Source organism: Anolis sagrei, chromosome 3 (genome assembly GCF_037176765.1).
Source record: "Anolis sagrei isolate rAnoSag1 chromosome 3, rAnoSag1.mat, whole genome shotgun sequence".
Taxonomy (NCBI): Eukaryota; Metazoa; Chordata; class Lepidosauria; order Squamata; family Dactyloidae; genus Anolis; species Anolis sagrei.
In genome coordinates, this window is record NC_090023.1 from 10,108,088 (window position 1) to 10,165,249 (window position 57,162).

Here is a 57,162-nt window from a genome sequence, read left to right on the forward strand (position 1 = left end):
TGCTGGTCTTGACCTATAAAACCCTATACGGCGCCGGCCCAGCGTACCTGTCCGAACGTATCTCCTTCTACGTCCCACCTCGGAGTTTAAGATCTGCTGTGGTGGCCCTGCTCTCAGCCCCTCCTTTATCTCAAGCGAGACTGGTGGGGACGAGGGACAGGGCCTTCTCGGTGGTGGCCCCTCGCCTGTGGAATGCACTCCCCGGGGATATTAGGACATCAACATCCCTCCTCTCCTTCAGGAAGAAGCTAAAAACTTGGATGTGGGACCAGGCCTTCGGGTAGGCTGGCAGATGGATAAAGACCACCAATAATGACCAAAGTAGGAATGGACAACGACAATGCTAAATGGTTTACGGACTTGGCTTGGTGACCACTGACCATAAGATGCATTTTAATTGCTGCTAGTCTATTGTCTGATTGTTTTAATCAGTTATAACTATGATATTATGTGTTAAATTTGTGTATTGTATATCGCATTGTATGTTGTAATTGTTAGGCATCAAATTTGTGCCTTTTGTAAGCCGCCCTGAGTCCCCCCTAGTGGGTTGAGAAGGGCGGGGTAGAAGCACCCCAAATAAATAAATAAATAAATAAATAAAATTAGGGAGTATCTGGTATCCGCCAAGCAGCTGCAGAATCGTTTACACTTCTACTTCCTTTGTCCTGCGTACTGTGTACTTCATGTCTGGTCGCTTACTGTAATGGATGTGTTTTGGAACTGCTCTAAGTAAATTGAACCTGCTTTGTAACCAGACGTCTCCAGAGTCCATGTTTTCTTCTAAGCCTGTGCAAAACTTCCGCTAATGCTAACAATTAGATCGTCCCCCTCCCTCCTGACTTTCTGAAAAAAAGTAAAGACCTGGCTCTTTGAGCAAGCTTTTGAGAATGCAGAGGAATAGATAACATGAAACTATGAATGATGAACATGGAATGGCCAGAAGATGTTACTGGATAACATTTTAAACAAGATTACACCAATGATTATATGCTTTAACGTTTTTTATTTATGTTTTATATTGTAATGTTGATAGTTTTTAATGGCACTTTTATGAATGCCTGACATCAATATAAATAAATAAAATAATTTGGATTTTATATGGCAGTGTAGAAGGGACCCAAGCTTCCAAGCTCAGGCAAGATCTGGTGATATTTATACCTGGTGGCGATAAGATAGCCCTATTTATATATACAAAGAGATGTAATAATGATGATAGAGTAAAATGATAAATGTAATAATAATAAATAGAGCAAAATAATAAATGTAAAACAAATAATAATAACAAAGTAAAATAATAAATAACCTTGACTCGAGTATAAGCCGAGGGGGACTTTTTCAACCTAAAAAAGGGCTGAAAAACTAGGCTTATACTTGAGTATTTACACTTCAACTCCTATCTGTAACTGGATTGATATGCAAAGTACCTGTATGCTGACTACATGAAGTTTGTGTGTAAACCAACCATGTTACTTTTAAAGAAGTCGGCTTATTTTTTGTCTCTTAAGATCATGATTTAAACCAAGATGTTTTAAGGGAGAGTAGATGTTTTTTGGGCAACTGAAAAGAACACTTCTGGAACTGATATATATGCTTTTGTGCATTGGCATATCTTTGTTCCTAACAGGGAGGAGGGAGCAAGCTTGTTTTCTGCTTCCTTAGAGACTAGGACGCAGAGCAATGGCTTCAAACTACAAGAGAGGAGATTCCATCTGAACATGAGGAAGAACTTCCTGACTGTGAGAGCCGTTCAGCAGTGGAACTCTCTGCTCCGGAGTGTGGTGGAGGCTCCTTCTTTGGAAGCTTTTAAACAGGGGCTGGATGGCCATCTGTCAGGGGTGATTTGAATGCAATGTTCCTGCTTCTTGGCAGGGGGTTGGACTGGATGGCCCATGAGGTCTCTTCCAACTCTTTGATTCTATGATTCTATAATAGTTCAAAGGGATATCTAGGTATATCAGTCTAACAGCTGAGAAACCTAATTGCCTTGCATAAATACTAGTGGATATTTACCACTAAGGAGAAGGTTGACTCAAGCGAGTTTTTAACTCTTCTCAGGAAGATCATACTTTACAAAAGGTTATGATACCTAACAAGGTCATGCCTTTCCAAAGATTCCCAGTTTTCCCAAATGGTTATACATGCCATTTTCCAAAAGGTTATGGAAATTTCCGTTTTCCCTAAAGTTTGGCCTAACATAAAGAATTTAACTAATAATAACCAGAACACGGTTTGTGTCCTTTTTAAGGTCATATGCCGCGGCAATAAGAGCCGCAAAGAAAACTTTCTTTGCGGCCACTATTGCGTCTGCAAAGAACCGTCCGGCTGAACTGTTCCGAGTTGTCAGAGGCCTATTAAAACCCACCATTCAGGATGGGTGCCCTGATGACTTGGCAGCTCGCTGTGAAGCTTTTGCTCAGTTCTTTGCAGACAAAGTCGCTTTGATCCGCTCTGGACTGGACACCACATTAGCGGCAGTCTCTGAGGATGTAACACGAGCATCTGCTTGTCCAATTTTGATGGATTCTTTTCAATTGGTTCAAACCGAGGATGTGGACAAGGTGCTTGGAGGAATGAGAGCTACCACATGCATCCTAGACCCCTGCCCATCCTGGCTTCTAAAGGAGGCCAGAGGGGGATTGGCCGAGTGGGTTAAGGTGGTGGTTAATGCCTCCCTTCGGGAAGGCATTTTTCCAGCCAGCTTAAAGCAAGCTGTGATAAAACCGCTGTTGAAGAAACCATCACTGGACCCCACTCAATTGGTAAACTATCAGCCTGTTTCCAATCTTCCCTTTTTGGGCAAAGTCATGGAACGTGTGGTGGCCTCACAACTCCAGGCATTCTTGGTAGACACGGATTATCTAGATCCGGCACAGTCTGGCTTTAGGCCGGGACATGGTCCCGAGACAGCCTTGGTCGCCTTAGTGGATGATCTCCGTCGGGAGCTCGACAGGGGGAGTGTGTCCCTGTTGGTGCTACTCGACCTCTCAGCGGCCTTCGATACCGTCGACCACGGTATCCTTCTGGGACGCCTCGCAGGAATGGGTCTCGGAGGTACTGCTCTGCAATGGCTCCGGTCATTCCTCGAGGGTCGGTCTCAGAAGGTGTTACTGGGGGACTCCTGTTCTACCTCACAACCTTTGTTTTGTGGGGTTCCTCAGGGTTCAATACTGTCCCCCATGTTGTTCAACATCTACATGAAGCCGCTGGGCGAGATCATCCGGAGTTTCGGGGTGCGGTGTCATCTGTACGCAGATGATGTCCAGCTCTGTCACTCCTTTCCACCTGCTACTAAGGAGGCTGTCGAGGTCCTGAACCGGTGCTTGGCTGCTGTGACGGTCTGGATGGGGGCGAACAAATTGAAATTGAATCCAGACAAGACAGAGGTACTCCTGGTCAGTCGCAGGGCCGAACAGGGTATAGGGTTACAGCCTGTGTTAGACGGGGTCGCACTCCCCCTGAAGACACAGGTTCGCAGTTTGGGTGTGATCCTGGACTCATCGCTGAGCCTGGATCCCCAGGTTTCGGCGGTGACCAGGGGAGCATTCGCACAGTTAAGACTCGTGCGCCAACTGCGACCGTACCTTGGGAAGTCTGACTTGGCCACAGTAGTCCACGCTCTGGTTACATCCCGCCTTGACTACTGCAACGCTCTCTATGTGGGGTTGCCTTTGAAGATGGCCCGGAAGCTCCAACTAGTCCAACGGGCGGCAGCCATGGTATTAACAGGAGCAGGGCGCAGGGAGCATACAACTCCCCTGCTGTACCAGCTCCACTGGCTACCGATTAGCTACCGAGCCCAATTCAAAGTGCTGGCTTTGACCTTTAAAACCCTAAACGGTTCTGGCCCTACATACCTATCCGAACGCATCTCGGCCTATCAGCCCACCAGGACCCTAAGATCTTCGGGAGAGGCCCTTCTCTCCATCCCGCCTGCTTCACAGGTGCGGCTCGCGGGTACGAGAGATAGGGCCTTTTCTGTGGTGGCCCCGCGGCTTTGGAATGCCCTCCCTACTGAAATAAGATCAGCCACCTCGCTAATGGCATTTCGGAAAAAACTGAAAACTTGGATGTTCCAGCAAGTTTTCGGCTAACCCGACGTGATGATGTTTTGATCATGGATTAGCAATCTCGGACAACGAATTGGATTGTGACTTTAATTATGAGATGTTCTGGTCTGTATTGGTGGCCCAATACTATGTATGTATATGTATGTATTTTATATTTTAATTTTATATTTTAAATTGGAATATTGTAGTTTTAAATATGCTGTAAACCGCAATGAGTCGCCGTATAGGCTGAGATATTAGCGGTATACAAGTGTACCAAATAAATAAATAAATAAATAAGAATTAAACCATTTCAATTGATTTTCCGATTTCTAACCATTAACATTGCTAAGTTAATTTTGAAATCTAGGATTCCAAACTTGGTCCAAAACCACCCCTCATTGAAAAGTGACCAACACTGAAAAAATGTGGCCTATGAGAATGTTACTCAAAGTGTTGCTCCACAAGACATTGGCTGCTGGCTGGAAAAAACCCAGGAAAATAGTTGCTGCTAATGGGCATTGTGCAGGTACAACTGCAACAGGAGCTCCAATTTTGTTTGCTTTGCATTTAATGTTTGTTATAGTCCTAAGTTTCAGGGACTCTGCAGATAGGTGGCTTCTTTTGGCTGCAATCATAGGGCAAGCCACATGTCAATTATAGTTAGGTTCCCTGGTCCCGCCCCCTTTTGGGTCTTTGGAGTGAAAAGGAGCCAGTTTGGGTTCAGTCCACACAGAGAAGCTTTCCATGCAGGACATAATACTAAGAGCTCCTGTAGAAAGCTTCGTCTTCTACAGCTTGGCCGGCGTTATACAGCCCACAGCTTGGCCGAGGATCATACAGCCTTACAGCTCCTTTGCTGAGGGACTTCAGCCAGCCATCACTGAAACCTGAACTCCTTTTCCCTTGGAAGTCTACAAAGCTCTGCTTGGTAAGGGTTACTTGTGGAAGCCAGACGCAGTTGGTCCCGGGTGTAGGGACTCCATGCCAACAGAGGTAAAGACAAACTGCCCAGATTAGAAGTTAAGGATTTCCCCATTAGTTAAGTTACAGTTAAGAAGATAGTGCCTGTTCCCTGTGGACAAGATTGAAAGAGCCAATAGACTGTTAAGAAAGCCTTAAAGTACCTGTTTGTTTTCATTAATAAAGAACTTTGTTGAACCTTTAAGCAATCTAAAGACTTTGTTTTAAGGAAATCCAAAGGCCTTTAATCTGAGGCAGCCCCGGCATCCCGTTGGGCACACAGAATTTATGTCCTGTCTACAGTCTGATGCACAGGCCCAGCGTGCAACAGCACAGGCATAAACATATCCTTGATATATGAGTGGGAAAATGTCGATTGTAGATAGCATAAGAAGTACTGGTCTGCACAGAGAAAATAACACAACCCATTTGCATTTGCAGTCCACACTGCAAGGGAAATCCAAGAGCAAGACTGGCCAAAACTTTAATTTCTGGCAAATTATCACAGAACATGTGAAAATCCCACAACTGAAAGGCAATAATGTATCACACAAAAAAGATGACAAAATTGTGTCCCACAGATAACCCAAGGAAAAAGAAATTTGTTCCATGACAACATGCAACATTTTGCAACTTTTGAAGGATGTGCTCCAAATTTACATAACATTCAAGGAAATAGAAGACACAAAAGAATCAAACTGGTCTAAGCATTCGTAGAGAAATAAAATGCATCTGTATGAAAGATTCTGTTGCTTATGCACTATTCTATTGACAGCAACACAACAGAACTTGCATTTTATGGATTTTGTAGACCATATTAGCCTTTACCAATAGAAGAACCCCACTAAGTGTATTGCTCCAGTGGAAACAGTTATGATGGCTGTATGGCCATCTGTTGGGAGTGCTTTGATGGTGTCTTCCTGCATGGCAGGATAAGGTTGAACTGGATGGCTCTTGTGAACCAACTCGCTGATTCAGTATGAAAGACTGGTAATAAACCCCGGTGTTGTAATCCTACATTGTATGTGCTTACTTAGACATAAATCCCACTATGTTCCATTCATCTTACTCTTAGGGAAGTGCATACAGGATTGCAGCCTAAGATAAACAAATAAACATGTGAAGCTGGTGAGTTAGATGCTGTCTGCAATGTGATGACTTATGCTGGCCTTATTACAACTACCATTATTCAATTTATATCCTACCCTGTCAGATGGCTACCTATGCTCACTGCTGCCAAAATACTTTGTTCCCAAACTCTGATCTTCCAGATGATTGACTTCAACTCCCAGAAGCCCAAACCAGCTTGGCCAGCTGTCAAGAATTCTGGGAGCTGAAGTCCAACATACCTGGACTGGGAACAACTGCTCTAGATATATACCCCATCTAGGTGCCTAGGATCTAGCTACAAATAATCTTTTATGTGTTGTTGAAGGCTTTCATGGCTGGAATCACTGGGTTACTGTGAGTTTGCCGGGCTGTATGGCCGTGTTCCAGAAGCACTCTCTCCTAACATTTTGCCTACATCTATGACAGGTATCCTAAGAAGCTGTGAGGTCTGTAGACAAGTGGGGTTTATATATCTGTGTTCACACTTGTCTGTTTGAGGCAAGTAAGAATGTTGCAATTGACCACCTTGATTAACATTGAATAGCTTTGCAGCTTCAAAGCTTGGCTGCTTCCTGGCTGGGGGAATCTTTTGTTAGGTGGGTGTTATCTGGCTCTGATGGTTTCTTGTCTAGATTTCCCCTGTTTTCAGAGTGTTGTTTTTTATTTACTGTTCTGATTTTAGAGTTTTTAAATACTGGCAGCCACAATTTGTTCATTTTCATGGTTTCCTCTTTTCTGTTGAAATTGTCCCCATGTTTGTGGATTTCGATGGCTTCTCTGTGTAGTCTGACATGGTGGTTGCCAGAGTGGTTCAGCATTTCTGTATTCTCAAATAATATTCTGCGTCTCTGGTTGAATTACTCTGCAGTGCTTTTCATGTTCCTTGATTCGTATTTTCGCAATGCTGCGTGTGGTGGTCCCTATGTAGTCTTGTCCACAGCTGCATAGTATACAACAGATTCCTGCAGAGGTGAGAGGATCTCTCTTGTCCTTTGCTGAACGTAGCATGTGTTGGATTTTCTTAATGGGTCTAGATAATTTGTATGTTGTGTTTCCTCATCAGCTTCCCTATGCGGTCAGTGGTTCCCTTGATGTATGGCAAGAACACTTTTCCTCTGGTGGATCTTTGTCTTTATTCTTGTAGCCACAAAATGTCCTTCTCCCACCATGGACATTCCACAAATATATAAAGCCCACTTGCCTAGTTTCCAATAAACCTCACAACCTCTGAGGATGCCTGCCATAGATGTGGGTGAAACGTCAGGAGAGAATGCTTCTGGAACATGGCCATACAGCCCGGAAAGCTCACAGCAACCCAATCATCTTTGACCGTATGAATTCTGAAAGGGCTCAGAGAATGTCTAACTTTTGTGGGCACGGCTTGTGGACAACATCATGTTGCTTCCTTTCCCTTCTGGCAACCAGACAGCAGAACAGTTTGTGCAAATATCCAGCACTACTAGCTTCCTACCATTTTGCCTTGCTCCATTTTCTCCTGTTGTTGTCATTCCAAATATCTAGAGCTTGCATCTTTATTTCTTCTAAATCTGATAAACTGGGCGTTCACATTTAAAAATAGAGGCAAAACTGTTACTCTGAGGGATTTGAACATATTTATATTTATGTGCCTGAGCTCATATGATGTAGGTGAGGGAATGTGTTTCAACAATTATCATGCTATGCTCAACTCAGAGGTTTCCTTCACTCAGAAACCTTTTCACTGTTGAAGTTTAGCTTGTGCACAAGTGCATACATCTCTAAGAATTGTAGCTTCATAGCAGCAATTTCTGATAAATTAGATTGCACTAGTATCCAGAGGGAAAATAAGAGATTAGTAGACGTCTTCTGCCAGTAGACAAAAGAAGACAATTTTAAACCCCCCATCTCTAAGTAAACCAGTGTTTCTCAACCTTCCTAATGCTGTGACCCCTTAACAGAGTTCCTCATGTGGTGGTGACCCCCAACCATAACATTATTTTTGTTGCTACTTCATAACTGTAATTTTGCTACTGTTATGAATCGTCATGTAAATATCTGATATGCAGGATGTTTTTACAAATCCCAAATATCCGATATGCCCAAATTTGAATACTAATGGGGTTGGGGGTGATTGATTTTGTCATTTGGGAATGTTGGAATTGCTGGGATTTATAGTTCACTTAAAATCATAGAGCCTTCTGAACTCCACCAATGATGGAATTGAATCAAACTCGGCACACAGAATTCCCATGACCAAGAGTAAATACTGGGAGGGTCTGGTGGACATTGACCTTGAGTTTTTGGAGTTGTAGTTCACCTACACCCACTGTGGACTCAAACAATGGTGGATCTGGACGAAACTTGGCACAAATACTTAATATGCCCAAATGTGGATACTGGTGGAGTTCAGGGAAAATAGACCTTGACATTTGGGAGTTGTAGTTGTTGGGATTTATAGTTCACCCACAATGAAATAGCATTCTGAACCCCACCAATGATAGAATTGGACCAAACTTCCCACACAGAACCCCCATGACCAACAGAAAATACTATGTTTTCTGATGGACTGGCGACCCCTCTGATACCCTTCGCGACCCCCGCAGGTTGAGAAACACTGAAGTAAACCATTCAAATATTACTAATTGTTTTTCGAGAGTAGAGACAGGCAGTTTCATTCCAGCTGTGGGCTATTCTATAAACTCAATACAACTCAGTCCTGCAGTATTGTCCCTTCTTCACCTTGATGTTTTGGTTCTTCTCTACCAGGCACAATAGCATCAAACAAGCAAAAAGAGAGAAGAACAAGTATGGTGCAGACAATCCCTTCTCCCAGTGCTAATGTCATTGCTGGTGCCGTCATAACAATGACAAAATGGACTCCTCCCTTTCGAACAATGTTTCTTGGAGAAGCACAGTCTATTGACAAAGTCCTGCTGAAAGTGCATTGTGCAGTTGCTCCATTTAGCCCACATACCGATTCATTGCCCATCCCTATCCGAGTGTCAACGCAGACCGGTTAGTCAACCAAGTGAGGATTAACTTCCAAATTAGTGGAAGTTAGTCAATCAAGTGAGGATTAACTTCCAAATTCAGATTAGTGCATCTGGGCCCCATGTGTAACTCATGTTGAGAAGACACGAGTCCAACATGTCCTCGCTACCACTGAAAAATACAAAAGGCTTTGTCTACTTGTACCGAATTAGCCGGATAATCTTATTATTCATGAAATCCGAGGAGTGCGGGTGAGAAGAATCGACGCAAAAGCCATCGCTCATGGCAATTTTCAGTACCTCCTCCACAAACATCTGGAAACTGTTAATTTGCTTCTTAGACGGCAGTACCCACAACCGCTTTAAGTTCTGCCTGGTGTACTCTTCTTCGGGGAGGCCTTCTACACTCGCAACCCAGTCTAAGGTGACATGGTAGGGATCCTCCAGGTAGCTGGATATCGAGGAGAGATTGCCGTTGAAACAGTAGAAGACTTTAGATCCTAGAAGCTTCAGAAACAAGCTGGAGGTGCTGAATATGTGAGCAGTGAACACTTCCATATTGGAAGACGACAGGCTGTAGATCTGGGGAGCTTCACGCACCGTGAAATGAACCATCTGAATCCTCTGGTCCAAGGTGATATTGAGCATGGCGTTCTTTTCTGCTTTGGAGAGCTCCACCTCCTTCTCCTGCAAGGCCTCGATCAGCGGCTGGACCTGGTAGAAATCTGCTTCTCGTCGGAGCAGCCCCATTTCTTGGAAGTCCTCAGGGAGGTCCAGGTGAGAGGTTCTCAAGAAGTTGAGGATGTAGCGGAAAACCTTCCCGTCTCTGTCGATGAAGCAGTTGCCTTGGCCGTCCCTCTTGGTGGGCATCTTCCCACTGAACATGGCACCCAACATGGAATCTGGGAAGCTGGTCAAGGTGGAGAGCGAAGTGGTATACAACTTCCCACCGACGTTTAGCGTTATCGGCTCCGACATGGTAGGAGAAGAGCTCAATGCCAGGAACAGATCTAGGGATAGGAAACAACAAGTACCAGATATTCAAGGATGAGTTATTTAGCTTTTGAAACTGGCTGGGGGATTCTGGGAGGTGTAGTCAAAAAAGTAATGTTTGCAAGTTCCCATCCCTCTCTGAAAAATCTATCCCAGTTATACCTTACCTGTTCATGCCCAGCATTATTTTTTAAATTTTAATTATTGCATTTGGCCCAGCCATAGGTTTTAAACATTTGCTGTGCTACTTTCAATGTTTATTGCTTATTTTTTTTGTTTATGATATTTATTTTAACTGTTTTGTATTGTTTGTTTGTTATTCCTTTCATTATTGATGTATTGTGGGCTCGGCCTCACGTAAGCCGCACCGAGTCCCTTGGGGAGATGGTAGCGGGGTATAAATAAAGATTATTATTATTATTATTAATGATAACAGTAGTACTAACTGATAGCAAGAGGTAGAAGGTACTATTCTCCTTACTAGGTAAACAAGGGCAGACAGCCAATATTGATCATCTCTCTAAACAATGCAGTAGCTTCAATATACCTGCAAGTTAGAGGGGTCAATGGCACTGGTCCAGGGAACCAAATATAAGTTGGTCTGAACAGCTTGAAGGAAACATTGTGAAATCATATTATGTACTCAGCAGCTGAATAGCATAACATCCAGGACAGTTTGGCGGTTTTAGGATGTTGATTCAAGCAGGAATCGAGCTAAATAGCCCTGGCAAGTATCTCTTTCCATAGGAAATACAGGTAGATTTCTGTCAACGATGTAAATATGTTCATCAGCATTACTTCATCAATGGAATATTTACTACCTTAATTTCATCACCTCAAATAAGCCAGATGTATATTTACAGCAGAGTGAATATAGTACCTGCTGATGTTTGTTTCCAGTACCTTCCATGGAAGCTTAAGTCCCATTATAATGTAATATAATATATTGTATATACATATATTTATAACATTATAATGTAATGCAATACAATACTAATAATGATATGATATTATAATAATTATATATTTATATTACATGTAATATTACTAATAATAGTACAATATAATGGTATAATATTACAATATAGTGAAAGGTAAAGGTTGTTCCCTGACATTAAGTCCAGTCATGTCTGACTCTGGGGTGTGGTGCTCATCTCCATTTCTAAGCTGAAGAGCCGGCATTGTCCATAGACACCTCCAAGGTCATGTGGCTGTCATGACTGCATGGATATTGTATATACATATAATATTTATAACATTATAATGTAATGCAATACAATACTAATAATAATATGATATTATAATTATATATTTATATTACATGTAATATTACTAATAATATTACAATATAATGGTATAATATTACAATATAGTAATATTTAATACTGATATTGTACTAAGCTAATAATATAATATATTGTATGTATATATATTTTGTAAGCCGCTCTGAGTCCCCTTCGGAGTGAGAAGGGTGGCATATAAATGTCATAAGTAAATAAATAAATGATATACATATAAAATGGCATTCCTTTTATAAAATGGCAAAATCAAGGTATGCTTTTTGGAATATTTAAAAAATATTTAAAAGACACATACAGTTGAATATATGGATGCAGACTCTGTGGATACACAGGACCAAGTGTATAATCATATTTAAAGAAACTACAAGTCAGGGATGTAGCCCTTGAGATTTGGTTTGGACTGTAAGGTCCAACAGACATAGCCAATGCGGCTAGTGATGAGGAATGCCGGGGGTGGTAGTTCAATGATATCTGAAGACATTAAGGTTTAATGATTAAGCTGTCTGTATACTCTTTTTAATTTGTGACACAGCCTGAGTCTTGGAGTGTGTATGTTTACGAGTAAATGAGAAATATAATTATATTTGCCCACTATAAGTCTTGGTTGGGGCAGGTTTCAAAGCTTGATTGGCTTTTTGGAGTTGAAATCAAATAAGTATCTTTTCTAAGGTATATGTAATCTCCAAAGTAAAGGTTTCCCCTTGATATTAAGTCCAGTCATGTCCGACTCTGGGGGTTGGTGCTCATCTCAATTTCTAAGCCAAAGAGCCACCGTTGTCTGTAGACGCCTCCAAGGTAATGTGGCCAGCATGACTGCATGGTGCACCGTTACTTCCCGCCTAAGCAGTACCTATTGATCTATTCACATTTGCATGTTTTCAAACTGCTAGGTTGGCAGAAGCTGGGGCTAACAGCTGGAGCTCACCTCGCTTCCCGGATTTGAAACACCGACCTTCAAAACACCGGCCAGCAAATTCAGCAGCTAGGTGGTTTAACCCACTGTGCCACCAAAGGCTCCTGATCCCCACTTAAAACCTTCCTTTGACTAATATATCTACCATGTTGGACTGGGTGGCCCATGAGGTCTCTTCCAACTCTATGATTGATTCTATGTATTTTCAGGACTCTAAGTCACAATGTAAATAAAGGCACAGCTAAGCACTGTAAATTTCCACATGGGCTGGATGGTTATATTGGCCTTGTTCCCTGGCTGTGTGCCTGTGATCTCTTGAACTCAGCCTTAAAATCATAGGCAATCTAGGTTGACGCTGCTCAACAACAGGGGAAAAAACCCAATAACCTGTGTTATGGTTTACCAACTTTGGCTCACAGCAGCATGTGGGAACAAGAAATGAACAAGCTGATTGAAAAATTAATTGTCTCATATCGTGTTGGCTTTTCCAGTTGTTTCTCTTCAATCGTGCTGTCGTCTGGGATTGCAACACCATTAGCATCATCATTATTACTATTATTATTTGAAACACAACAAGATGAGTCCACTGCAAACAAGATCATTCTGCTGGCTGTTGTATTGGATCACACGTCGGACACCTCCCAAGTGTCTAGGACCGTGTGATGTATTGGCGAAGAATGCGTGCAGATCCCAGTAAGGTGGCCTTTTGTGATAATTTTGACAGCGCCGATTGTGTTTAAGTGCAGGCCAAGGTCTTTAGGCACTGCACCCAGTGTGCCGATCACCACTGGGACCACCTTGACTGGCTTGTGCCAGAGTCTTTGCAGTTCGATCTTAAAATCCTCATGTCGTGTCAGCCTTTCCTGTTGTTTCTCTGCAATCCTGCTGTCACCTGAGATTGCGACATCGACAATCCATACTTTGTTTTTTAACACGATTGTGAGGTCAGGAGTATTGTGCTCCAGAACTCTGTCTGTCTGAATTTGGAAGTCCCAGAAGAGTTTGGCGTGTTCACTCTCTGTAACTTTTTCTGGCTTGTGATCCCACCAGTTCTTTGTTGCAGGCGGATGGTATTTGTGGCACAAGTTCCAATGAATCATCTGAGCAACGGTGTTGTGCCTCTGCTTGTAGTCTGTCTGCGCAATCTTCTTGCAGCAGCTGAGGATGGGATCTATTGTTTCATCTGCTTCCTTGCAGAGTCTACACTTGGGATCTGTCGTTGACTTTTCAATTCTGGCTTTGATGGCATTTGTTCTAATGGGTTCTTCTTCTTCTTATTTGAAAACACAAGATGAGTCCACTGCAAACAAGTTCACTCTGCTGGCTATTGTTTTGGATCCCACGTCGGACACTTCCCAAGTGTCTAGGACTGTGTGATGTATCGGCGAATAATGCTTACAGATCCCAGTAAGGTGGCCTTTTGTGATAATTTTGTCAGTGCCGATTGTATTTAAGTGCAGGCCAAGGTCTTTAGGCACTGCACCCAGTGTGCTGATCACCACTGGGACCACCTTGACTGGTTTGTGCCAGAGTCTTTGCAATTCAATCTTTAAATCCTCATATCGTGTCAGCTTTTCCAGTTGTTTCTCTTCAAACCTGCTGTCACCTGGGATTGCAACATCGATGATCCACACGCTGTTTTTTAACACTATTGTGAGGTCAGGAGTATTGTGCTCCAAAACTCGCAACATTGTTGTTGTTGTTATTTGTTAACACGATTGTGAGGTCAGGAGTATTGTGCTCCAAAACTCACAAAATTATTGGTGTTGTTGTTGTTATTTGAAATACAACAAGACGAGTCCTCTGCAAACAAGATCACTCTGCTGGCTGTTGTATTGGATCACACATCGGACACTTCCCAAGTGTCTAGGACTTTGTGATGTATCGGCAAATAATGTATGCAGATCCCAGTAAGGTGGCCTTTTTGCAGCTGGCAGGTGGTAATCTTGTCAGTGCTGATTGTGTTTAAGTCCAGGCCAAGGTTTTTAGGTACTGCACCCAGTGTGCCGATCACCACTGGGACCACCTTACTTATTATTATTATTATTATTATTATTGGGGCTACTATATAGTTGAAATGCATGGGTAAAACATAAGACCATTAAAATATATGGAAATACATGGAAATACATTAAAATCATGCATACCAATGAAATGGTACATTGGAAAGTCATAGTTTGGGCTTGAGTGTTAGGACAGATTCCAATACTAAATGAGATCTGCACCCCAAAGGGTTGGAGGGCTTCCCAGTTCATCCCTCCCCTGCCCTGTTGTTTGCTCACCTGCCTCTTAGCCATTTGCCTCACCTACCTTTTCCTACCTGTCTCTCCTCTGGAGCCCTCCTTACTCCAGGCGATGGAAAGCAGAGCAAATGCACTGGGGAAAAGGGCAGGAGGCTGAGCAAGGGGGCCCTTTAATGCCCAGCCTTAGGAGCCGGGCGGGAAAGTGACAAGGAAACGCCAACCTCTTCCCGCAAGGCACGTCGGGAAGTGTATTTCACCAGGACGCTCCTGCAATCGCCTCCAGGGGAAGCAGAACTACAATTCCCTTGATGCTCAGCGGCGAGAAGGCCGGCAAGCGATCAGCTGGTGTTAAAGGGGACGTAACGCTAAAAGTGTGGTTTGGGTGAATGTGAATAGATTGATAGATATGATATATAGATAAACAGATATGATACATAGTTTAATGATAGATGCTAGATTAATAAATAGATGACATATCTCCCTTATTAATATCATAGATAGATAATAGATTGATATTATTATTATTATTAAACTTTATTTGTTCCCCGCTAGCATCTCCCGAAGGATTCGATGCGGCTTACACAGGCCAAGGCCTCAACACACAACATAACAATACAATCTAAGCAAATCAAACAATTAAAAACAGAATAAAGCAAAATAAACAACAGGCACAATACACTAAAACACAATAAAACTGGGCCGGGCCAGAGAATGGGTACAAGATTAAAAGTGCTGATGTGACAGGAGGTGTATATGGGGCTTCTAGGGCAAGTGCGATGTGCGATGTGCAGCAATCATTGGTTCTGATAAAGTGCTTATGGGACTTGGTAGAGGAGATTTCCTAATCTGGGAAGGCGCATCGGAAAAGCCAGGTCTTCAAGTTCTTTCTGAAGACTGCCAATGTAGGGGCCTGTCTAAGGTCTTTGGGGAGGGTGTTCCAGAGTCGGGGGGCCACCACGGAAAAGGCCCTGTCCCGCGTCCCCGCCAAGCGCGCTTGCGACGCCGGTGGGATCACGAGCAGGGCCTCTCCAGATGACCGAAGTGAACGTGTGGGTCCATAGATGGAAATGCGGTCACGCAGGTAGGGTGGTCCCAAACCATTCAGGGCTTTGTAGGTAAGCACCTGCACCTTGAATTGGGCTCGGAAAATAAACGGCAGCCAGTGGAGCTCCTTGAACAGGAGGGTTGACCTCTCTCTGTAAGGGGCCCCAGTTAGCATCCTGGCTGCTGATCGTTGGACCAGTTGGAGCTTCTGAGCCGTCTTCAAGGGCAGCCCCACGTAGAGCACATTGCAATAATCCAATCTGGAGGTGACCAAGGCATGGACCACTCCGGCCAGATCCGCCTTCGCGAGGTACGGTCGCAGTTGGCGCACAAGTCTCAGTTGTGCGAAAACCCTCCCGGACACCGCCGACGCCTGAGCCTCAAGCGTGAGCGATGAATCCAAGAGGACTCCCAAACTGCGGACCTGTGGCTTCAGGGGGAGTGTAACCCCGTCCAACACAGGTTGCCACCCTATACCCCGGTCAGGTTTACGATCAACCAGGAGGACCTCTGTCTTGTCGGGATTGATCTTCAGCTTGTTCCTCCTCATCCAGATAGACACAGCGGCCAGGCACTCGTCCAGCACCCGAGAGGCCTCCTTGGAATTGGGTGGAAAGGAGTAGTAGAGTTGTGTGTCATCTGCATAGAGGTGGCACCTAGCTCCAAAACTCCGGATGACCTCTTCCAGCGGTTTCATGTAGATGTTAAAAAGCATGGGTGACAAGATAGAGCCTTGCGGGACCCCACAGGTCAAAGGCCAGGGGTCCGAGCAGGCGTCTCCCAGCTTCACCATCTGGGATCGACCCTCCAGGAAGGATCGGAGCCACGACAAAACCGTGCCCCCGAGACCCATCCCAGAGAGTCGTCCCAGAAGGATACATAACTAAATGATAGCAATATGCAATAAATAGATCAACAGACAGAGGATAGATCTTCCTTAATAGTATGATAAATAAATAAATAAATATGATACGTAATTAAAAAATAGATGGATATATATGATATAAATTAATAAGTAAATATAATTAAAATATAATTAAAAATTAAAAATATTTTAAAATAATTAACAGTCTGTAGTGTTTTGTACTAACATCCACATTATGGCGCAACAGGCTGATGACATCCACAGTCCTAAATGAGGTGAGATTTTGAATATATATACAAATAATATATATACAAATTGAATATATACAAATAATAACAAAATAATAATATATTTGGGAGAATATATATATAGAGAGAGAGAGTGAGAGAGAGAGAGTGCAATGTATATATATATATAGAGAGAGAGAGAGAGAGAGAGCACTTTCTCTCTCCCCCAAATGTATTATTATGTTAGTATTGTTGGTATACACACACAGATAGATAGATATGTTGCATTTTCCCCAAATGTATTATTATGTTGGTATTGTTGGCATACACACACACACACACACACACACATAGATATAGATTTATAGATATATAGATATATATGTTGCATTTCCCCCAAATGTATTACTTTGTTAGTATTGTTGGTGTACACACACACACACACACACACACACAAATGTGCGCACACACACAGATAGATAGATAGATACATTGCATTTCCCCCAAATGTATTATTATGTTAGTATTGTTGGTATATACACACATATAGATATATAGATGTATATGTTGCATTTCCCCCAAATGCATTATTATGTTGGTATTGTTGGTATATACACACACACAAATGTGCGCGCAAACACAGATAGATAGATAGATAGATATGTTGCATTTTCCCCAAATGTATTATTATGTTAGTATTGTTGGTATACACACACCGATATAGATATATAGATATAGATGTTGCATTTCCCCCAAAAGTATTATTATGTTAGTATTGTTGGTATACACACACACACACACACACATATGTTGTATTTTCCCCAAATGTATTATTATGTTGGTATTGTTGGTATACACACACACACAAATGTGCGCGCAAACATAGATAGATAGATACGTGTATTATTATAGATATGTATTATTATGTTATGTTATTTTTGTTGGCATACGCACAAACACACATATAGACATAGATATATAGATATATAGATATATGTGTTGCATTTTCCCCAAATGTATTATTATATTAGTATTGTTGGTATACACACATATGCACTCACTGCATTTCCCCCAAATGTTTTATTATGTTGGTACAGTATGTATATATACACACGCACATATATATGTGTATACATATTATATATATATATATATATATATATATATATATATATGAATTATAACCTGTGCTCACTTTGGCAGCACATAAACTAAAATTGGAACTAGAATTAAAAACTGTTAATTCCAGATTCCTAAACTCTTAAGGTTGTATACATATTTTTGTTTGGAAGGAAATTGCAAAAGCAATACAATGTAATTCCAGAACTGTTAATAATGTATACATCTTAAAAGGGTGGGAAAAATCATTGGAATTAGAATTATAAACTGTTAATTCCAGATTCATAAACTCTTAAGGTTGTATACATTTTATTATTTTTGTGGGGAAGGAAATTGCAAAAGCAATACAATGCATTTCCAGACTCCTGAACTGTTAATAATGTATACATCTCAAAGGGATGGGAAAAATAGTACAGAATGCTTTCGCCTCCATTCCTTTCCAGAATGATAAATTGCCAGGGGAATATATTTTTTTGGGGAACGCCCTGCATACATTTAAATAAATATATAAATGGATGGCAAAAGGAAGAACTCCCTCCAAGAGAAGAAGAAGAGGAAGAGCCTGGCAGCCTGGACTCTGCTGCATGCAGTTCAATGCTGTCTGCCGCAGCCCTTGGCACTCTTTCCTTTTCTCTCTCTTTCTCTCTGTCTTTGCTGCTCCAACCCCCCAAAAGGCAGGAGATTTATGCCTATCTCATTCCATTGTATTGCTTTCCAAGGAGGAGGGAAGAAGCAGGAGAAGAAGAAGGGGCTTTCTTTTGCCCCTCCTGCGGTAGATTGTGCTCCCAGGAGAAAGGAGTAAGTGCATTTCATCCTTCTCTTTCTCCCCCCACTTCCCTTCCCCTTCCTTCTCCTTCCTTGCTGTGTGTGTCAATGACACGCGTGGGGATCCACGCACTCACTCCTTGGGTTGGTTTTGGAGTCCTTTTGCAAGGCGGCTTAGGTATGACGTGGACGTTAACTAAACACTGGGTTTGGGGTCGGTCACGCGTGGAAAGGGTCACGCGTGGGGTGGGTTCCTGCTCCAAAATATCACCACCATCTGGTTTGTTTCCATCCCTGCCTCTTGTATGTCTCTCATGGTGCCACAGTGGGTTTGGGGGGCGTCAATCACGCGTGGAAAAAGGTCACGCGTGGGGTGGGTTCCTGCCCCAAAATATCACCACAATCTAGTTTGTTTCCATCCCTGCCTCTTGTATGTCTCTCATGGTGCCACAGTGGGTTTGGGGGGCGTCGATCACGCGCAGAAAGGGTCACGCGTGGGGTGAGTTTCTGCCCAAAAATATCACCACAATCTAGTTTGTTTCCATCCCTGCCTCTTGTATGTCTCTCATGGTGCCACAGTGGGTTTGGGGGGGGGGTCGATCACGCGTGGAAAGGGTCACGCGTGGGGTGGGTTCCTACCCAAAAATATTACCACAATCTGGTTTGTTTCCATCCCTACCTCTTGTATGTCTCTCATGGTGCCACAGTGGGTTTGGGGGGTGTCGATCACACGTGGAAAGGGTCACACGTGGGGTGGGTTCCTGCCCCAAAATATTACCACATTTCTGGTTTGTTTCCATCCCTGCCTCTTGTATGTCTCTCATGGTGCCATAGTGGGTTTGGGGGGCGTTGATCACACGTGGAAAGGGTCACGCGTGGGGTGGGTTCCTGCCCCAAAATATCACCACAATCTAGTTTGTTTCCATCCCTGCCTCTTCTATGTCTCTCAAGGTGCCACAGTGGGTTTGGGGGGGGGGGCGTCAATCACGCGTGGAAAAAGGTCACGCGTGGGGTGGGTGTATTCCCAAAAATATCACCAAAAGCTGGGTTTTTTTCCACCCCTGCCTCCTGTCTGTCTCTCAGGATGCATCTACAGCAGGCATGGGCAAACTTGGGCCCTCCAGGTATTTTGGACTCCAACTCCCACAACTCCCTACTGGCTGTTAGGAATTGTGGGAGTTGGAGTCCAAAACACCTGGAGGGCCCAAGTTTGCCCATGGCTGCTGTAGACTCTTTTCAGTAAAGAGATCCAGGTCAAAGGAGTGGGATTTAATCTTACCTGCTTTTCAAAGAGACCCATCAATCACCTGGCTTATCTTTTGCACTCATTTATGATACCAGAACCTGAGAAACTAGTTTACTTGTGTACTAAACAAGCAACCCGCATGTTTTCCTTGGTGTTTCTATACAAAGTGCCAGAGATTTTACCCCAAGGGAAACTACTACTGTTTGATGTATTGTTGAAGGCTTTCATGGCTGGAATCACTAGGTTCTTGTGGGTTTTTTCGGGCTATAGGGCCATGTTCTAGAGGCATTTTCTCCTGACGTTTCGCCTGCATCTATGGCAAGCACATCCACTACCTCCACAGATCCACTACCTCTGAGGATGCTTGCCATAGATGCAAGCGAAACGTCAGGAGAAAATGCCTCTAGAACATGGCCCTATAGCCCGAAAAAACCCACAAGAACCTACTACTGTTTGGCTTTTACCTTCTCTAGTTGATGGCTCAAAACATTGGTTTACTCAGTTTCTTAAGATGCGAATTAATGCAGATCAATGCCACTTTTACTTATGTGGTTCAATGCTATGGAATAGTGGGATTTGTAGTTTGGTTTTTAATTTATCGTATCAGAAGCGAACCAAGGGTACAATTGTAATGTATTTTTAAAAATACAAAGTTTGAAAACCTTGACATTATACTAAATATCAATGTATTGTCGAATGCTTTCATGGCCGGAATCACTGGGTTGTTGTAGGTTTTTTTGGGCTATATGGCCATGTTCTAGAGGTATTCTCTCCTGATGTTTCGCCTGCATCTATGGCAAGCGTCCTCAGAGGTTGTGAGGTCTGACCTCAGACGTAGTGAGGTCAGATGCTTGGCATAGATGCAGGCAAAACGTCAGGAGAGAATGCCTCTAGAACATGGCCATATAGCCTGAAAAAACCTACAACAACCCATACTAAATATCCTTTGAGCAGTAGCTGGCCACTTGGAGTGCCTCCGGTGTTGCTATAAGAATGTCCTCCATTGTGCTTGTGGCAGGGCTCAGGTTGCATTGTAATAGGTGGTCTGTGGTTTGCTCTTCTCCACACTCACATGTTGTGGACTCCACTTTGTGGCCCCATTTCTTAAGGTTGGCTCTGCATCTCATGGTGCCAGAACGCAGTCTGTTCAGTGCCTTCCAAGTCACCTAGTCAAGGGGGAGTCTCTCATTCAATATCAGCCATGGGTTTGAGTTCTGGGTTTTAGCCTGCCACTTTTGGACTCTTGCTTGCTGAGGTATTTCTGGGAGTATCTCTCTAGCTCTTAGAAAGCTATTTCTTGACTTGAGGCATCAGCACTCTTTGGTTGAGAAGGCTTTGTAAAACTATAACTCCCACAGCATAGCAGTAAAAGTACAGTAGAGTCTAGCTTATCCAACCTTCACTCATCCAACATTCTGTATTATCCAATGCAGTCTGCCCCCTGCCCGGATCCACAGCTGTTTCAATACATTGCAATGTTTTGGCGCTAAATTCGTAAATACAGTAATTACTACATAACATCAATGTGTGTTGAACTGCTTTTTCTGTTGATGTGTTGTAAAACATGATGTTTTTGGTGCTTAATTTGTAAAATTATATTGTAATTTGATGTTTAATAGACCTTTCTTCAATCCCTCCTTATAATCCAACATTTTCGCTTATCCAACATTCTGCTGGCCGATTCATGTTGAATAAGCAAGACTCTACTGTGTTGTTGCTGTTGTTTCTTCGTTTAGTCGCTTCTGATTCTTGGTGACCTCCTGGATCAGCCCACGCCAGAGCTCCCTGTCAGCTGTGGCCACCCGCAGTTCCTTCAAAGTCAAGCCAGTCACTTCAAGGATACCATCCATCCATCTTGCTCTTGGTCGGCCTCTCTTCCTTTCCCCTTCCATCTTCCCCAGCATCATTGTCTTCTCCAAGCTTTCCTGTCTTCTCATTATGTGGCTATAGTACTTAGTCTTTGCCTCTAATATCTTTCCCTCCACAAAAGCCAATGGGATTTTGGCCTGCATCAATAGGAGTATAGTGTCTAGATCTAGGGAAGTCATGCTACCCATTCTCTATTATGCCTTGGTTAGACCACACCTGGAATATTGTGTCCAATTCTGGGCACCACAATTCAAGAGAGATATTGACAAGCTGGAATGTGTCCAGAGGAGGGCGACTAAAATGATCAATAGTCTGGAGAACAAGCCCTATGAGGAGTGGCTTAAAGAACTGGGCATGTTTAGCCTGAAGAAGAGAAGGCTGAGAGGAGACATGATAGCCATGTATAAATATGTGAGAGGAAATCATAGAGAGAAGGGAGCAAGCTTGTTTTCTGCTGCCCTGGAGACTAGGACGTGGAACAATGGCTTCAAACTACAAGAGAGGAGATTCCATCTGAACATCAGGAAGAACTTCCTGACTGTGAGATCCGTTCAGCAGTGGAACTCTCTGCCCCGGAGTGTGGTGAAGGCTCCTTCTTTGGAAGCTTTTAAACAGAGGTTGGATGATGCTTTGAATGCAATTTTCCTACTTCTTGGCAGGGGGTTGGACCGGATGCCCCATGAAGTCTCTTCCAACTCTATGATTCTAGTATTCTGTGTTTCAATACATTGCAATGTTTTGGTACTAAAGTCGTAAATACAGTAATTACTACATAACATTATTGTGTATTGAACTGCTTTTTCTGTTGATTTGCTGTAAAAGATGATGTTTTGGTGCTTAATTTGTAAAATCATAACATAATTTGACATTTACTGGTAATAGGCTTTTCCTTAATCTCTCCTTATTATCAAACATTTTTACTTATCCAACGAGATTCTACTGTAGTATCAAACTGCATTAATTCTACAGTGTAGATGCACTTAGAAGTTGTTCTAACTGTGGTCCAACCTTTAGGTTCCTTTCCTTTTTAACTGTTTATGAGTCTGGAATTATTATATTTGTTTTGAAATTTCCTTCCCCCCAAAAATGATACGACCTTAAGAGTTTATGACTCTGGAATTAGTTTATGATTCTGGAAACCTCAATGGTGACATGCAGGAAAAAAAATCCATAAAAGCAAACAATTGGGATGCTAAAAATATGCAATAGAACAGGACATTGGGGTTTGGGTTGTAGTTTTTTTTGGGCTATATGGCCATGGTCTAGAGGCATTCTCTCCTGACATTTTGCCTGCATCTACGGCAAGCATCCTCAGAGGTAGTGAGTTTGTTTGCTTCCTCCAAGCTTAGATTTTGTATTTTTTTGAATCAGATATTTGATTAGGAAGCATAAGAAGAAAAGTATGGATGACTGGAAGAGTTTGTGATTTGTCTTTTCCTAAATAGGGATAAATCACTTACCTGCAGACTCTGCCAACAATCCTTTAAATATTTACAGCGACTGCAGTATAAGGGTCACAATTTGGATGATTTGCCAGGTTACCTATAGAGAGAAAGGAGAAGACCAGCCTATAGAGTTGAATCAACGCTCTGAGTCCCCTTCAAGGCAAGAAGGATGGGTTATAAATACAGTGAATAAAAATAAATAAATACATTTTTTATTAATACACTAGCGGTCCCCTGCCACACTTTGCTGTGGCCCAGTCTGGTGATCTGGAAAATAAAGCAATGAGAAAGTGTTGGTTTCTAATACGTATATGTAATGTCTTTATGCTTGTTGGTAAACTGTATTGTCTTGCTGTTTCTTTGCCAGTGTTGATGTCTGGTTTGCCTACTCTGGAACATGCAACATATCATTGTCCTTCTTTAGGGTTCCCTTTCAGATCTTTGATATTGCATCTGTCATATACATATATGTGTGTGTGTGAATGGCTGGATGGCCCTTTGTCAGGAAGGCTTTGATTATGTTTTCTTGCCCTGGTGAAGGGAGTTGGACTGGATGGCCTTAGATGGTCTAGTTTCCCCAAACTCCCCCAGTGTTCACATTTCGGCATATTGAGGATTCGTGCCAAGTTTGGTCCAGATCCATCATAGTTTGAGTTCACAGTGCTCTCTGGATGTAGGTGAACTATAACTCCAAAACTCAAGGTCACCCTTCCAGTATTTTCTGTTGGTCATGGGAGTTCTGTTTGCCAAGCTTGGTTCAGTTCCATTGTTGGTGGGGTTCAGCATGCTCTTTGTTTGTAGGTGAACTATAAATCCCACCGATTACTACTCCCAAATGACAAAACCAACCCCCTCAACTCCACCATTATTCAAATTTGGGCCTATCAGATATTTGTGCCAAATTTGGTCCAATGAATGAAAACATATCCTACGTATGAGATATTTACATGACAATTCATAACAGTAGCAAAATGACAGTTATGAAGTAGCAATGTAAAATAATTTTATGTTTGGGGGTCACCACAACATGGGGAACTGGCATTAAGGGGTTGAGGCATTAGGAAGGTCGAGAAACACTGCTCTAAGGGAAACTGCAACCTCGTATTTGTAGGATCCGATTGGTCTTTCCAATATTTCCATACTGGAGTGAAGAGATTAATTGTTGTTCTGTGCCTTCAAGTTGACCCAAGTGTATGGTACACTCGACTCCTGAATTTTCTTGGGTGCCATTGCATTCCTATGAGGATGAGAGAGTGTGACTTACCCAAAGTCATCCAATGGTTTTCCATGGCTCAGAATTAAAACTCTGATTACAACTCCCTTGCTGACCTGGTTATGTTAACTGAGTGTTGTTATCTCCCCAAATTATTTCTTCCAGGATCTGCAGATTGGATTGGATGGTCCTTGTGGTCTCTTCTATGATTCTATCAAAAATCTTTCCATGCATGCTAATAAGTTTGTGTATCACACCTTTGAAATGCTGCAGCATCCAGTTGTCCCTGGGAACTGTGGATGTTGTTTAGCAATGGATATAATCAATCCCGGATTGTCCAATGATTGATTCCAGTGAGGCAGAGGTGCAGTGATGTAATATTTTGGCTAGCATAGAAGGAGGTGGTTTCAAATAGGATATGAAGGACAGTGAGGTCAGGTATATTTTTCTTTTTGGCTTCTGTTTATGCTGCTGCAGGCCTTTGGGGAGACGGGATGAAGCTGATGAGAAAGCGTCTCCTTCTCCACCTCCTCTCTGTGTACTTTATGCAGAAAAATTGTAGCCATAAGCAAGAAGCCACCCTTGATTGTATTCAGACGTTTCTACACAGAACAGCCTGCTTATGGGTTTGGTTCTGTAAAATGAACCATAGCTGAACCTTGGACTTTCACGGATTTAACTTTCATGGATTTGATTATTCACGTTTGTCATTAATTAGGCGTGTTGTACCCTACCTTGCGTCTTGAGGAGAGTCAGGTATTTATTAATCACTAGCCGTCCCCTGCCACACGTTGCTGTGGCCCAGCCTAGTGATCTGGAAAATAAAGTAACGAGAAAGTGTTGGCTTCTAATATATGTAATTTCTTTATGTTTGTGGGTAAACAGCATTTCTTGCTGTTTCTTTGTCAGTGTGGATGTGAAGATTGCCTGGTTTGCCTACTCTGGAACAGGCAACATATCATTGTCCTTCTTTAGGGGTTCCTTTCAAATCTATGATACTATGTGCGTGTGTGAATCATAAATATCTAACTATATCTATGGCTGGATGACTCTTTGTTAGGAGGGCTTTAATATACATTTTTTTACCCTGGTGAAGTTGGACTGGATGGCCTTAATTATTTTCTGTTGGTCATGGGGCTTCTGTGTGGGAAGTCTGCCCCAATTCTGTCGTTGATGGGGTTCAGAATGCTCTTTGATTGTAGGTGAACTATAAATCTCAGTAACTACAACTCCCAAATGTCAAGGTCTATTTCCCACAAACTCCATCTGTGTTCATATTTGGGCGTATTGAGTACTTGTGCCGAGTTCTGTCCAGACCCATAATTGTTTCAGTCCACACTGCTCTCTGGATGTAGGTGAACTACAACTCCCAAACTCAAGGTCAATGCCCACCAAACCCTTCTAATGTTTTCTGTTGTTTATGGGAATCCTGTGTGCCACATTTGGTTCAATTCCATCATTGGTGGAGTTCAGAATGCTCTTTGATTGTAGGTGAACTATAAATCCCAGCAACTACAACTCCCAAATGACAAAATCAAATTTTTTTGAGTGAAGGGCGTACATTGGGTTGTTAGGTGTATGCTGTCCAAATTTGGTGTCAATTCATCCAGTAGGTTTTGAGTTATGTTAATCCCACAAATGAATATTACATTTTTATTTATATAGACTATGTTGTTGTTGCTATTCTTGTTGCCTTTCGGTGCTGTCAGCTTGGCTCTCATGTATGATGACTTTCTGAGTGAGAGATGTCCACGTGCCTCAGGCTTCATCAGCCCTTCTCCGGTCTAGCAAACTGAGGTCCATCACGTCTTTGACCAGGGGTGCATCTAGACTGTAAAATTAGCACAGTTTGCCATCATTTAAATTCCTTTTGGTCAATACTGGGAGTTGTAGGTTTACACGATCTTTAGCTTTCTCTGCCAAAGAGGGATGATGCCTCACCATACTACAATTTTCAGGATTCCATAGCATCGAGCCATGGTAATTAAGGTAGCATCAGACTGCATTCATTCTACAGTGTAGATCAGTGGTTCCCAACCTTTTTTTTTTTTTGACCCGGGATCCCTTTGACCAGGGTCCATTCTCCAACATTAGTACCAAAAGGATTACAAATCAGTTTTTGGTCAACTTTAGATTTGGTTTGATTATTTGGGGTGCTGATTCACAAAACTGCATTGGATAGACCACATCGGCTCTAGTTTCTAATACAGAACATATGCCAACCAGTAGTCACCATCTGCTTGCTCACAGAAAACCATATTTAATAAGCCTTGACACTATAAGAAAATTTTGCGAGGCCAGTCTCTCTCGTTGCAACGGCGTAGTAACAGTGAGGCCACAGACTATATTTTAGTTCTTATGGACCACTGGTTGTCCATGGACCACAGGTTGGGAACCTCTAGTGTAGATGCACCCTGAGTACCTGTGAACATACTTCTTTTACTACTGCCTTTTTACTTTACCAATCATTATTTTCTCCCTAATAAGTCATGCGGACTCATATATCCAAAGCATAATAGTGTCAGCTTTGTTATTTTCACTTCTAGGGAGATGAAAGATTATTCTCAGACTCATTTTTTGACTTCAGTTGCCATCTGCAAAATTCTTCTCCAAAACTGTATTCCAAATGAGTTGATTCTCTTTTTCTCAAGCTTCTTTAATATCCATCTTTCACCACCATATATAGAAAATTGTAGTTGGAGAGCCAACATGGTGTAGTGGCTTGAGCATTGGACTAAGACTCTGGAGACAAAGATTCAAACTCTCACCCAACCATGGAAACCTAATGGGTGACCTTGGGCAAGTCACAGTCTCTCAGACAAAGGCAACATTTCACTGCCAATCTTGCTAAGAAAATCCTGTGATAGGTCCACCTTAGGACCACCTTAAGTCAGAAACAACTTGAAGACACACAGCAACAACAAGTTGGGTGGCCTGTTTAGTTCCTTTAGAGGCTTTTGATTCTATGATGGATGGTACTTCCATGTTGGTACAATTTCCTTAGGCTTCAGTTCTGCTTTAGCTATCCAAGGTGCTGAACAGTATTCAGAATATCTCCTTTAAAAGATAAGGCCAAAACTGGGTTGAATTTAGGGCCCTACTGACACCAAACTTACCAGTAAACACAACCCTGGGTTTAGGCTTTTTTAGGGTGTTGTTATGGCACATTGCCATGTGTCAATATGATGGTACAACATGCCCAAATGTGAACCATGGTGGAGTTTGGGGGAAATAGACTATTAGAATCACAGAGTTGGAAGAGACCACAAGGGCCATCCAGTCCAACTACCTGTGATGCTATGATTCTAGGATGTCAGGTTTCAGAAGCACTTAGGGCAAGAATAGGAAGGATGAGATCAGAGTAGAATGGGACATTTGGACACTATGGAGATTGCTATATTGCAACCTGACACATAACCCTCATTTCACATTTCATACCAGTGAAATAGTAATTTGATCTTTTGTGCAAAGTGTCAGCCTAACTGAGAGTTGCATTCTGACCTGTCCTAGTGGACTTCCATCAACCTTTGTAACACCCCTTTTTAAATTTAATATATTTCCTTGTCTAGTTTAATTAGAAAGAGCAACAGCTTCATTCTTGTACAGTTTGGCTGGATAGAGAACAAAATGTGTGGTGCTGCCAACCTCTCTTCCTCCTGTCAGGAAACATGTCAAAACCTAAACATCAGAAAGTTCATAGTTTGCAGAAGTTGCATTTTGGTTTTAGGAAGGGCAGGGCTTGGAAAAATTACTTTGGAGGACTACAACTCCCATGTTATGCAGCCTTGGATTTTGTATATAAATCAGGGATGGAGATCTAACTCCTTTGGAGACTTTGGTGGACCATACTTGGTCACACCAAAACACTGACCTCAGATTAGTTCAGGAACCTCTCAAAGTGTAGTATTTATTTATTTATTTACAGTATTTATATTCCACCCTTCTCACCCTGCAGGGGATTCAGGGCAGATTACAATGTACATATACATGCCAAACATTCAATGCCATAGACACACAACATATATAGACAGACATACAGAGGCTATTTAACATGCTAGTTTTTGGGGAGGGTATTCGGGCCACCAGGGGAGCTGTTGCTTCACCGTCCATTTGTGACACTGATGAAGTACTTCCTCATTCTTTGCATGCTTGCTGGAGATTTTTATGGTGTCGTAAATTAGTTAAATTAGCCTCCCTGCATACGCAGTACCTAAGTTTCCTACTGGACAGATGCAACTGTCTTTCAGGCTGCAAAGGTTGACAGCAAGCTACACAAATTGGTCGGAAGCTCATTCTGACCCGGACTGGCTTCAAACTCATGACCTTTTGGATAGTAGTGATCTTAATGCAGCTGACTCCCAGCCAGCTACGCCACAGTCCCAGAATATAAATACTGTAAATAAATAAAGTAAATAAATAAGTAGTAGAAATGCACCCCACATATTTTCTTGGGTATTTGTGTGTGTGTGTGGGTGTGGGTGTGGGTGGGTGTGGATTAGCAAATAAATTTTTGCAAAAATTGTTTCTATCCTTGTGAGGTGGGCTTGTGACACCACCTGAACATCCATGGTGCTGTGGAATCAAGGGAGCTATAACTTAACATGATTTCTTTCTTTCTATGCCAAAGACTGTTGGTGCCTGATAGAGCTATATCTCATTGGATTCCATAGCATTGAGTTAGGGGAAAAAATGGTGTCAAAGTACATTAATTCTACTGTGCAAGTCTACGAAAGCTTGTATTACCAACTTTGTTCTCAAAGATCCCTTTGCATACCGATATTCCTGACTGGCATGGCTACGTCTTTGAATGTGTGATGAAAACCTTCAGCCTAGAAAGGTGGAGGCTAAATGGCTCGTGAACTGACTTTGTTCTTTCTCCCCATCCCTTAGAAGAAGGTCAAGATGGACAAGATCCTTGAAGCCATCGTGATGTCGTCTTACCCCGACCACATGAAACAAGGGTTAGTGCGACGTGTCATTGAGGCCTCCAAACAGTCCATGGACAGCGAACAATGTTGGTTGATGCTCGAGCTTTCTACCAAACTGTTCCTCGTGGGTGATACCAAGTTCAAGAGGTGGGTTGGCAAAGAAGTCCTGGAAGCCTACGGCCTTTATCACCAGGAGATCTTTGAAGAGTTTTTCAATGTCCGTTTCCTGCTCAGCCTCCTCCAAGAGGGCTATGGACCTCTTGGCAAAAGAAGCCTGTATGTCTTTGATTACATCCACCTTGGGTTGGCCTTTGTCTTGGATCGCCCATCCGCTAGTGATATTTTCAGCTTGCTGAGGACCGAAGTTCTCCGGAAGGTCTGCGAGAGGCCGGGACTCAAGCAGTGCATGAAAATCAGCAAACTCTTGATCCAGTATCCTCAGTGTATTCCTACGGGGAAACGGCAGGCTCTGTTCTGCCAGCAGCTCATCCGGTGCATCGGCCAATTCCGAACCACGTCGGGGAGAGAAGAGGCCATCGTGGACTTCCTGGACCACGTCATCAAAGTTGGCCTCTTGCTGCAGAAAATATGGAAGACTCAGGTGTCCTCGATTCTCCCATCCTTGAAAGAACTCTTTGCAATAATTTCATCAACTGGTAAGGAGATCTGGAATGCAACTATATCATTGTTGCTATTCATAATTGGGATAAGCCTTGTCTGTATGTCCTGTAAAGAGGTTGACCTCATGGATATGTTGAGGGTAGGTCTGGGGATCAAAATGATGGGTTTTGATATGAGAGTCATTCCACAGAGAGAGGAAAGCACCAATACCACATCAAGGGTTAGCTACTCTTGACCTCCAACACCATTTTCCCACCCAAGTGTTCAGAATGGTCAGAATCCTTTATGTTTCATAGATTCGTAGACTCATAAAATTGGAAGAAACCACAAGGGACAACTCCCTACTATGTAGGCAAATACAATCAAAGCCCTCCCGATGGATGGCCATCCATCCTCTGCTTAAAAACCTCCAGAGGAGGAGACTCCACTGGACTTGGAGGCAGAATACAGTGTTCTCTCACTTATCGCGGGTGTTACGTTCCAGGACCATTCGCGAAAAGTGAAAATTCGTGAAGTAGGGACGATATATTTATTTTAATATTTATTCATTATTTTAGTAGTTATACACTATTTTATGTCTTTACTAGCCGTCCCCTGCCACGCGTTGCTGTGGCCCACTCTGGTGGTCATGGGGGTTCTGTGTGGGAGGTTTGGCCCAATTCCATCGTTGGTGGGGTTCAGAATGCTCTGTGATTGTAGGTGAACTACAAATCCCAGCAACTACAACTCCCAAGTGTCAAGATTCTATTTTCCCTGAACTCCACCAGTGTTTACGTTTGGGCATATTGAGTATTCTTGTAAGGTTTGGCCCAGATCCATCATTGTTTGAGTCCCCAGTGCTCTCTGGATGTAGGTGAACTACAACTCCAAAACCAAAGGACACTGCCCACCAAACCCTTCCAGTATTTTCTGTTGGTCGTGGGAGAACTGTGTGCCAAGTTTGGTTCAATTCCATCGTTGGTGGGGTTCAGAATGCTCTTTGATTGTAGGTTAACTATAAATCCCAGCAACTACAACTCCCAAATGACAAAATCAATTTGTTTTGAGTGAAGGACATACATTGGGTTGTTAAGTGTCTTGTGTCCAAATTTGGGGTCAATTCGTCCAGTGGTTTTTGAGTTCTGTTAATCCACAAATTCCACTGTCGAATAACTCCGGCCTCTAGTTCTTCCTAATGGTTAGATGGAAATGTGGAGGAAGGTATTTCTCTAACTAAATCAAAAAGAGTAAAGTCACAACGTTTAAGATCCCACCTGCAGGTTCTGATATTGTTTTGCTTTTGTTTGTGTCTAAATGATCTTGCAGAAGATCAGGACCCACCGTCCATTGCCTTGGCCAGTGTGGTTCAATATGTCCCAATGGAACTAATGGATGGGATCCTAAGAAACCTCACCAACGACGACAGCATAACAGATGTTCAGATGATGATGGCAATTGGCAGGTAGGAGATACTCCTAGGCAAAAACATACCTGAATTGTCGTTGGATGTGCTATGGTGGGTAGTGCTACAAATATGGATTGATGAGAAGTTTGTTCCTTTTTAAAAATGCAGCTGGTTTTCCATGTTCATGGTTTCTACTATCCATGGCCTAAAAGGAGATCAGAGTACATAGATCAGATTGGGGTGCAGTGTAGGGGAGATGAGGATAATTGATGCATATATCTATGGCTACCTGTATATTTGTATTTTATTTGAAGAGGACTAGATGTATGTTGTATGTTGTGTCTGCACTGTTTGTTTTTGATAAGGCCAATTGGCTAATCAATAAAAATTGTACCATCCGTGGATTGCAAATATCCAATGGCGCAATGCATTACACCCTTGAGCCGGCAGGACTGCTGACCAAAAGGTCAGTGGTTTGAATCCAGAGAGCGGGGCGAGCTTCCTTCTGTCAGCTCCAGCTTCTCATGCGGGGACATAAAAGAAGCCTCCCACAGGATGGTAAAACACCCAGGCTTCCCAGGAACGTTGGTGGGGTTCAGAATGCTCTTTGATTGTAGGTGAACTGTTAATCCCAGTGACTACTACTCCCAAATGTCAAGTTTTATTTCCCCCAAACTCCATCTGTGTTCATATTTGGGCATATGGAATATTCGTACCAAGTTTGGTCCAGATCCATCATTGTGTGAGTCCACAGTGCTCTCTGGATATAGGTGAACTACAACTCCCAAACTCAAGGTCAATGCCCACCAAACCCTTCAAGTGTTTTCTGTTGGTCATGAGAGTCCTGTATGCCACTTTTGGTTCAATTCCATCATTTGTAGTTTACTTTGATTGTAAGTAAACTACAAATCCCAGCAACTACAACTCCCAAATGACAAAATCATTTTTTTTGAGTGATGGTCACTCCTTGGGTTAGTAGGTGTCTTGTGTAAAATTTGGTCTCAATTTGCCCAGTGGTTTTTGAGTTATGCTAATCCCACAAAAGATTATGGCAACAAGAATGATTGACAACTGGGAAATAGAGGGAGAAAACGTGGAGGCCGTGACAGACTGTGTATTTCTAGGTGCAAAGATGACTGCAGATGCAGACTGTGGCCAGGAAATCAGAAGACGCTTACTTCTTGGGAGGAGAGCAATGTCCAGTCTCGATAAAATAGTAAAGAGTGGAGACATCAGACTGGCAACAAAGATCCATTGCCTAGTCAAAGCCATGGTCTTCCCTGTAGTCACCTACGGATGTGAGAGCTGGACCTTAGGGAAGGCTGAGCGAAGGAAGATTGATGTTTTTGAGCTGTGGTGTTGGAGGAAAGTGCTGAGAGTACCTTGGACTGCGAGAAGATCCAACCAGTCCATCCTCCAGGAAATAAAGCCCGGCTGCTCATTGGAGGGAAGGATACTAGAGACAAAGTTGAAGTCCTTTGGCCACATCATGAGGAGACAGGAAAGCCTAGAGAAGACAATGATGCTGGGGAAAGTGGAAGGCAAAAGGAAGAGGGGCCGACCAAGGGCAAGGTGGATGGATGGCATCCTTGAAGTGACTGGACTGACCTTGAAGGAGCTGGGGGTGGTGACGGCCGACAGGGAGCTCTGGCGTGGACTGGTCCATGAGGTCACGAAGAGTCAGAGACGACTGAACAAATGAACAACAACAACAACAGATTATTTTCCTTACTGCTTGTCTCTGACCAAAATAAATGAATACATATATAAAGCAGTCCTGTAATTCTCCCTCCCCATAACTTCCCACTGACCCCTGTATCCTACTTTTCCATTTTATTAAAAATTATAGTAAAAAGCTTTCAAAACTTTGCTTTGGATCCCTTTTCTCCCTTTTCCAGAGCAGCTAATGGCAGGTGCTATTAACTGGCAGTGCTTCCACTCAGAAGCCATACGTTTCTATAATTAGCCCTTGGAAGAGCAATTGCCTCCTTTTTTTCACCCCTTTTAAAATGCCCCTCTTTGGCAAAGCAGAGTTGGGAGAGACACAAAGCAGACCTCGTGAAATGCAATTAGGATGCTCTGGAGGAGACTTTTAAAATCAATTGACTTGGCAAAAAGCGGTCTTCTTTGCAATCCTGCATCATCTTCTCCGAACCCAAGTGTGCTGATACAGGGCGCTCATCCTGGCATTGCACTTACCCCAATAATAATAAAAATACAATAATTCACTTTATTTATATTTCGCTCTATCTCCCCAAAGGGACTCAGAGTAGATTACAGTAAACACATATATAGGCTAACATTCAGTGCCTTTTATACAATGAACAATGACACACAATACCCAAACAAAGACAAAGCTTTCCCATTCCATCTCCAGCGTCTGGAGGTGATGCTCAACTCTGGCCATGGGGAGGTGCTCTTGTTTCATTTTCCATGCCGAGGAGCCTGTTGTCTGTAGACCTTCCTAGTCATGTTTTGCTGGCATGGCTGCACAGGTGCCTTTTGCCTTCCTATAGCGGCAGTACCCATTGATCTACTCACATTACTGCTGCAACTCAGAATAAGCTTCACCTTGCTTCCAAACACCACCACACAAGAGCTGTAGTTTTATAGTTTATTGAGAAAAAATCCAAGTCAAAATAAAGAATAATCATTGCAAAGTTCCAAAGATTAAGGTTAAGTGCAGAATATAGTTCCAAAGATCTTCAGGTAAAAGCAAGAGACATATTGGCAAAGTTCAAACCAGAGTCCCAGGTACAAGCAATGAAACAATTGCCCCATGAATCACAATGCAAGAAACCCCAAGTGTACTGCTTTCCAGTCTAAAATTATTCCATGAAGCTTCCAGGCTAATAAGCTACGTTGAACTGACACTTTCCCTTGGATTGCAAGAAACCTAAATACCTTTCTAACATGAAAACATTACATGAAATAATTGCGATGACCTTTCACCGAGCTGGCTTCTCGTCTGCAGGCCAAGCGAGAACTCCACCTGACCCGCAAATCAAGACGAGCCTGCCGGGTCAGGTCACTATCAAGGCTTTCAGTACTTTCAGTATCAGCATGGGAAGGAGGCAAATGCCTCCCCACTTGTTCGCTATCTCCTTTATTAAAATTCTTTTCTCCTGAGAACCGCAGTGTTGATGTTAACTCTGCACTGTCTGTGGAAACCACAGGCCCAGAGATCTGAGGCACAGAAAAAGAGCCAGGAATCGGAATCCCATCATCTTCATCATCACAGAACATCTCAGCCACAACAATTACATGTTTTCGAACTGCTAGAGTGGGCCTAAGCACTGAGCTGCTGAACTTGCTGACTGAAAAGTTGGTGGTTTGAATCTGGGGAGTGGGCTGTTAGCCCCAGCTCCTGCTAACCTAGCAGTTCGAAAACATGCAAATGTGAATAGATGAATAGGTACCACTCCGACAGGAAGGTAATGGTGCTCCATACAGTCATGCTGGCTACGTGACCTAGGAGGTATCTACGGACAACGGCGGCTCTTCAGCTTAGAAATGGAGATGAGCACCAACCCCCAGAGTCAGACACGACTGGACTTAATGTCAGGGGAAAACCTTTACCTTTAGGTTGGTGGGAGCTAGGGCTGACAGCCGGGAGCTCATCCCGATCCACAGTTTTGGTCTACCGATCTTCCGATCAGCAAGTTTTTCTGCAGCTAGAGGTTTAAACCTCTGTGCTACCATGGCCCAAATAACTCCGCCCTGAGTCGCCTTTGGGCTGAAATGGGCGGGATAGAAATAATGTAAATAAATAAATAAATAAACTCTTCTGTTCTTGAGGAACATTTTTCAGATTAGGTTATGTGTTACATTTGATTGTGGTGCTTGTTGTGGTTTCCATCTGGAAACAGCAGATTGAGTTAAATTAGACCTGATCCCCCTGTCCAGAGCTCTGGGATATGTTGTGGTTTCCAGCAAATACTAAAATATCCCCAAACTTTGCCAAAAGTTAGGCAAGGTTTGTATATAGCTAAAAACACACACATGATACTAGTGACCAGAGACTACGCTGAGTTATGGGAAAAGCCAGTGGTGCATTTGCAGGTAGTATGGGGTTTGGGTCGATACAGAGAATCCCAAAGTCTATGAAAGCTTATGCAACCAAGTTCTGTCTCTGGTTGTATCTTCATTGTAGTTTGACCACATTGTAATTGTTCTGGTTCAATACTGTGGGATTCTAGGCATTGCAGTTTGTTGCGTAGGCCTTTTGAAGGGACAAATTCCAGGGTTCCATAGCATTGAACCATGGCAGTTAAAGTGGTGTCAAACTGCATTAATTCCATAGTGTAGATGTATTAATAGTGGTTTGGGTACTGGATTTTCGGAGATCAAGATTCGAATCCGTATTTGGCCACATTAATAATAATATAATAAACTTTATTTATACCCCGCCACCATCTCCCCAACGGGGACTCGGGGCAGCTTACATGAGACCATTGAGTGAGTCACATTCTCTCAGCCTCCGAGCAAAGCAATGGCACACTTCATAGATTTCATAGAATCAAAGAGTTGGAAGAGACTTCATGGGCCATCCAGTCCAACCCCCTGACAAGAAGCAGGAATATTGCATTCAAATCACCCCTGACAGATGGCCATCCAGCCTCTGTTTAAAAGCTTCCAAAGAAGGAGCCTCCACCACACTCTGGGGCAGAGAGTCCCACTGCTCCTCCCTGTGGCTTCCTCTCACATATCTATCATATCTCCTCTTAACCTTCTCTTCTCAGGCTAAACATGCCCAGCTCCTTAAGCTGCTCCTCATAGGGCTTGTTCTCCAGACCCTTGATCATTTTAGTCACCCTCCTCTGGACATATTCCAGCTTGTCAATCCTCTGAAAATATATTGCAAAGAAAACCCCATTATAGGATTGCTTTAGGGCAGGCATGGGCAAACTTTGGCCCTCCAGGTGTTTTGGACTTCAGCTCCCACCATTTAGTAGGCTGTTCAGAATTGTGGGAGTTGAAATTCGTTAGGAAGTGTGGGAGTTGAAGTCCAAAACACCTGGAAGGCCAGAGTTTTCTCATGCCTGCTTTAGGGTCACCATAAGTTGGAAATAACTTGAAGGTGCACAACAACAACAGCAGCAGCAGCAGCAGCAACAACAACATACTCTTAACCAAAACCGATTTTCAAAGGATTTAATATCCATGTAAAGTGCCCTGATGGGACTGTGTGTGGACAGGAGGCTGGAATGCATTTTTAAATAATTAGTTCGTTAACTTACGAATTGGAAAAAAACAGCTTCGTTTATTGCACTTTTAAGCTGCCCCAGTAGCCAGAGTTCTCTAAGGCATTGTAAAGATAAATGGAAACTCATAAAATGTCAAACAGTGAATGGTAGGAAGAACAGTACACAATAAAACGATCCAGGCTATAAAACCAACCCTGAATTAAAATAACACAGAAATGTGGGAGCGTGAAATACTCATATAAGGCAGCAAATAAGCTGTGCCGCATTGAAGACGGAGAAAGGAAGAGAGATACTGAGGGTGCATCAGCACTTTAGAATTAATATAGTTCAACACCACTTTAACTACAGCAGTGTTTCTCAACCTGGGGGTCGGGACCCCTGAGGGGGTCGTGAAGGGGTGTCAGAGGGGTCGCCAAAGACCAGCAGAAAACCCAGTATTTCCTGATTGTCATGGGGATTCCATGTAGGAAGTTTGAGCCAATTTTAGCGTTGGTGGAGTTCAGAATGTTCTTTGATTGTAATGAACTATAAATCCCAGCAACTACAACTCCCAAAAGTCAAGGTCTATTTTCCCCAGGGCTCCACCAGTGTTCACATTTGTGCATATTGTATTTGTGCCAAGTTTGGTCCAGATCCTCCATTGTGTGAGTCCACAGTGCTCTCTGGATATAGGTGAACTACAACTCACAAACTCAAGGTCAATGCCCACCAAACCCTTCCAGTGTTTTCCGTTGGTCATGGGAGCTCTGTGTGGTAAATTAGGTTCAAATCCATCGCTGGTGGAGTTCAGAATGCTCTTTGATTACAGGTGAACTATAAATCCCAGCAACTACAACGCCCAAATTACAAAGTCAATCCTCCCCCAAATCCACTAGCATTTACATGTGGGTGGATTGGGTATTTGTGCCCAGTTTGGTCCAGTGAATGAAAATACATCTTGCGTATCTGATATTTACATTATGATTTATAACAGTAGTTAAATGACTGTTATGAAGTAGCAACAAAAACAGTGTTATGGTTGGGGGTCACCACTACATGAGGGACTGGATTAAGGGGTCACGGCATTAGGAAGGTTGAGAACCACTGAACTACAGTCTACAATGGATTTACTGTCCCACTTATAGAAACTACAGACTGCCACTGATAACTATTAATGGACTTGGAAGCTGCAATTTAAGTACAACTTATCTTTCCAAGTTGCATTGTGTGGCCCTTTTTTCAATGCATCTTCTCTCTTTGCAGGATGATTGAATGGGTCTCCTGGCCTCTGGGGAAGAACATAGACAAATGGATCATCGCTTTGCTCAAGGGCTTGGCCGCGGTGAAGAAGTTCAGCATCTTGATTGAAGTCACGCTTTCCAAAATTGAGAGGGTCGGTATTGCAGGCAGAATTACTGTGCTTAATACCACTTTCTCTATCCCAAGTGAATCAGAACTGGGATTCAAATCCTCTCTCGGATATTAAAACCCACTGTATCAGTAGAACAGTTATGATAAAGAGAATTGTTGTTCCTATACATGCCATTATTCCCTTTGATATGCAGATGACACCACTCTGATGGCTGAAAGCGAGGAGGAGCTGAGGAGCCTTCTAATCAAGGTGAAAGAAGAAAGTGCAAAAGTTGGGTTGCAGTTAAACATGAAAATACCGAGATTATGGCAACAAGAATGACTGACAACTGGGAAATAAAGGGAGAAAACGTGGAGGCCGTGACAGACTTTGTATTTATAGGCACAAAGATTACTGCAGACGGAGACTGCAGCCAGGAAATCAGGAGATGTTTACTTCTTGGGAGGAGAGCAATGACCAATCTTGATAAAATAGTGAAGAGTAGAGACATCTCACTGGCAACACAGACCCGCATAGTCAAAGCGATGGTATTCCCCATAGTCACCTATGGATGTGAGAGCTGGACCATAAGGAAAGCTGAGCGAAGGAAGATAGATGCTTTTGAACTGTGGTGTTGGAGGAAAGTTCTGAGAGTGCCTTGGACTGCGAGAAGATCCAACCAGTCCATACTTCAGGAAATAAAGCCTGACTGCTCACTGGAGGGAAGGAGATTAGAGGCAAAGATGAAGTACTTTGGCCACATCATGAGAAGAAAGGAAAGCTTAGAGAAGACAATGATGCTGGGGAAAATGGAAGGAAAAAGGAAGAGGGTCCGACCAAGGGCAAGATGGATGGATAGTATCCTTGAAGTGACTGGATTGACCTTGAAGGAGCTGGGGGTGGTGACGGCCGACAGGGAGGTCTGGTGTGGGCTGGTCACGAAGTGTCAGAAACAACTGAATGAATGAACAACAACAATTCCCTTTGGCTTCATTTTCTGGTTCGTGGGAGAATTAGGGTGCTTCTACATTGTAGAATTAATGCAGTTTCATACTGCTTTAATTGCAGTGGCTCCTTCCTGTGGAAGATGTTGCATAATGTAAAAAATAAACCACGTGTAGTTCATGTTTGATCAGCCCGCACACTGCCTTGCCAGAGAAAGAAAATATGCCACGCAGATGAACAATGAATAACAAGTAGTTTACTCTTCATAGTTCAGAACAACATATGTACAATGTGATCAGTTGTATCAACTCACAAAATGTCTTTTAATGAGAGATTTAAAATGGACTTTCTTTGTTTATGTAGATAAGCTCCTTCAGCAGTTCATGAAGTGAGAGCACACACCAAACTCTGTCTCTTTCTGCTTCTCTCTCTCTGCTGCACTAAGCACATGCATAGCTGAAGCCTGAACAAAAATGTAACAGCACCTAAAAGTCCCAGGCTCACCCTGCTCCCCGGGCATAGACCGACCAATCAGCTTCATACATCTTATTTTACAGTTGACATACACATCCTCTGCACCTGCATAGCTGAAGCCTGAACAAAAATGTAACAGTATCCAAAAGTCCCAGGCTCAGCCTGCTCCCCAGGCATAGCTTGACCAATCAGCTTCATATATCTTATTTTACAGTTGACATATACACCCTCTGCACCTGCATAGCTGAAGCCTGAACAAAAATGTAACAGTACCCAAAAGTCCCAGGCTCACCCTGCTCCCTGGGTATACACGACCAATCAGCTTCATGTATCATATTTTACAGTTGACATGCACACCCTCTGCACCCGCATAGCTGAAGCCTGAACAAAAATGTAACAGTACTCAAAAGTCCCAGGCTCAGCCTGTTCCCCAGGCATAGCATGACCAATCAGCTCATGCATCTACAGTTGACATACACACACACACACACACACACTGATTCCTTACATGCTCCAACAGAATTCATCCACAATCTTTGGTAAAGAAAGCTTCAAAACTACAACTCCCAGGGTTTCATAGAATTAAGCGATAGCAGTCAATGTGGTGTCAAAGTGTTATAATTCTGCGGTGTGGATACAATCTAGGGTTCAGTTATGGAAACTCACTGGGTTACATTGACACGAAGTCATACTTTCTGAACAGGAAGGCAATAGCATGAACACTATTGACTTATTGCCAAGTTTGCATTACATTAACACTACAGTAAAATCTCTTTTTCCTCCTACTTCTTTTTCATATTGTAGGTGTTTTCCAAGTTGTTGTATCCCATCTTGAGGGAGGGAGCGCTCTCCATTCTGTGCTATATGCTGCTCAGCTTCCAGCATTCTCACGAAGCATTTCACTTGGTAAGGAAGCAGGAACCAATGTAGTATTCAAATATTTAAGTATCTCTCAATAGCAGTATGGCATCCTGGAGTCTGAGTGTGCGCCTACATTGTTGAATTTAGTGGTACATTTCTGAACTTGGTGTGGATACACAAAAGCTCTGAATAATAGCTAATCCTATTGAAATTGAAGGACTTCTGGACCTAGAACAACCTAGAGTTGTGCAGAAGGACCTCGAAAATGCCTAGAAGAGGACCTATTTTATCAGGCAAGGGCAATGAAACCTGTGGATTTAGGGGTTGTACTGTGTTTTTAAAGAACATATTGTGTCTCTTAGTCCTGACCCCCAGTATATAGCTGACCCCCAATGTATAGCTCAGCCAATCAAATTCTAATCTCTTCCAAATATTTGCTTTCATCATATAATTCTGGAAGAGCTCCCAAGGGTCATCTTGTCCAACCAAGACACAACCCAAGCCCTCCTGAGAGATAGCCATTTAGAAAAGTATGGTCACTCCCATCTAAGGAATTTACAACATCCACTCCATTTACCACACCATTCCTGTCAGTTAAGATCAGACATAAATGTTGTAAGTTTTTCAGGCTGTATGGCCATTTTCCAGAAGCATTTTCTCCTGACATTTCACCTCCATCTATGGCAGGCATCTTCAGAGGTTGTGAGGTGAAACGTCAGGAGAGAATGCTTCTGGAACATGGCTATACAGCCCGAAAAACTTAACAACAACCCAGTGATTCCAGCCATGAAAGCCTTCGACAATAAATGGCATTTATTATTATTATTATTATTATTATTATTATTATTATTTGAAACACAACAAGATGAGTCCACAGCAGACACTCTGCTGGCTGTTGAATTGGATCACACATCAGACATTTCCCAAGTGTCTAGGACTGTGTGATCTATCGGCGAATTATGTGTGTAGATCCTATTAAGGTGGCCTTCAGCAGCTGGAAGATGGTAATTTTGTCAGCGTCAATTGTGTTTAAGTGAAGGCCAAGGTTTTTAGGCACGGCACCCAGTGTGCCAATCACCACTGGGACCACCTTTACTGTTTGTGCCAGAGTCTTTGCAGTTCAATCTTTAAATCCTCAGCTTTTCCTGTTGTTTCTCTGCAATCCTGCTGTCACCTGGGATTGCGACATCGACGATCCATATTTTGTTTTTTAACACGATTGTGAGGTCAGGAGTTTTGTGCTCCAGAACTCTGTCTGTCTGAATCCAGAAGTCCCAGAGGAGTTTGGCGTGTTCATTCTCTGTAACTTTTTCCAGCTTGTGATCCCACCAGTTCTTTGTCGCAGGCAGATGGTATTTGTGACACAAGTTCCAATGAATCGTCTGAACAATGGTGTTGTGCCTCTGCTTGTAGTCTGTCTGCGCGATCTTCTTGCAGCAGCTGAGGATGGGATCTATTGTTTCATCTGCTTCCTTGCAGAGTCTACACTTGGGATCTGTTGTTGTTGTTGTTGTTGTTGTTGTTATTATTGTTATTATTACTATTATTGTGTTTATTTATACCCCACCTTTTCTTTCTGCCAGGAGACTTGAAGCGGCTTGCATTAAAAGCATTTCTATACAGTTTTAAAAATCTACAAATATACACACATCAAAATTTATTATTATTTATTTCTTTAGGGCATTTATATACCGTCCTATCTCAACCTCCGTAGAGGGACTCAGGGCAGCTAACAACTGCCCACAACAAGAAAAAGCATAAATATATACATTATAAAAAACAATGTAAAACATTAAAAACAAATCACTGAATTAAGTTGTCATCCTGAAAGCAGTCCATCATAGTCCATTTAAACTGTAACTTTGCAGGCAAATCAGTCTAGTCCACAAAGGCCTGATCCCACAGACAGGATTTCACTTGTCTCAGGAAGGACACGAGTGATGGAGCAGATCTCGTCTGTGAGGGAATTCCATAGCCGAGGGGCTACCACAGAGAAGCCCCTGTCTCTTGTCCCCACCAGACACGATTGAGATGATGGGGGAACCAAGAGCAGGGCCTCACCCAATGATCTTAAGGTCCGAGGTGGTTCATAGTGGGAGATACCTTCAGACAGCCCTTCTGGGCCAGAACCATTCAGGGCTTTATAGGCTAAAGCCAGCACTTTGAATTGTGCTTGGAAGCTAATATGCAGCCAGTGGAGCTGGCGTAGCAAGGGCGTTGGGTGCTCTCGGTAACCTGTTCCCATGAGCAACCTGACTGCCAAGCGCTGGACTAACTGAAGCTTCTGAACAGTCTTCAAAAGCAACCCTACATAGAGTGCATTGCAGTAATCTATTTGGGATGTAACCAGAGCGTGGACTACCGTGGCCAAGTCCGACCTCCCAAGATACAGGCGCAGTTGGCACACAAGTTTTAACTGTGCGAAAGCTCCTTTGGCCACCACCGAGGTCTGAGGTTCCAGGCTCAGCGATGAGTCCAGGATCACTCCCAAATTGTGAACCTGTGCCTTCAGGGGGAGTGTAACCCCATCAAGCACAGGCTGTAACCTGATACCCTGTTTGGCCTTTCAACTGACCAGGAGAATCTCTATCTTGTCTGGATTTAGTTTCAATTTGTTCGCTCTCATCCAGAATTAAATATCATTGGTATTAAAACATTCAGTTAACATCCATAAAAACATATTCAAAACTAAACCTCCTTGCAGGTGTAAACATCCTTGACGTACAATGCGACTCCTCTTCCTTTCCTGTTTGGTCTACTTTTCCAAAATAGGTTATACTCCCCTATTACTACATTTCAACCACAAGTCTCATCCTACCAAGTTTCAGTGATGCCAGTTATATTTACCTTCTTATGTCAACAGTTCAAGTTCATCCTTTGGTGGAACACTTCCCATTAATGCTCTGATAATAATTGACAGCAGGAGGACAACCAAACTACAACTATATCCATTTAGGAACTGTGTTACAAGTTGCTTTGAGACTTGGTTCCAGCTACTTGTTTTGAGACTGATTTTGTTTCTTTTCAAGCTTCTTCCACATATTCCCAGAGTGGTGGCTGCCCTCAACAAGGAAAACTCCAATTCGGCCACAAGTTGCTTGGAACAGTTGGGTGAGCTCATCCACTGCATGTTCTTCCGTTTCTCAGGATTCCCAGACCTCTACGAACCAGTTGTGGAGGCCATCAAAGTAACTATTTCCTTTTTCATTTGCATGCAGCAAACAAATAGGGAGGAATAATTGGGGAGGCGATACTAAAATGGAGAGGACGTTTCTTATTTTTAACTGAGGGCGTTACTCCTAAATGTCAAGGTCTATTTTCACTACAGTCCACCAGTGTTCACATTTGGGCATATTCAGTATCTGTGCCAAGTTTGGTCCAGATCCATCATTGTTTGAGTCCGCAGTGTTCTCTGGATGTAGGTAAACTACAACTCCAAAACTCAAGGTCAATGTTCACAAAACCCTTTCAGTATTTTCTGTTGGTCATGGGAGTTCTGTGTGCCAAGTCTGGTTCAATTCCATCGTTGGTGGAGTTCAGAATGCTCTTTGATTGTAGGTGAACTATAAATCTCAGCAATACAACTCCCAAATGACAAAATCAATCCCCCTCCACCAAACTCACCAGTATTCAAATTTGGGCCTATTGGGTATTTGTGCCAAATTTGGTCCAGTGAATGAAAATACATCCTGCATATCAGATATTTACATTGCAATTCATAACAGTAGCAAAATTACAGTTGTGAAGTAGCAATGAAAGTATTTATTTATTTACTTCCTTACTTCATTTATATACCGCTTTTCTCAGCCCTCAGGCGACTCAAAGCGGTTAACAACAGCAAAATTCAATGCAAAACATCATAAACAATTATGGGACAGTTAAAACAATAACATCATCAACAATTAAACATCAATGTAACAATCATTAGCATCTTATCAGTAAAATCAGAATCCAATCTCATCATCCGTTAATCCGTGTTCCTGTATTCATTACACTGCTTAATCGAATGCTTGTTCGAACAGCCAGGTCTTCACTTTCCTTCGAAATGCCAATAGGGAGGGGGCCGATCTGGAAGGGCGTTCCACAGCCAAGGGGCCACCACTGAGAAGGCCCTGTCTCTCGTTCCCGCCAGGCGCGCCTGTGATGCAGGCAGGACCGAGAGCAGGGCCTCCCCAGATGATCTTAATGTCCTAGTTGGTTCATAGGAGGAGATGCGTTCGGAGAGGTAAGTAGGGCCAGAACCGTTTTGGGCTTTATAGGCTAACACCAGCACTTTGAATTGTGCCCGGTAGCAAACTGGCAGCCAGTGGAGCTGGCGCAACAGAGGAGTTGTATGCTCCCTGAGTGCCGCTCCTGTTAGCAACCTGGCTGCCAAGCGTTGGACCATTTGAAGCTTCCGAGCAGTCTTCAAAGGCAACCCCATGTAGAGAGCGTTGCAGTAGTCTATACGGGATGTAACCAGAGCGTGGACTACCGTGGCCAAGTCAGACTTCCCAAGTAATGTTATGGTTGGGGGTCACCACAACAGGAGGAACTGTACGAAGGGGTCATGGTATTAGGAAGGTTTAGAGGGTGGCATAGAATAAATTTTATGATAAATGGGTACCAAATTCTGCAAAACTCAGAATAAGGTGTTGGCAGAGTATAAGGGAAATATTGGGGAAGTTGCTTTTGGATAATAGTTTCCAGAATTTCCTGGCTGGAAGATTTAGGGAACAGTAGTCCAACAGGTAGTTTTCCCGAGTAAGTTATATTTGTGGCAAAAAGTACCCCAAATTTCTGCCTGTGTGCTCTTTGCATGGTGAATTTAAGTCCTTGCAACTGATAAAAATAAAAAGGGTGGCTATGAGTCCACAAACTGATTCTGCTCTTTTGGAATTCTTTGTTCTCCAAAGGCTCTTCCGATTCCAAACGAAGACCGAATTAAACACTTGCTTGGCCAAAATGCTTGGACCTCACAGAAGAATGAATTAGCCGGTTTTTACCCCCGTCTGGCCTCCAAATCGGAAACGGGGAAAATCGGGTTAATTAACCTGGGGAATACCTGCTACATGAACAGCATCATCCAAGCACTCTTCATGGCCTCGGAGTAGGTATCCGTACGTTTAGTTTCTGTATTTATTATGTACATCTCATTTAAAGAATGATGGAACAAAGCTGTAACGTATAATCTCTAGAGCTGGCAAACTTTCTCTTGCCAATAAAACCATATTGTTGTTGTCCGAATGCATCCCCACTGCATGATTCAGTCTCAGTGTACCCCAAAATCAGCTGTAGTTTCAAAATGGATGTTGCGATGTTCATCTATATTAATATATATTATATTATCATACTTTTTTATAAATCACTTTTTTTCTCCTGAAAGAGACTCAAAATGGCTAAAAGAGACTCAAATGCATTTTGGAAGAAGCTTTCAAATGATTTATGGAAGGAGATGATCTTCCATAAAGATGGTGGTGCAGTGGGTTAAACCGCTGAGCTGCTGAACTTGCTGACCGAAAGGTTGATGGTTCGAATCTGGGGAGTGGGGTGAGCTCTCACTGTTAGCCCCAGCTTCTGCCACCCCATCAGTTTGAAAACATGCAAATGCGAGCAGATCAATAGGTACTGCTTCTGTGGGAAGGTAACGGCGCTCCATGTAGTCATGCTGGCCACATGACTGAGGAGGTGTCTATGGACAACGCTGGCTCTTCGGCTTAGAATTGGAGATGACCACCACCACCCAGAGTCAGACATGACTAGACTTAATGTCAAGGGGAAACCTTTACCTTTTTATGGAAGGAAAATATTTTTATTTTATTTATTGATTGATTGATTTATGACATTTATATGCCACCCTTCTCACCCCGAAGGGGACTCAGAGTGGCTTACAAGTAATATACAATACAATAAATAAAATAAATAAATACAATATCTTCCTGGATCCCTCTCTTTACTCTGTTCCCAGAGTAGCAGTGGGTTATGTAGGTTCAGTTTACATGTGCATATTGCCAGTTTTGAATCAAAGGTTTTCCAAAATGGTCTTGTTTATGATATGGCTCCATGTTATTTTTTGATCTGGTACCAATTTTTCCATTAAAAAAGTACAGTAATGCTCAGGAATACATGTTTGTTTTGTTAACTGACGCCCCTTCTACACTGCCATACAAAATCCAGATTATATGCTTTGAACTGGATTATATGCCAGTGTAGACTCGTATAACCCAGTTCAAAGCAGATAATGTGGATTAACTGCTTTGATAATCTGGATTATATGGCAGTGTGGAAGGGACCTGAGAGATACCTGCACTCAAAATGCTTTTCATCTCTCATTGTAAGGTAAAGGTAAAGGTAGTCCCCTGACATTAAGTCCAGTCATGTCTGACTCTGGGGTGTGGTGCTCATCTCCATTTCTAAGCCGAAGAGCCAGTGTTGTCCGTAGACACCTCCAAGGTCATGTGGCTGGCATGACTGCATGGAGCGCTGTTACCTTCCCGCCGGAGCGGTACCTATTGATCTACTCACATTTGCATGTTTTCGAACTGCTAGGTTGGCAGAAGCTAGGGCTGACAGCGGAAGCTCACGCCGCTCCCCGGAATCGAACCTGCGACCTTTCGATCAACAAGCTCAGCAGCTCAGTGCTTTAACCCACTGGCTCTCATTGTACATCGTCTTATTTATGATTTTTTGATGGGTAGGGACTACTTTAAACTTTGTTTACGTACAGATTCAGTAGGCTTACCATGTTTTGTAAAAATGTTTAATTTGTGTCTTTCAAGCTTCAGGCGCTCTGTGCTGAATTTAGCAGAGAACAATTCCCAGCCCTTGATGGCGAAGCTTCAGTGGCTGTTTGCCTTTCTAGAGCACAGTCAGGTAATTATTGAGGAATGTATTAGTCATCCTAGCCTTTTTGTAACCCTTGCTGAATGTTCCTGGTCTTTCTGTTCCCTTAAATGTTGAGTGGGCGGCATTTATGTACAGTAATACCTCTTTATCTGCAGGGGAATGCATTCCCAAATGGATCGTGGTTACCTGAAACTGTGGATATGATCAGACACCATTAAATCACCTGTCTTCTGGTCCCACTGTCATTATATCCTACAGTTGCACCTAGATATTCTTAAGCGACATCTACAAATCTAGATTTTCCAATGCAACATTATGAAAACTTCTGGGGGATAGCCAGGATGATCTAGCAAATTTCTAGTGAGATCATTTTTATCTAGGCAGCACTAAGTGTAGCACTGCTACACACCTGTGAAATGTGGACTGTCTATAGACGTCATACACAACTCCTGGAACGATTCCATCAGCACTGCCTCTGAAAAATCCTGCAAATCTCTTGGAAGACAGGTGGACAAATGACAGATCACGACCAAACTTGGCATACAGAGTCCCAATGGTCCACTTTACAACCTGGGCAGGATGGGACACAAATGATGGGATTTGCAGTACCTTCACCCGATTAACTTCCCACAGAACATTGTAGCCCATACAAATCACAGACCAGGCCCAAACTTGGCACAGAGAGTACTCATGACCCACTCTACATCCTGATGCAGTTCTAAGGGGGCTGGACCATAGATGATGGGATTTGCAGTACCATCTCTCACTTACTGAAAACACTGTGACCCTCATCCAGTGATTGATCAAGAGCCCCCATGACCCACTCTACATCCTGCTACAGTTTGGAGGAGGGTGGACCATGGATGATGGGGCTTGCAGTACCTTCACTCACTTACTGAAACCACTGCAACCCTCATTCAATGACCAATCAAGACCAAACTTGGCACACAGAGCCCTGATGATCCACTCTACATCCTGCTGCAGTTTGAAGGAGGGTGGACCATGGATGATGGGACTTGCAGTACCATCACTCACTTACTGAAACCACTGCAACCCTCATCCAGTGACCAATCAAGACCAAACTTGGCACACAGAGCCCCCATGACCCACTCTACATCCTGATCCAGTTTAAAGGAGGATGGACCATGGATGGTGGGACTTTCAGTACTGTAATTCAGTTACTGAAACCACTGCGACCCTCATCCAATAACTGATCAAGACTAAACTTGGTATACAGAACCCCCATTACCCACTTTCTCTAATAACCCAGGCACCGCTGGGTCCCCAAGCTAGTAGCTTTATAAACAGGACCTTGGTATGCCTATGGATGTCCCAGTCCTCAAACACTCTGTGCTTCATTCAGAAAAATGCCTGCATTCATGCAACACTATAGATGCACTCACGGTTTGCCTGCCCTTCAAAAGAGAAAAGTGTAACATTATCAGTTGTTTACGTTGTACATATAAAGTATTCTCCCCCATTCTCTTCCAGAGACCTACCATCTCACCTGAAAGCTTTTTATTGGCTTCATGGCCTCCTTGGTTCACAAGGGGAGCTCAGCAGGACTGCTCCGAATACTTGAAATACCTGCTTGACAGGTAAGTTGATCTCTGTCCTGGAGAACTTTCTGTCCAGTGAAGCAGCCCATTTACTGTTTCAGCAACACCAACAAAGCTTTATGTTTGTGTATTAGTGTGTGTGTGTATAGATAGATATAGATATGGATATAGATAGATAGATAAATAAATAGATAGATAGATTTATTTTTAAATCATGTAAAGGTAATATATCCCTCATATACTCAGGGGTGTATGTTCCTGAAGCCTGAGATAACACTGAACCCTATTGAAATGAGCAGCTTCTGACTTAAGCATACTACTGAATGCCTAGAAACAATATCTCTCTAGTATTTCTACATCCTTTTGCTCAAATCTATGGTCAACTTCCAGCAGAACCATACCATAGAATTGGGCTTGAGGACCAAGAAAATGCCTAGAGAGAAGTATACGTATATACATTGATGGAGGTTGGTGAGATTTCAGGTAATGGTCCAATTGATACATATTGTTATATATTATATAATAGATATTTAGAATTAATTCATTTACAATGAAGTTATTTTGTTTTTTGTTCATCATTTATCCCACAAGTTTATTATCTTACTTATTTATTATGACGTAATAGCAAATAAATATCTCTTTGTTATATCATTAATTTATTCTGGTATTTTGACCTTTTCCTATGTATAGCATAAGTAGGTTCATTTTGATGTTGCTAAGTGATGCATTTTGATGTTGTGAAGTGATGCCCTTCCACGTTTTCAGAGATTAGTGGATTTGATTCTTTGTAGATTTTATTAAACGATTCTCTCTAGGAATCTCTTGGTCGTCCAGTACATTTTATGATCAACGTAGAATCATAGAATCATAGAATCAAAGAGTTGGAAGAGACCTCATGGGCCATCCAGTCCAACCCCCTGCCAAGAAGCAGGAATGTTGCATTCAAATCACCCCTGACAGATGGCCATCCAGCCTCTGTTTAAAAGCTTCCAAAGAAGGAGCCTCCACCACACTCCGGGGCAGAGAGTTCCACTGCTGAACGGCTCACACAGTCAGGAAGTTCTTCCTCATGTTCAGATGGAATCTCCTTTCTTGTAGTTTGAAGCCATTGTTCCGCGTCCAAGGAAGCAGAAAACAAGCTTGCTCCCTCCTCCCTGTGGCTTCCTCTCACATATTTATACATGGCTATCATATCTCCTCTCAGCCTTCTCTTCTGCAGGCTAAACATGCCCAGCTCCTTAAGCCCCTCCTCATAGGGCTTGTTCTTCAGACCCTTGATCATTTTAGTCGCCCTCCTCTGGACACATTCCAGCTAGTCAATAAACGTCTACCAAACCTTGATCATAGATACATGAAGTGGAGCATAGAGATTTCTAGAAAGAACATCTCCTGAAAGTGTGATTCTATGGCCAACTTTTAGCGGAAGTTGGCTATAGTTATGTTCGTCAGAAATATTAAAACGTGATTAAGTATTTTTAATTACAAAAATGTGAGTCAAGCTCTGAAAGGATTAAATGGATACAAAGACTCAGCAGAAGCCGCAGTTCAATATAAGCAGGTGTGCCTGTAGCTTAGTAGCCCTCAATCTGTGAAAGGTCCCTGTGGGTGAAAGGTGCTCAGTGTGTATGTAGGCCTCAGTGTTAGTTCACCTCAGTGGGAGAAAGGTTTCAATCAGAGAGAGCCCTCTGTGTGAGAAGGCTTCAGTGTGAGAAAAGCCTCAGTGTGAGGTAGGCCTCAGTGTTAGTAGACCTCAGTGGGAGAAAGGCTTCAGTCTGAGAGAGCCCTCTGTGTGAGAAGGCCTCAGTGTAAGAAAGGCCTCAGTGTGAGGTAGGCCTCAGTGTTAGTAGACCTCGGTATGAGTAGGCCTGATATGAGAAGCTTTGGTGAGGGAAGCTCCAGGTTGAAGGCCATTGTGTGTGAAGCTCCAGTGTGAAGGTTGCTGTGTGTAAAGCTCCTGTGTGAAGCTCCTGTACATGTTCAGTGTGAGAAGAGGCTCTGTGAGAGTGAAGCTATTTATCTGCATGAGAAAGAATCCCAGCATGGAAGCAAAGAAGGAAGTATAAAGAACTTTTTTATGTTATGGCACCCTTGTTCTTGTAAATAGTGCAACTATATTATTTTACTATAAAGAAGAGCCTCCTATGGAAGAGATAACATTGCTTTATGTGTTTTTTTTGTTATTTTTATCACTTTGGGCTACTGGTGCTGGGTCACACTACAGCCCTGTTTACCTCTCCGAACGTATTCTCCCCTATGAACTATCAAGATCATCTGGAGAGGCCCTGCTCTCGGTCCCACCGGCCTCGCAAGCGCGTCTGGTGGGGACGAGGGACAGGGCCTTCTCGGTGGTGGCCCCTTGACTCTGGAACTCTCTCCCACTGGAGATCAGAACTGCCCCTTCTATCCTGACATTTAGGAAACAGGTAAAGACGTGGTTATGGAGACAGGCATTCGACGAGTGAGCCAATACCCTGAGATATGGATGGAGGATGATGAGCAACGATTTTAGTGTGATGGCTGACCATTATAGTTATTGAATGTAATTGCTGTTTTAAGGTTTTATTGTAATATGAATTATGTTGTTTTATTGACTGTATGTGATATTATGGTTGGAAACTGGTCTGAGTCCCTCAAGAGAGGTGAGAAGCTCGGTATATAAAACTTTTAAATAAATAAATAAATAAATAAATAAGTTACTCTGCTCTACATTTATGAGGGTTTTCCATTAATAAGCCCACTTGCACAACAATGCTGAAGACAGATAGTGCCAAAAAGGTGTTCTCTCAGGGAATAATTACATTTTTAATTTGGTTTTTCACTTTTACAGGAGCCCTGTGCTCCTAACCCTAGAGAATATGTACATATAAGTGTTTCGTGTGAGAATAGACAGCTTGCAACATAAATATTATCACATCCTGGTGTTGGATGATGGGTTTCTGTCATATGTTTTCCCACATGTCTTCTTTCTTTCTCCCCACTTCCCCAAAAAGGTTGCACGAAGAAGAGAGAACAGGGAGAAGAATTTATCAGAAGCTCAAAGGCTCCACCATGATGCCTCCTCATTCTGTGAACAAGACACTAGTTGAAAAGATGTTTGGTGGCAAAATTAAGACGAAAATCCGTTGTCTGAAGTGCCTAAAGGTCTCTTCCAGAGAAGAGGCCTTCACGGACCTCTCCCTGGCTTTCCCACCAGCAGATCAGCCTGTGCCTACACCCCCTGGCGCTACCTCATTTTTACCCATTGAGGAAATGGGACCACAGACCATGCAATCTAGCCTAGAAGTCCAACCTAGGCTGAATGATTTGCCAAGGAAATCAGGAACGTTTCCTGTGCCCGGAGTTGCACCCTCTAAAGTGTTGCCAGTCGAAACGTTAAGACCAGAAGGTCAAGAGACCTCTTTCCCTTTGAGACCTGAACGAGATGCCACTGGGGCAAAGCCTGACCAAGACTCAACCTTGATCTTGAAGGGCCTTGAAGAAGCTTCCAGATCCGTCCCTGATTTGATCAATTATTTCTTATCACCAGAGATGCTGACGGCGGAGAACCAGTACCACTGTGAAAACTGTGCCTCCCTTCAAGATGCAGAGAAGCTGGCGGAGCTGACGGAGGGTCCACACTACCTCATCCTCACCTTGTTGAGGTTCTCCTTTGACTTGAGGGCCATGAGGAGGAGGAAGATCCTTGACAACATTTCAGTCCCCTTGGTGTTGAAGCTGCCGGTCCTGGTGGCCTCTGAAGAACGGAGTGATGCTCATGGTGGTGGCCACACTTCATCATACACCCGCTTTGCTTCAGTGGTGTATGATCTCTGCAGCGTTGTGGTACACTCTGGTGTCTCTTCGGAGAGCGGACATTACTATTGTTATGCCAGGGAGTGTGAGGACGCCAACACCAAAAGTGATTCCAAGGAAGCTTCTTGGAACGATGCCTCTGAGAAACCTCCAGACCTCGCGATCCAGTGGTACCTTTTCAATGACACAAGGGTCTCCTTCTCATCTTTTGAGTCGGTCAGCCATGTCACCTCTTTCCTACCCAAGGACACGGCGTATCTGCTGTTTTATAGGCAGAGGTCAACCCAGTCCCTAAACGGGAGATCTGAGGCATCCGTAGAGTCTGGCCACGTGAATGGGGATTTACACTCTCCAGATAAAAACCTGATGGAAGCCATTGCGAAGGATAACATCCTCTTCTTACAGGTAATATTGACTAACTTCATGTGTGTTATTGTGTCTTTTTTCTTGGGTTTTTAAAAAGCTTTTTATTGCAAACATTAAAATGTGGGAAGCACTTAAGTATTTAATCATTTTAATACTGTCAATAGTTTAATTCTATTTTAATGCTCACTTTTGGTACTCTTTTATCCATTTTTCAAATTGTAAGCCACCTTGAGTCCCATTTTTTAGAGAAATGTGAGATTATTTATCTATCTTTAATCTATCTATCTATTTTAACAGATTACAATTGCATTGTTACATTGTCTGGGATGACGTTCTATCATGGATTAAGTGATGTAAACAGTACATATTAAGGGAACCCTACTCATGATTTCAGTATTTGAAAACAAGAATTTGGTAAATAAAAATATTATATTGCTCATGTTATGTGCCACAAGACTCAAAATAGTCAGAACCTGAAAAAGGAGAAATAAAACATCTAAGTTCTTGTGGGTTTTTTTCGGGCTATATGGCCATGTTCTAGAGGCATTTCTCCTGACGTTTCGCCTGCATCTATGGCAAGCATCCTCAGAGGTAGTGAGGTCTGTTGGAAATAGGACAATGGGTTTATATATCTGTGGAATGGCTGGGGTGGGACAAAGGACTTTTGTCAGTTGGGCTAGGTGTGAATAAAGTCCTTTGTCCCATCCTGGTCATTCCACAGATATATAAACCCTTTTTCCCAGTTCCAACAGACCTCACCTCTGAGGATGCTTGCCATAGATGCAGGCGAAACGTCAGGAGAAATGCCTCTAGAACATGGCCATATAGCCCGAAAAAACCCACAAGAACTTGGTGATTCCAGCCGTGAAAGCCTTCGACAATACAATAAAACATCTATTTGATCATCATCTTATTTTAAAAGCCCTAAGATTCCTCCTCTTTGACCTGAGAACTGGAGAAGGTCAAGACCTTGAGGCTTAAGCCTTGATGTCTATATTTATTTATTTACAGCATTTATATTCCATCCTTCTCACCCTGAAGGGGACTCAGGGTGGATCACAGAACACATACATGGCAAACATTCAATGCCGTTGGACATACAGGACAGATAGACAGATAGAGGTATGTGTCTCGGCATTTTTCGATGTCCTGGAGGTTATGCTCCATTCTGGCCACAGGGGGTGCTGTTGCTCCATCCTCTATGACAACGAGCCTTTTACATCACAGACTTTCCTCTTGTACTTTGAACACTGGTTTTTTATGTGCCATAAAATACCTCCTCATTTAAGCAGTGCCTAATTTCTCTACTCAGCTACAGCTGTTTTCAAACTACCTAGGTAGACAATAAACTAGGCTGAAGGTCAGGTACACATCCCGCCCCGGGCTCAAACTCCCAGCCTTTTGGTTGAGAAGGATCTATTGCTGCTGGTGATTAACCAGCTGTGCTAAAGCCCGGCCGAGCAATTATATATAAACAATTCACCAGTATTAATGCCAAATGCATTAATTTAATGTTTTTCAATTCTTGGATTAATTGCTGCATGTTTTAGTGCTTTTAAATGCTTTTTTTTCAACTTTAACAATTAAGCTCACGAATCATAGAATCATAGAGTTGGAAGAGACCTCATCCAGTCCAACCACATTCTGCCAAGAAGCAGGAATATTGCATTCAAAACACCCCTGACAGATGGTCATTCAGCCTCTGCTTAAAAGCCTCCAAAGGAGGAGCCTCCACCACACTCTGAGGCAGAGAGTTCCACTGCTGAACAGCTCTCACAGTCAGGAAGTTCTTCCTAATGTTCAGATGGAATCTCCTTTCTTGTAGTTTGAAGCCATTGTCCCATTGCGTCCTAGTCTCCAGGGAAGCAGAAAACAAGCTTGCTCCCTCCTCCCTGTGGCTTCCTTTCACATATTTATACATGGCTATCGTGACTCCTCTCAGCCTTCTCTTCTTCAGGCTAAACATGCCCAGCTCTTAAAGTCGCTCCTCATAGGATTTGTTCTCCAAACCCTTGATCATTTTAGTTGCCTTTCTCTGCATGCATTCCAGCTTGTCAACATCTACTTTTAATTGTGGTGCTCAGAATTGGACACAATATTCCAGGTGTGATCTGGCCACGACAGAATAGAAGGGTAGCATGACTTCTCTGGATCTAGACACTAGATCCAGAGAACCTAGTTTTCCTTGTGGTTGTGTGCCTTCAAGCCAGTTCTGACTTATGGTGATCCAATAGTTGGGTGTTTTGCGGCTGAGTATGTATGAAATACCCAAGGTCAGCCATTGGTTTTCCATAACTAAGCAGGGATTCAAACCCTGGTTTCCAGAGATATATCTTTTTTTTTCCTTGCAGGAGCAAGAAAAGGAAGCCCGAAGCAGAAGTGCCTACATTTCGGCTTTACCCAAATCCCCTCTTTGGTGGAAAGACTTTGATGGAGATGACGATGACAATTCCTCAGGGGGTGGCGGGCATGATCCTGGTGGGGGAAGCTCAGGTTCCTTCCATGGACTTGTCTTCTAGAAGGGCCCTGGACCAGCAGTCAACGCTGGAACCATCAAATCAGTCTCAATTCTCTGGTCTGTCAATCTTAACAGCAGAAAAAGACCCAACATGATCAGAGAGAGCCCTGCAAAACTGTGTTCAATTATTATGTCCCACTTGTTATCCTCCACATCTCCATGGAGTTCTGGGAGCTATAGTTTTCCTGGAGCAAGGAAGCAAACGGGTAACACTCACTCTCCTCACAGAATCGCAATTCCTACAAATGGCAAGAGGGAGACATAGCACTGTTCAATGTAGTTTATAGTGTTCTGGAAATCCCCTCAATTTTGTAGATATCTGGGGGGAAATGTATCATGAAACTGCTTCATGGAGTACAATGCCTGACTTAATCCACGACTTGAGGAAATTTCCACCAAAGTGGACTCTTGTTGTGCAATGCTTTGTTTCCAAACCAAGTGTGCAGAAGTGTGTTGGAATCTTAAGGCTGAGCTGGTTCATTGTTGTCCATGGAAATGTTGAGTGGCATGGGATAGAGAGAAATGTATTGCATTCAGCCCTTGGTATCCACTAGAGCAGGGATCCTCAAACTACGGCCCGGGGGCCACGTGCGGCCCGCCAAGGGCAAGTATCCGGCCTGCTGAGGCTTCCCTCTCAGTGGAATCAGTCTTGGCTCTGCTAACGCAGAGTGCCTTTCTTTCTTTCTTTCTCCCCTCATGCTGCATGCCAAGTTTGGTTGAGTTCTATTGTTGGGGAATTCAGAATGCTCTTTGATTGCAGGAGTTACTGCAACTCCCACATGTCTGAGTGTATTTAAACCAACCTCTCTAGTATTTTCTGTTGGTCATAGAATCATAGAATCAAAGAGTTGGAAGAGACCTCATGGGCCATCCAGTCCCAACCCCCTGCCAAGAAGCAGGAATATTGCATTCAAATCACCCCTGACAAATGGCCATCCAGCCTCTGCTTAAAAGCTTCCAAAGAAGGAGCCTCCACCACACTCCGGGGCAGAGAGTTCCACTGCTGAACGGCTCTCACAATGAGGAAGTTCTTCCTAATGTTCAGATGGAATCTCCTCTCTTGTAGTTTGAAGCCATTGTTCCGCGTCCTAGTCTCCAAGAATGCAGAAAACAAGCTTGCTCCCTCTTCCCTGTGGCTTCTCTCACATATTTATACATGGCTATCATATCTCCTCTCAGTCTTCTCTTCTTCAGGCTAAACATGCCCAGTTCCCTAAGCCGCTCCTCATAGGGCTTGTTCTCCAGACCCTTGATCATTTTAGTCGCCCTGCTCTGGACACATTCCAGCTTGTCAATATCTCTCTTGAATTGTGGTGCCCAGAATTGGACACAATATTCCAGATGTGGTCTAACCAAAGCAGAATAGAGGGGTAGCATTACTTCCCTAGATCTAGACACTATGCTCCTATTAATGCAGGCCAAAATCCCATTGGCTTTTTTTGCCGCCACATCACATTGTTGGCTCATGTTTAACTTGTTGTCCACGAGGACTCCAAGATCTTTTTCACACGTACTGCTCTCGAGCCAGGCGTTGTCCCCCATTCTGTATCTTTGCATTTCATTTTTTCTGCCAAAGTGGAGTATCTTGCATTTGTCACTGTTGAACTTCATTTTGTTAGTTTTGGCCCATCTCTCTAATCTGTCCAGATCGTTTTGAATTCTGCTCCTGTCCTCTGGACTATTGGCTATCCCTCCCAATTTGGTGTCATCTGCAAACTTGATGATCATGCCTTCTAGCCCTTCATCTAAGTCATTAATAAAGATGTTGAACAGGACCGGGCCCAGGACGGAACCCTGCGGCACTCCGCTCGTCACTTCTTTCCAAGATGAAGAGGAAGCATTAGTGAGCACTCTCTGTGTTTGTCCACTTAACCAATTACAGATCCACCTCACCGTAGTTTTGCCTAGCCCACATTGGACTAATTTCCTTGCCAGAAGATCATGGGGGACCTTGTCGAAGGCCTTACTGAAGTCATGGGAGTTCTGCATACCAAGTTTGGTTGAATTCCATTGTTGGGACA

The 57,162-nt window shown here is 43.0% G+C and overlaps 2 protein-coding genes across 3 annotated transcripts; one reads left to right on the forward strand and one right to left on the reverse strand.

Annotated features, from left to right (window-relative positions):
- Window positions 1–5,437: 5,437 nt before the first annotated feature.
- KCTD21 (potassium channel tetramerization domain containing 21) lies at window positions 5,438–14,761 on the reverse strand. 2 transcript variants are annotated; one of them, XM_060771221.2, is made up of 2 exons: window positions 14,616–14,761; window positions 5,438–10,098 (listed from the first exon to the last, which is right to left on the reverse strand). In XM_060771221.2, exon 2 carries the CDS (start codon window positions 10,064–10,066, stop codon window positions 9,284–9,286), a length of 783 nt encoding a protein of 260 aa, XP_060627204.1. In that variant the 5' UTR covers window positions 10,067–10,098; window positions 14,616–14,761; the 3' UTR covers window positions 5,438–9,283. The 2 variants fall into 2 exon arrangements, with proteins under 2 accessions (XP_060627204.1, XP_060627203.1); XM_060771220.2 differs by having other exon boundaries at window positions 14,606–14,760.
- Window positions 14,762–18,330: 3,569 nt separating this feature from the next.
- Window positions 18,331–56,689, forward strand: USP35 (ubiquitin specific peptidase 35). The gene is made up of 11 exons (XM_060771219.2): window positions 18,331–18,591; window positions 29,222–29,915; window positions 31,186–31,321; window positions 37,714–37,843; window positions 40,025–40,126; window positions 43,111–43,269; window positions 44,977–45,170; window positions 46,840–46,933; window positions 48,398–48,504; window positions 51,456–52,662; window positions 54,975–56,689. Exons 1-11 carry the CDS (start codon window positions 18,388–18,390, stop codon window positions 55,140–55,142), a joined length of 3,195 nt encoding a protein of 1,064 aa, XP_060627202.2. The 5' UTR covers window positions 18,331–18,387; the 3' UTR covers window positions 55,143–56,689.
- The last annotated feature ends 473 nt before the right edge of the window (window positions 56,690–57,162 follow it).

Bases quoted from the DNA above. Each gene is read 5' to 3' on its own strand.
- USP35 (XM_060771219.2), top strand. From the start codon at position 18,388: ATGCTGTCTGCCGCAGCCCTTGGCACTCTTTCCTTTTCTCTCTCTTTC. The intron at 31,322-37,713 runs GTAGGAGATACT...CTCTCTTTGCAG, and splicing joins ATGATGATGGCAATTGGCAG to GATGATTGAATGGGTCTCCT. The intron at 46,934-48,397 runs GTAATTATTGAG...ATTCTCTTCCAG, and splicing joins CCTTTCTAGAGCACAGTCAG to AGACCTACCATCTCACCTGA.
- KCTD21 (XM_060771221.2), bottom strand. From the start codon at position 10,066: ATGTCGGAGCCGATAACGCTAAACGTCGGTGGGAAGTTGTATACCACT.